The following is a 72089-nucleotide window of genomic DNA, read 5'->3' on the forward strand; positions in this document are numbered from 1 at the left end:
TTTTACACATTTTTTTAAGTCCTAATTCTGAATTACCTACTAAATTTGTAGAAATCGCTTGCTTTAATTAATTTTGTTGCACTGTTATAATAATAATATCTATTTTTAGTTTTGACGACTGATTAAAATTTAATGTTAATCATAATTTATAATATTAAGTTATCTTTGCTACGCGTCTATGCGTCAAAAACATCAATCATATTGACACATGATTAATGTTTTGTTGTGGTAGTTAATAATTTTAATTACTAATAATTGTAAAATTAATTCAAGAGTGTACCATAGTAAATTCAAAGTAAGTTCTAAAATACAATTATTAGTTCTGTACTTACTATTATAGTTATAAACAAAAAAAGACAATGTAGTAATAGTTAAAAAAAAATGTATGTTGGTATATATAGTTATAACTAAAAAAGAATGTTTGCACACGCATGCCTAAACACACTTAGATTGTTACAAGTTATGTCTATAATAGTAAACCACTAAATCCCAAAATGATCTGACTGTCTAAAAAATTAAAGAAAAATCATTTTAAATTTCTTTAAATAGATATTAAGAAAATTATTTTCAGATAATTTGGGATAAACTTTTTAATACAATTATAATATAGGACAATAATAATAAATTATATTTGACAGTAATCGATTTTATCTAAACCATATTTGTCTATTTGAAGTTTAAGAGAAAATGTATTAGCATTGGGTAATAATAGGTACGCATGATATGATGAATATTACATGTTACACGCATAATCAGGATAATCATTTTTATATGGTTAGAAAAAGATCATCTTTTTCAATACTTATTTTTAAAATAGGTCATCTGATATAATACGTATATAATAAGGTATAGAATCATATTATACATTTTCAGTCAAATAGTTGGAATCAAAAGGAGATTTCCGTTTCAGGTGACAGGATTTTTGGGATCAGAATAATAATATATAGAATAGAAGAACATATTTGATGCTTTAGAGTTTAGAGGAATAATTCTAATTACGTAAAATTGACAGAATTCAGTTAAACAATAATTTTATTTTATTGATACTTATAAAATATTTATTACACGAATATATGCATTATTAATTATTTGTAGGCTTTAATTTACTATTACCATACATTTTTATAAAATGATATTTATCAAAACTATATTTATTAAATATTATATACTATAGAAGTACTTATAATGTTTATTCTGAAACAAAAAATATGATATTAATCATTTGCTTATAAATGTATTGTCAATATTGAAAGTCAACCGATGTTAGTAAAAATAAGTCTAAATGCGAGTACAACCTCGAGCATTGTCATTATAAATTATTATCTACTTGATAGATTATTTTTCCTGGGGATAAAGTACTTAAATCTATTATAGCTCAGTAATTGGTGATCATTTAAGATGATTTTGTAAAAACCATGAACCAAGATATTGTATTGTTGAAGCAATATAGTTGTGAAACAACGTTTAAAATCTCGGACTTTCAAAAGGAATTATTTTACAATAAAAATATTTTGTTGATACCAATATGGTACAGTAGAAAAATATATAATAACTTTTTTAGAATATTAAATATTTATTTTTAAAAATGAGAAAATGATTATTGTTAAATTTAATTTCTGAGTGAATTAAAAAAAAAAAAAAAAAAAAAAATAGTAAATAATAAAATACATTCATTTTAAATTAATGAACATTAAAATTTTGATGTTGTAGTTTTTATCTATACTTATATAAATAAATTAACAAGCACTTTTTTGTCGTGCCAAAACTCGACGTATATAATATATAATATGGGAAAACATGGATATATTATTGGAAATATATATTATCGAGTAGGTAGAGAAAAGTAGACATATAATTGTTGCCATTACGGCAGGTTAAATCACATAAATGAAATACCAGATTTTCCCAAATAAAACGATCATAATATGAATCAAAGTAAAAAAATAAAAAACTAATAACTTTAATAAAAAATAAAAAATAATATTTTATGCTCAATTTAATTGTATTAATAAATCACAAAAATGAAATTGTTTTTCGTTTGGAATATCGATCAATAATTCTAGTATAGTTAGTGTTCTCGTACTATAAATGGGGGTAGTAATTATTATTAAATATTTGAAATATTATATTTGTTTATTTATTAATTACGGTTATTAGTTTGTCGTATGCTTGTTCATAATTATATTTGTCTTTTTTTAAAAAAAAAAAAAAAACCAAATTTAATATACCATAAGGCTTGCACAATAATTAGTTAATTAAAAAAAAAAAACCACTGCCTTCATAAATCATGTATTGGACTGAGTTTCAACCGTTCGACGAAATGATTTCGACTTATGTCGCGGTGTTATGGAGTGGAATTACGGGTTTCCATTTATGAGCCGAGTGGCAGTCGAACGTCTCATATGAGTCCAAAAGTGCTCGTGTCTTGGGGCAAAGCGGTTTGTCTACCTCATTTTCCCATAAGTCGATAAGGTACGGCAGTTATTATATCCGAATCGTTGATCAATTAATGACGAATAATTATTACGATTGAAAGAATGGTGGGGGGGGGGGGGTGTAAGCACACTCGCGGTCACAAGCCAAGTGGTAGTGAAGGCTTTTCCACACTACTTCGGCGGTGTAATAGGATCATCCATCGGGCTGTGGTTTCGTGCAAGTCATAGGACTTGGAACGACTGGAATCGACTAATTTTGGATGTTACAGTGCGCGTGAAACAGCCACCGCGGCCGTGCTCGTAGTCCGTAAACAACGCGCGTGGTCGCACGTCAGTCGGTTCACCTAAACGTCGACCTATAATGGTGAATGATGATTTGCGGTAACTGCACACTTTCGTGTTTCTCGAATGGTTGTCAGAGCTAATTTAAGGTACAGTGTTGTAGCCAAAAAGAGCTAAGACATGGCAGTATATATACTTTACTATATATTATGCCTGTTGATAAGCATCATATTATTAAAATAATAACACTTTCAATTGATGTTTACTAAAATATTCAGTTCAAATGTTTGAATATTCATAATGTCATAAAACATTTATTATAGCGTATTAGATTTATTGATTTGAAAACAATGAAAAAAAACGTAGCATGCAGAAAAAATTATAAGTTGAACTTAAGACCGTATTTATCTCGAGAGTTTTGTTTAAACGTTTTACAAATTCGATTTTGATATTTACTATATTAAAGGGTTAACAATCGATTGAAATAAAAATGAAATATTTTCTTGGATAGACATGAATTGAACTGCGTGTGATTATTTACTAAGTAAAAGTGCTAATATAATAATTAAAAGAATAAGATCGTTATAAAATCAATATATTCTTTTCTTTCTTGAGTGATTAATATTTTGTTATTCTTATTTTAATTGTATACTTATAAAAAATTAATATTTTTGACGCAGTTGTCATCAATATAATTGATGATTTCACGTGTGTAACACTGTTATGCGTTAAGTGCATATCGTTGCAATTATTTTTTTTTAAAAAAGTTATAATTGTTGAATAGTATACATTTTTTTTTAAAAATAGCTGGGGATGTCGTTTTGCTGATGTATAGAAAGAAGGCGTTGAGTACCTATACCTCACCAATGAGTTGGTCACTGCAATGACTAATTAATGTATTTCATTTGAATTCAGTGATCATTGTATACGATGAAGAACGATTATGAGTGAAAAAGGTCAAACTTTTCGGTAACCACGGTAACTAAACAAATTATTAAACTAAAGCAAAATTAGTACAATCTCAATGTTAAAAAATTAAAATTATAAAGTTTCTTTTAGAAACTTGTAAGTCTGTTTATATTATTTGAAACTGTTGTTCAAATTTCTACGTCGTAGGTAGACATTATTATTATTATTATATCGACTAAGGTCACTGTAGAAATGTTCAATTGGAGTTCTATGGTATTATTCGCACTGTAAGCCATAGTAATTAATGGCGGGCACTTCAAGATCATTTTACGAACTCATATGACCTCGCGCCACCAAAACCCACACGAATATTCTTTTACAAATATTATTACATTTTTATTATAACGTATAATCGTGTACTATTATAAATGTTATTATTAGTCGTAGTTGTAGGGCTGTAGGCATTATCATACGGGGGGCGTTATACACGTGGCCGAGTATAATATTATATAATAACGATTTAATCGAATCGTTAGGTTATGAAACTCGGTGATTACTGATTACAGATGTTGTAATATATTAAATTATTATGTTCTTATGCTGATACATAATTATAGGCTGAACAATATTATATTTCATTATTGTCATTAATGATGTTCAGTCTTACCCGAATTTCAAGCGTCTGATCCAATTTGTATCATATTTGGGCAGGTGCTGTTAACACGAACACGCGCTCGGGTTTTAGACGATATTGTCGTACAACGTCGACAACAGTTATTGAGGAAATGCGCTATAATATATCATTAAATTCATAAAATAATTTATTAGATTCGTCAATATGTTTAATAACTACTGTTGGTATTGCTTATTATATTTTAAGATGGAGCGCGTACATAGGGAATTTGTCAAATGAGTGCATATAATTTAGGTAGTACGGTTGACGTATTCATTGATGTCACGTTCTTTGAATTTAGTATTAGAATCATCAAAGTGCATTGCAGTCTAATACGTCACCGTCGTCACCGATGACGATGGCGTATATTTCATAGGTATACTTACTTTATCGGCAACTTTAAATGGTTTAATACATTTTATATACACGGCTATTACTATAGTTCTGGGAACATTCACTAAAACGTATTTTGTTTGACGTTCAAGTTTTCAAACTAATAAGTCACTATCAAAGTTCCGGTGAACTATTGATAATCAATATCAACAACAACGGAAGTCGATAAAATCCACCTTTTACACACTTGCTCTATTTTTAATAATACTGTTGATAATATTATTAATAATAAAAGTGGTAAGTATTGAAATTATGGGTTTTAATTTCCAATTTAAGTTATGATGACCAAGTCTGTAAATAATACTATTGTATACGCTAATGTAACTAGTTAAATGTTACCAATTTATTATTTACTTAATTTTTTCAAAATTATCAAAAAATATCTAGAATGTTGGGTTTTTTGAACTCATATCACTTGTATAGAATAAGTCTCAATAATAATAAAAAAAAAAAAAAATAGAAAAGTTAGGCAGTGGATAACGGTCTTCTATACAGTTGTAAGTATCGAGTGGGTCTCTAATGTGGGTGACCCACTAAAGTGGGTCATAATGGACGTGTTTAATTTGAATTCAATAATTAATATCATTCTGAAAACATTGCATTTATTATAATATTATTAGTGCTTAATTATTATAATAGTATAATATACTATATATATATATATATTATATATATTATATTATATTTTTATCATTTTAAATTATCATAACACATTTGAGTTAGTACTACCTTACCATAAAACAATCCGAAAAGGTTCATAGCATAAATATGCAATATTTAAAAATTAATTAAAGCATTTAAAAAATGACTTTGAATAAAGTAAAATTCATTATATACGTAAAAGTTTTAAGTTCCCTCACGAGTAATGTTTTTGAACTATAAGAAAATAATTAATATTGTTATCCATCATTTAAACATGCAATTTGGTCTATATTTGTAACTAAAATAATTGCATTTGTATATGTTTATATTTTTTGATACCGATTTGATCTACTTATGAGAAACAGTGTATTATTTTTTCAAACTTTAGATAAAAAATTGAAGATTTTATACACTTTTTTACTTCGAAGCCTATAAATTGACGAGATTTTCACGTATTTCGTCAAAATTTGAACTTCAAATGTATTTAACAAAAACTTGTGCCTGTGTATTTTTATAAATTTATAAGAAAAATTTATACAAGGTCTTTTAATAAAATATCAATTATTTTAACCAAGTAAATAGTTTTAATGGATATTTATTGAAAAAAATAATTTAAAAATGCCAAATAACTACTGTTAGGTATATATTTTGAAATTATAACTAAATAATAAAAATCGTTTGAAGTGAATAATTATTTTACGGGTGAATAAAAAATTTAAATTTCAAGCGTTCAAAACATTAATTTGATTTTCTGGTAGAAATTTAATACATATAGGCAAAAAAATGTATAAAGAAACTAGTTCTAGTTTTAATGGGACCTATCGATTCCACAGTTTACAGCATCAATTTTTTTCACTACATAATAATAATGTATTATATGACATTAGGTACCTATCTCAATCGAAACCTAATTTTGTGTTTTTTATAAATGATTTTAAAATTTAAAATTAACAATACAAAATAATGCTAGAATTATTATTTATTTACATTATTATTAAATATTTTGCTTTGTGATGTATAAACTATGATTATTAACTCCCGCAGTTACTGTATGATTCCCATGAATTTCCACATATTTCCGGAAATTGCACATCGCTAGACATAATAATGCAATATGCAGATGATTTACTTATCTTATATTTGGATAAACATAATAAAAATAAAATCACTATTATTATTCAAAAACATTATTGTTTATAGTATAAAATGAATGTAATTTATTTAAAATATTCAAATAGTATACGAAAAATAGTATTTTGTACGAATTTACAACGTCATAGGAATTATCTATAATTGCTTTTATTTTAAATAATTCTGATGAAACATGTTCCAACGAATGGTGTAATATGTAAACATAGGAAAATTAATTATACTCCATGATATAAATATTATTTTTTGCAATATCAGTTATAAAATATCCATAACACATTACTTATAGGTACCTACAGAACGTTTACATACAACTGAAGGATACTTTAATTAGAATTAGAATAATTCTAATCACTTGATTTATATATTATTTATTCTGATATAGATGAGTATTATTAACAAGAATAATTTTAAATAGTGATTATTTGGTTTTAAATTCAAAATAATATTACAGTAACTATAGTGTCATCTGTGATATTCTTGTCCTGCACAATATATAGTATAACAAACTCTTTGTTTGCACTTCTATAATTTTGTAATAAACCTCTTCAAAATTGGTTAAACATGACCTATATTTAGTTGGAATTTTGGACGTGTTGATAGATAAAACACTAATTTTATAGTATAGGGGTTTTTCAATATAAATATACTGCGTTGTTTTCAATAGTTAATTAATTGACACAAAATATATCACGTGACAACTATAAAAAAATCCTTTACCATAACACACATAAGATATAATATCTAAAGTTAATCGTTTATTTTGTATTAAATATTTTAATATTATTTCATTGGATTTGAAATAAATTACACACTAATACTATTTATATCTGTGTAAATATTATAATTTTATCTTAAATCCTGTGGATGACATTGAGAATATAATAACAAAAATCATGTAACATTTTAGATTATAAAATATTTTAGTCATGACTCATGAGATATTAGTTTTTAATTATGATATTTTATACATAGAAAAAAATATTTTTGATACAAAAATTCATTTTCCCAAAACGGTTATAACAGAAAATATAATGATAACAATTAACAATTTTGAATTTCTTTATACTTTAATGGGCACAAAAAAAAAAAAAATTGAATTATTTCATTAAGTTATAAAATCTTTGAACTTAATAATGTCAATAATAGATTAATGTTGTTTATTTTATGCTGCTATAATTGATAGGGGCTATTTTTTTACAAACTACTTCTCTGAACAACAAATTCAAATATTTTATGATTTAAACACTTAATGAAATATTATTAAATTGTTTTAATTTATCAGAACGCTTATTTTTATTAGGATTTACACAGAAGTAAAGATGTATTACCTGCGAAAAAACAATTCATTATTATATAACCAATAGCTCACTCGTTTCATAAACGTTTGAAAATAATATATTTTGCTCATTAAGAATTTATGAGCTTAAATATGTTCTTAGAAGAAATAATATTATGCACTTAAGGTTTTAACAGGTGGTAGTTGTAAATATCGTTTTGGTTTCGTTATTATATAATGCATTATACATTTATACCTATTATAGTTTCTTTAAAGTTTATATTATTTAACTTTTGTTGACGAGTCCCTTGAGTGTTATATGATGTTAAGGTAAAGTAAATTTCGGCTTTATGTGTTTTTAAAGAAACTATTAATTATTCATAATAATTTTTAAAATGAAATTAACCAACTCTTATGAATTATACTTTTTTATATTATAACATAATTGTTTACTTAAAAAGTATACATCAATTGCTAAAAATATTTTAAATTGTTTTACTATTTAAAATTTTTTTTATTTTTATCTTTTTTAGGTACCTATTTTAATACTCTGTTAATTATTTTTGTAAATATTCCTATGGGGATTTTTTTTTTTAAATTAAAAATACAAATTACTACTCATTTAAACAACGCAATTATATATTTCTATAAGCGTCTATACTAAATTGACTTTTATTCTATCTTCAATTTTTAAATTCCTCTAAAAAATTAAACTTAAATATAAGAATATTAAAAATACAATTTTCTTCTTATTAGTACCAATTTAAATATACGATTTACAATTTAATTATATAACATTTTGCGAAACTTTCGATCATTTCTTTTACTAGGAAAAAATACCGATAATATTAATTGTAACGGAAAATTTTTAGATTGAAATCCCTATGAAATGTTAAATTTTTTGAATCAATATCTATTTTGTGGCAAAAATATTTTTTTTGTCATTTTAAATTAATAAATTAATTTAAGTTTTATAAATTAATATTTATTGACATTATCCAGTATCAATATAATATATTGATAAATTATGTTAGTTTACGCCATTATCATAAAAAATAAATAGTTATTTTTTATATTTTTTATACATTTTTAATAGATATTTAGTTTTATTATTTTAATATTTAAAAACCGATAATATTAAATAAGTATTTATTTTCATAGCGTGCTAGATTTTTTTTTATTAATTGTAGCAGTAATTACGATGAATTGATTATTATATTTTGCTATTTATTTATTTGCATTTCTCAATATTATACTTAAAACAGGTTTTGTATTTTCAAATACAGTTGTAACACAGTAGTAGTTTCCGACTAAACACGTTCATTTTGCAGAGTTTGTTACAGCATCCTACAAAGGGTGTCCAGTATTAAAAAGCTACCTAAAACAATCAAGAAACTAAACACATCTTTCTTCTAACCTTAGACCAATTAATTTCATACAGTCTAAATACATAATCTATACTGTTTCACTCATAAACTAATACCTTATCGGTCAATATATCTGTATTAACCAACTAATTTAAACGTATCATTGATCTAAATTACTAATTTTCGATTTCGGTAAATGCTTACATTCAATCATAGTTACTTCCTAATGACTATATAACTATTAATTTAGATTAGTCATTGTGACTATAATTGCATCAATGCATAATGTCCAATCAACAGTTTAACAGCTTTATCATATTATTATTATTATTATTATAATAACTTTAAGTAAAGTCTCATTTACTATTAGTTTTTTTGTCTTTTAAAAAACTACACACAACTAAAGGGTTAAAGAACTATAACGATTTCAAGCCTTAAATTAAAATCAATTGTAGCTATATTATAGAACTTAAATTAATTAATTTATTAATTTTTTCATTTAAAAAAATTGTAAAATAGTAGGTGATTATGCATGTTTATTGTATACATATAATAATGTTATTCACATTATATTATGTATATAGTATACTAGGCATAGTCTAGTATTATTAATTATATAAAACGAGTATTTAGACACGCACGAATTGTAATTATTGTAATTTAAATCTAAACGACTAAAAATTATTATTCAGTTTCGAATTTATATCTAGTTTTATTAGAAAAAATTAATTTAAAAACTATTTCAACATATATGTGTAACTAGAGTGTTTACATTAATTGCATAGTGTAAAATTATATGCATTTAGGTTATTAGTTTCATTAGCTTTGGCAATATAGTTATATTATTATTGTACCTAGTATTAAAATACCTGCACTCTACTGTCTATCATAATAATAGTACTTAAATAAGAGAAAAATAATGAACAAGTAGGCAATCGCTCTGCTGCATTAAAATTGTCGACCAAACATAGTAGGTCACTGTGATAGATGTGTTAAATTTGAATTAAATGATACCTAAACTGATTCTAAGCGGAGACGGTCTGTTAACCTAAATTTATTTTATTTTATAATATTTATATTGATGTATTTAGAGTAATATTTATGTTACTGTTAGAAATAATTAATAATTAATTATTGCTAAAAACATTTCCATTAATATGGTTTTTCTTCGTTTAAATATTATATAAAATATATAAGAAAGTGTTGATAATGATTTATTTAGATTTTTGGATTTTAGTAAGATTTAATAACAAGAATAGCTATATAAATAAAAAAACAATTTTTTGTGAGTTGGACAAATACTTATAAAATTTAAATGTCATGCGTATATTAAAAGTGAACGAGCCTACGTATTTTTAATGTTTTTAAATCATCATAAGCACAAATCACATAAGATATTATATTACATTTAGTGAATTTTAAACATTTTGATCATAAGAACAAAAAAAATAAAAATAAAATAATTGAATATTTTAAAAATCTAATTGAAGTTTCAAGATTTTACAATTTATACTTTTTGAATTACTACAAAAAAAAAATCACGACATCTTTATCTTACGCGTAATTTAATTTTTTTTTAAAAATTAAACTTAAAGTGTTCATACAAAATATTTGTAGAAGTAAACTCAGATCTTTTGATAAAATGTTGTAACATTTGTATAAATAAATTGTATGTAGAACGTGTTAGTAAATGTTGAAACTATATAAAGATATAATAGATACAAATTTGGATTTACAAAATAATGACATAAACATTTGATAAAAATTTCAAGTATGTAAGATTATTTGTTTTTGAACTATAATTAAATGATAAAATTGATTTTGTCGAAAACCGTTTAACGTAATAATTTCAGTTTTTCCCTGATTATTTCCCCCCCGATTATTAATTAATGTTCCGATCATTTTTACATTTGACCCCTTCAACAAAGTAACAATTGAATCCATTTTTCTACCCGAAAACATATTGAAGTCGGAGGTTGAACCAATTTTACTGTTTCAAAGGTTAAGCGTAATGATACACACACACACACACACACACACACAAATAATAACTTATATGATATATATATATATGTCATTGTAAAATCAATAAGTTTTCTTCGCTCCGCTCAGAATCTAAAATCATGAAAACAGATGGGTTTGTACAAATCTCGTACGTTCGCGTATAAATCGGCGACTAATGGTAATTACTAATGAAAATTAACGACTGGCGTGTGATTACGGCGCAGTATAAATTGTTATTATATGTGTCGCAGTAAAAAATTAAACTAAAAACACGTGGTGTATATCTGTTTGTTTTGCAGACGACGGGTTTTCGTCCGTAGCTACGTCACTAATGGCCGCCCATATGATACTCGTGGCGGTTATCGGCACCACTGCGAACTTATGCGTTTTCCTCGCTCTTTCCGTGGGCCACAAGGTGTCCAACAACCTTTTGCTGCTCAACCTGTGCGTCGCCGACAGTATGGTGTGCATCATCAGCGGACCGTTGACGGTGCTGTCTTGGGAGTGGCCGGCACTGTCGTCGTACGCCATCGTCAACGCTGTACAGGTAATAAACAATAGTAATGATATTGTCGTTCGCGACTCGCCATACGAAATCGTTGTGCGTAAAATGTTAACCGCACAGAGTCCCATCTACCGAATTGCAACATACTCACATTTTTCGAACGTTATGAGATCACTTTTCTTTTCGTTTTTTAACGAGAGTCTAATTATTTTCAAAAACACGGCGGTCGTTATTGACGAGACCTTGACATTTTATCAAATCGTCGTTTTAATAAATTCTAGTGTCAATAATTCACAGTACCTATGCGGTATATTATGCTGTTATTAGTTGTCTGCAGTTGCTCAATAATAATAATAATTATAGTCTTCCGTTTACGTTCTATATTTTGGACGGTATTATCACTATTATAGTGATGGTCGAATATTTAATCGATTTGTTATTTTTACCTTCAAAATAGAAATTAGGATATTGATATTATCATTGAAACAACGGGAACATTATGTGATGTCTTGCGGGCGTTTATATTTAAATGGTACTTCGGTAGTGTTGATTAGAGATGTGACCCATTATTCAATCGTATAATAATTATATACATTTTAATATTAGCTGTAAATGAATTGTGTAAAGACGTATATTTTGAAAAAAATAGTATGCACTATATAATATAATATAATACAAAATATAGTTTATAAATGGTATTCTACGTCACACGAAAAAAGATTAATTTCTAGTATCTAGAATACGTCCCATGAACTTTTTTTTTGTTTATTATATCTTTTTTTTTTCAATTATAGTGTATTCGTCTAACCGAATGAATACTACATTAATTAATAATACTCGTATATACATGACAAGTTTATAAATGATTCACTTAACCGGCCGCTGCAGCTGTGAAATGTTGTTTGAAACTAAATTAAAACGAAATAAGCAGATGAGACCCTAAAAATATTATAGACGACAAAAAAGTTACACACAATTGAAATTTTTATATCTGACGTAAAGGGCAAAGCATGCGGTAACCTTCTTTCCATTTAATTGACAACTGTATTTTTATTAGAATAAAAATAATAATATTATGTACCATTATGTATTAATATTATAAAATTGGTACTTATAATATATTGCCATAATCAATGAAGTTCGACTTATTTAATAAAAAATTATATTACTGATGTCTGTACTGTCAATAGTGATATTCGTTTTAAGACTTTTATAGAATGCAAATAATAATTTATATATTGTTATACCTATGTGTATATAATAATTAGATACTGTAAAAATAATTGGAACAGAAAAAACTTATAGTTCACTTTTTTTTTATATTACTGAAATTTATATTATGTGTAATCTATGAAATGGGACAAAAATATATTGTAATGTTATCTAAAGATAGTGATAGACTTTTTTGTATTGTTTCATTTTTTAGACAAAAATATATTTTAGTACTATCTTTTTTCTTAAATAGTTGTAATTATAATGTAAAGTTGAGGTATTTAAAATACATAAATAAATTGTATTATTGGTATATACTTTCCTTTTACCTATCTACTATACTAAAATACATTATTTTGGTATTGCGCATAACTAATTTGTTTTTTCAAAAGTTTTTTTTCTGATGTCATTGTGGTTTTTATTCAAATCATATAAGCTTATTCAAAACAAGAATAAAAAATTCTGTAAAAGATTTTGGAATATTTTTTTTTATTGTAATGTTTCATGAATACATTTATAATGTGGAATTAAAATGTAAATCTAAATTTAAAAATCAACTGTTTTTGAAAAAAAAATAAGTTCTCAATTTAAATTGGTGAAACTTGATGGTTAATTGGGTTAATTAATAACGTTTTGATTGAATTTATATAATATCTTTAAAACGCCTATGCTGCATTTTATATTGTAATAATATTTCAAATTAATTGCCAAATTATTCGTTATTTAAATAAAGTAGTCCGATATCGTTTCGATGTATGTACTTTGGTAATTGGAGAATATATATAATCATAGTCTGCGATACGAAATTATATTAAGAGCTGATATTATATTTTAGTTGTGTGGTATTTCATGAATATTCATATTTGTTTAGCACTTTTTGATATATTACAGTTAGTTTATGTACAAGTGTACTTGTATACGCTTGTCTATATTATATCGTTCTTAAGATAGAGTTATAGTGTACGCGGACACACCGACCGTCCACGGCTATGGGATGACCCGTCTAAAATTCATCCCGACGGTATAATGCGTTTATATAATGAAAACAACGCCATGTAAAACATACGAATTTCAAATTAAAACAAAATAGAAAATGCTTTTTAATAGCCTCGGGGAAAAAAAATAAAAATAAAACAGAAAAAGAACCGAAATGTTTGGAATGTTAAAGCACAATTTGAATTTTATATTAAAAACAATTAGACACATACACGAGTATTATGTATATATACCTAACTAAAAACGTGAAATAAATTACCATTGTAAAACAAAACCATTTCAAATACCTTTTCTTAATTTGCAAAGAGTCCGCATATTTCAGTCGTTTTTTTTTTTATGTTACACTGGAACAACTATTATATGCTTAAATAGAAATCGACTTCATTTCACAAATATGGCATTGATGTACGTATTATAAATGATTATTACATTGTTATATTCCCATATATATATTTTTTTTTATCGAAATTTACATTTAACCAATTTAAACTATTTATAAATTATGGTTAACCACGTGGAGAACCACGGTTATTAGCCAAAATTCACTAGGTGATCTATGTAACGATTGCCATCTATCGACATCACACATTAGGAGCCTTAGGTAGAGCACAAATAATGTGCTGAGTATGAGGAATGGCGTGTGTGGCTGACTGCTGACTTACGGTTTTCCATCACGCGTCGTGGTAAATATTATAATGACCGATGCGTGCTTGGCGAGAGCATGCGATACGAATAGAAAAATACGACAGATGAGAAGACTCCGCGACGGCCATCGGCGAACACCCACACCCGCGGCACGTCGGCACACCATACGCAGATCGCTCGTATTTTTTTTATATATTATTTTACATTATCTGTTTTGTACTTTATCAATATACGGTATATCTATATTATACTTGTATGTATCAAGATTCGATAATTTACCTACTATAAACATGACTTTGTCATAGAAAACACGTCGAGCAGTAGCGACCGGTGAAGAGTGGACGTTATACCGTATCATATATATTTTTTTTAGAACGTTTTTTTTTTTTTAGTTTTAATTATTTGTTTTCATTTAATTCTTTTAGTCTCTGATGGACATTTGCAATCTCCCCTTCCCCACCAGGCCTCCTTAAAAAAAACATGATTATTACCTATGCTATATTTTGTAGCTAAATAATTTTTATATTTTTATAATACCAGGATAGGTAACCGGAGTAGTAGAAATATTGATCTGGCGTGTCTATGTCATCAGTTCAAATAGGTCACCTTTAAATAGCATTATTTTATATTTGTATCTGATTATATACTTATTTACAATTTATTGAAAAAAATTAATAGATATTGGTGTTAAAAAAGTAACTGTTCAAAATTTTTTGCTATGTGAGAATACATAATAATGGTATATAATGATTGAAAATTGCACTTGTAATATACTCTGAAAGTATCTAATAATATTATATTACCGATAGATTCCTATAACAAAAAGTTTTAAATTATATTTATCAATACCAACGCGAATAATGACCGTAATATACTCTAAGCTTAAAAATTATATTATACAAAATATGTATATAAGCCATAAAAATTAAATATAATTGATACTAGTATATTATGTAAAAAAAAGTTAAATATATAAATGAAAATAAGTTTTTTTGTCTAGCACAAGATACAGAATAAAGTATGTTCAGTATCTGAAATAGCAAACATGAAACATATTCTCTACAATTGTGTTATTTATAAAAATTAATAGAGCAAGTGAGTAAAATTATATACCTAGTTTTGGTATATTATAGGTAACTATTAAAACTATAATCTATGTATATTGGAAGTTTAACATAAGTGCCCCATAAGGTTGGTTAGTTTGGTTTAGAAACCTAAAACCTCATTATAAAAAGATATCTATTATTTTGATTTGCATATTTTTGGATATTTTAAATTTAATAAATATTAATTAATTTTTTTTTAACACAAAAAATAATGTCATGTGGTATATTTAAATAAAGTAACGTAATGGATAGATTTTACGTAATATATTATCATAATTCTAGTTAAATTTCATAAAATCTGTGATTAGAATCTGACAATGATATGGATTTATTTGAGAGTAAAAATAATAAAAAATATTCAGCTTACATAATACGTAATTTAGATTTTCTCATTCAAGTTTTAAGATTAAAAGCTGACTTAATTAATTTAATGATAGTTAAGAAATTATAAATAATTTAAATTTGTTCCTTATCATATATTTTGTATTGCAAATTTTATCAAAATAAAATGCATTAATGCATATTTTAGTATTTTATATGGCCTACACCTAATAATTATATTTTAATTATATTTGTGCGTACAAGAAATTGAATTTTAAAAAACGATTTAAACTTACTTGTACTATTATTAATCAATTATTATCAATATTGAGATGTATTGATTATTTTTAGTACCTATGTCTTGTATTGCAGATTAATTTTACGTACGGCCTAAGCCATTGTGCGAACTTAAACGACGATTTTCATGATTTGAATCAAACCGGTTTTAATGTAATATATTCGTATGCGAATACGTCATGTAATACACTTTCAAATTTTACATAACATAATTTAAGGCATACGGAACACAATTTCCGGAAATAAATCGTAAAAATACATAAGAAAGTGAATTAATATTGCCATTTTCTTTAAACATTTACAACGATTAAAATTTAAAAACGGAATTCGATACTACTTTCACTTAGAAAATAAGTGAAATCAAAAGTTTGAATGTTTTTAGAAAGCAATTACTTGTTTGTTTACATTAAAAATAGGTTATCATTTTATAACATCTTTATTTTATGATATAATATACCACATAGAAATTATCATTTATAGTCTAAATACATGAATTGAAATAATGTTGTTATCATAATATAAATATTATGGTATTTGTAAATTTAAATTAAAATAAATAAGTGTTTACATAATACTAAAATTCATATAATACAGCGTTTTTATTTTTCGTATATTACTTATTTTATATTAGCCAAATGAAATCAAAAATAAATCAATCAACTCTATGTCAAGTTTATCCTATTAATAATAATGTTTATAAATATATAATACATGTAACATTTATTAAAAATGTAGTCTACACTGTCTACAGTTTGAATAAATTATACATACAGTTGTATAGGTTAGAATTATATTATATTATTTTTAAGGACTTAAAAAAATGGTTATGCAATGGAATTTATGGTAAAATTATGTTTAGTCGATGTTGCTTAATTTTGCATAATTGGATATTATCATTTTATTATATTAATTCTCAGTCGGAAATTTAATAAGACGTCGCAGAATTAGTGTTTTAAATTTCCTAGAATAAAAATTCATTGTGTTTATTTTAAGTTTAGTATTAAATAATCCTTAGTTAAACGTATCATTATATAACAAATAACAATCTTATTATTTTTTTTTCGTTTATGAATAATATGTAAATGAAATAGTATAATATAAACAATTCAAAAGTATAATCGCACAAATGTGTATAGCTTATTGAAGTAATTAAATCAATTTAAATATTATATAATATATATTCTTTTAACATAATTCCTTATTTAGAAATCTGTTATAATATAAACAATAAGCTTAATTTATATAAGAATTAATGATAAACAGCACAGGAATAATGAATTGAATAAGAGACTTCCCACTAGAGATACGAGTAGTTCGTCTACCTTGGATAGAATTTAAATAATAGTATTTATTTATATCTCACTGAATAACAAAAATATGTATTTTTTTTCTCAATATTTGAATAAATCGTATTTGATGGATGAACGAATCACAAATAAGTTGTTCAGTACTTTTGCTACTGAATAAGAGGTTATTTGGCGAATAAACTATTACAAATTTATAATATTGTTTGCATTCAACGATAATAGGTGTTAATAATATTATTAAAATTTATAAGTCGTTACGTCTTTTTCTCTGTACTTTTGTTTATGTTTAATGGAATAACAAGACAAATATATGTTTTATTTATAGGTACGACTATGAATCGTTGTCAATAACTTATTTATAAGTAGTTTTTGTTACAATAACGAGTGCAAAGTATACAATATACGTGAAACAACAAATATATTGAAATGGTTTTCGGAATGATTAATTTGTACAATTTGTACGTGCTAAACATTGCCAAATAACATTTATATTATTATTTATTTTATAAATATATCTTTGTACAATAAATTATATAAATATAATTATATAATAAATATATAAACATTTTCGTTATAGATTGATAATAAAGATTTAAAAATCAAAATCGATAAGGTACTTAATAGGTAGGGTACCTCTTGCAGTTAAAACCACAGTTTATTAATTAATAATTATCATACATTGAATATAGTAAATAATCAAGAAAATTGTTGACCTTTTGTATATGATATAAGTAATATCGAGGAAAAAAGAAATATTCGGTAAGTACCGATTTGATCAAAGTGATCCAATACGTATTATGTTTCGTGTTGAAAACCAGCCGAGCGTTGGATACATACTATAGAAATAATTCATTAAAACTAATACTCACCTAAAAACTTTATGTATCTCAGAACTCAGTTAATATTTGTAACTGTTGCAGACATAATAATGTATTATGCTTTGGTAATACCACTAATATCTGTTAGACGTATTTTTCACTTTGTTTTATCGCAGAACTTTTATCATTTTATTCATATATGTACATAATATATTAGACATTTAGCTGCATTTGACATTTCAATTAGGTATTAAAGGTATCTTACCGTGAACTTTATTTTATGTTAAACCTTTTGTCATAGACCATAATATAGGTGTCGAACTTCTAACTATGAACACCGCCTCGCTGTGATAATAATATATTAACGGGATACGTTCATAAATATTTATCTAATATATTATAAGCGATTTTATACGCGTATTTTACATTAAATTATCTACATCATAGCATTTAATATTATTGGTTATTAGGAATTATTGATTTGATTTAACGTGCTATTATTGAGATCCACGTGATCATTCTACAAATACCTGTTGAGTCAGTTACAATAATTAATCTACATTAACAAATAAAAATTAATTAATTATTGATGACTATTACTTTAGTTTTATTATCTATAAATTAAAATAGCTATATTTTATAAATGGAATATCAGATAATGCTGATATCAATAAAATATGCATAACATCAGATTGTTTATTTCCCCCAAAATCCGTTCCACATTAAACGTGTTGAATGTGACGAAGCTTGTGAGTCAGATAGCTGTATTAAGAATATCTCCAGTCCAGCTATATGCGTCCACTGCTCCGATGATCATACGGCCAACTTCAGGGGGGGGGGGTGCCGGTTTTACCAACTCATTCTAAATTACAACAAAATCAAGTATTCCAACTCCCACATCATAAAAATACCTCACAGATCAAAATCTTAATTTCTCAGTCCCTCTCCAACATCCAATTTCAATCAATCCCGTCATATGCGTCTGTTACTTCTGGTTCTAAACCGAACATTAATATACAAAATTTAAATTTAAATTTAGGTATCCTAAATACTTCTCCGACTTAACTTTCATTATAAACTCATTTCTTTCTGCTATATTAATAGATAAACAATGAGCAATTAAACAATGGGCATTAACTCTTCTCAATTATTTTTGTTACTATATATCTAACACTAATTGAGTTCTTATCTGATACTATACAATTTATCGTATTTATAATTATTTTTAATTCCTTTATTTTTTGCTTATTATGTTTAAACATCATCTGTTTTAATTTAATATTTTAGTTATTAAACTATCATGGTTAAGGTTCTAAAGAAACAAACATCAAACGTGGCCCAAACAATGATACTATAATGTCGTAATGCTCAGGTAGACATTAAGAGTTTTGGTTCTCCCTAAACATTATTCACAAATAACTTAGAAGAACTGTTTATACATTAACAGCATTAGCTCATAAAACCGTTGATAATACACTTATTTATCGAAGTAGGTACGTTGATAGTTAATGTTATTAATGTACACAACGCAATGTTATTTCGTGCTAAAATTAATTTAGTGTAAACCGTATATCGTAAATACTCTCAAAAAAAATATTGTGCACGTTAAAATTATCACAAGTACTATTGTACTAATATTGTTTTTTATAACCTAAAAATGGGTGTGAAGAAAAGAAAATAACCTCATCGAAAAATGAATCTGTTAATAATTTAACTCGTTTTTATTTTTACTGAATTAAACGAATTAAAATCAATCATTATACTTGTACAACCTTTAAAAATCGGGCAAAAATTTGATATTATTATTTTGTACTAGTATAATCCAAAAACAAATTCTTGTGAAAACTTAGTACTGTAGTGTTACAATTAATAACATATTTGGAATGTTAGCTATATAGGTATCATTAATATCAATAATAGATTATGAGTTATAACTGTATACATTATAGTCACTGTTATTTTACTGAGTCGCAAATAAATTACTAAATTTTAGATAACATTACTTAATTACAAATAAAAATACGGTTTGAGTAAGTTATATACAATTAATATTTATTACTTGTTGTCTTGCATATAGAAAAATATAAATCTTATTTGATAACTTATAAATATTTTTTTAACTTACCGTTGAGTTTCGTTAATTTTACGAATTTTTATTGAAATAAATAATATGTAATCATAATAATGATGAATTTTCATAATTTAATTTATTAAGAGTATAAATAATTTTTTTATGATAAAAGTATGATAAGTACTTGTATTTTTAATTTAATGATAATAGTTATTATTATTAATTAAAAATTAAATTAATTTTTTCTTATGATAATACGTTATATTAATTATTATCTAATTACTGAACCTTTTGAATACAAAAATGTATTGTAATAAGATATTCATTTATTTCTTAAACTAAAATTTTTATAAAATCATAAATGATAATACCTAGTAATTATTTGATTAATGTACAATCAAAATAGCTAAAAAAGTGTAAAATCTTATATTCTAATATATTGCTACAATATGTTATTTTTATATGTTCAATGAACTATACAATAAATTATAAATAATAATAATTTACTCATACCAACATTTAAAAATTAAAATAAATTTTTCTCGAAAATGGATATACTATTAAAATCTTAATAAACTAGGTATTTTGAAAATACTGTGAAGTCTTAAGTCTTAAGTGTAGTAGTTCTAATAATTAATTACATACAATTTATTTATACAAAATAACCACTTCATGAGCTGCAGTGATAAAAGCAAAAAAATTAATTTTTTCTGAAACAATTAGTATAAAACGTCTTTATCATAAAGTAATTAATTAAAAATGTTTACGTTGAATTAAAATAATTTAATTTAAATTATAATTGTTCATTATTTGTTGAATTGCTTAGGTGAATGATATAAACAGAAAATATTTTATCTTAATATTTTTGTCGGAGAGATGGAAAATTGCAAAACATAAATTTAATTTTGAATCTTATATTTTTACTCTTTTAAAATCGAATAATTTTTAAGCCAATCACAAAAGAGTTACAAAGGAAAACTGTAATGTAAAATCAAAATCAATGGTGAAAAATCGATTGTCAAATTTACACGTTGAACAAAGAATATCTTACTCCTAAAAACATTTTATTGTACTTATGTTATTTTTTCAAAGGTACAAATGTTCATTTTCGATGTGATCAAAAAACCGTCGTAAGTATGTTCCCTAGAGAGTCATCCAACATCTGATTTATGATGGAAACATATTTTTAGGTTTTCATAAATGCTATGTATATAGCTATGTATTTGTGTTTAAAGTATACATTATTTATACATTTGAAAGCAATATTGAGCAAAATTTTACTTGTGAAATGAGTTAGTGTTATTGTTGCTAAACATAATAAATATTTTATATTTTGTATGTTATAGGTACAATAAGACGTATATTATGGTAGAACATGTAGAGTTATTTTTAATGTTTGCTGACCAATAGGTATAGTTTTTTTTATTTAATTTTTTTTTCCAATTTGTAAGTATTGATTTTAAGTCCTTAAATAATATATTTTTTTTAAAGTACTGACATAATATAAAATTATATTATCTAAGCTTCTAATTATGAATATAAATATGCGTTTTAAATAATGTTCCCAAAATCGTTATGAATGTTTTGTTTTATATGTTTTAAAGTATTTGTAATCAATGAATTGTTTTGCATACATATTTTTTACAACTACATTTTTAATCTTTATTCTAGTTGATAATACATGGCATAATGTTTTTAAAAACAGGTTCATAAAGAAAATGGTTATTAGTAAAAAGTCCTAAAACAAGTTATTTTCTTCGTTATCGTAATTTCGTAATTATTCGTAATTTCTCGCTGAATTATTGAATACAATATACTTAACACAGATACCGTTATAAAAATTTAATAGAAAGTATTGCAGAAATTATTGTTAAGGAACATATTACCAAGTTCAAAGGGTAGGTTGTTGCAGCATAACGTAATTGTTAAATATCAGTAAACGATTTTCATTTCATATCTATGATAGGTCACATAATTTACAATTTAAATTTACATTTTGAGTAAATCAATGAATATTTATATTTTTATTATATAGGTTTTAAAATTATGCACCCTTTTCAGTTATGCAAAAAAAAAAAAAATTGCAAAAACTATAATAAGTAGGTATATTGTTTAATTATAAACATTTAAAATATATGGTTCTCTAAAGTTATTAATTAATAATTGTTCGTGAGTTTTAAAAATTTTCCTAATTTCCTATTAAATTTAACAAACACTGATTATAATCGGGTTTAATACCGTAATGAAATCTTTATTAATCAACATACTTATTGGCTATTACATACATATTTATTATAATAATATACATTTTATTTTATTTATTTTCATTATTAAAATTATTCAGTTAAAATTAAAAATATATTACAATTATTTATTTAAGGTTCAAAGCATGTGCAATTATAGATAATTCATTATTATATATTGATGAATAAAAAAAAAAAACATTAAAAAAAATCATTTGATAATACAGGTATTTTATGACTATTGTTTTTTTTTTCTTGATTTTATGAATTTTTATAATTTGTACATAATTTAAATACACTTAATAATTGCAATAAATTGCATAAATGCAATTTTTTATATCAAAAATCTGTTAAATTTTTTAATTTTATTTTCGATTTATGAATTATATAATTTTGTTAGGATAAAAAGTTTGACAATTTGAAACAAAGTTTCTCGTTAAATGTTCTTAACACAAACAAAATCAAAAATACATGATTCAAATTATTTTTTATAAGCGTTTGAAGTTCAAATATTTATAATACCTGTCCAAATATGTCAATTAATTTGTAGTTTTATAATTTAAGCACCTCTGAATTTAATATTATATTTCTTATATTTCTTTAAATTTTAATTTAAAAAAAAAGTTTAGCCTAAAGTTATATATATTTTTTTACGAGAGATTGGAGTTAAAATTTTGATTAAAAAGGTAATATATTCTTTATTCATTTTATAGTTAAATCTATTCTTCCTTTTTATATTTATACAGCAATAGTATTCTTCTTTTATATATTATATTTAAAGCGGTAATAGCCTTGAAGAAGCTAAAATAATTAAATATCATATCAACATGTTTGTTTAATGACTTATGATTTTAAATAAATGACTAATATTAAGAAGGTATCTACTATAATTGTTATGGTTTTATATCTCAGTGAATAAAAATTATTAAAAAATAATATTTAACCATAAAATGTAAATGATTAAGATACTTAAAGTTAGCTACCAAAATTAACATTGTTAATTCAATTCCTCCTATTAAAAGTACTTAAAAGTTATGTTGGCATGCTATTGAATTTTTAAAAAATTGACAATGATAAAAATATCATATTGTGCGCAATTCATAATTATTTATAAACACACACTTGAAACGTATTAGCCACCCTTATCTTTAGTAATAGTAAAAAAAAGAATCAACTGTGGCAGATAAAAACGATTCCAGTATTAAATAATTTATATAGGTAAAAAAGTTAGTCTTCGATTTAACAATAATTAAAATATAATAACATTATAAGTATAACTTAATAAATTAAACTTTAAGCTTAACTATTACAATTGTATCTGCAGTTAAAATGAAAGCTATTATAACTCCGAATCCAGATGGATATATAAATACAATGATAAATTAGCGCTCATTTTCAAACTTCCAGGTTAATATTCTTGATAAGTAAATACAATTAATCGCGTACGTTGGTTAACTTAATTAATAGTTTAAAATAAAATAAAATATGAGTATGTCAAAGAACTTTAAAACTACTTTCATAACTTAATTATTTTACAATTTTATAATATAATTATTTTTATTAATACCTATTTGTTTATTTTATTTTGACTAAATTAATAATATAAAGCTTAAATTTTACTAAAAAAGTTCTCATAATAATTATACTTGTTTGCATTAGATTTTTAGACTTAAAATATCATTATATATTTCAATTAAACACATATACTACACGGTACATTTACTAATTGTTGTGATGTCATGTAATAATTAAGAATTAATAAAACTTAAAAATAAGAAAGAAATATGCATATATTTTAAAATATAATATAATATGTCTTATGGTTTCATTAAACTCTTAGTTTAGTGAAATACAAAGTTATTTGAATGAATATTACTTTTATATTTTTCCCTTCATATCGTTGTAATTTTTACCATAAATTGTCAATAATTGTCTTTTTCATGTGGTTGACATGCCTTTTTGTATTCGAGTTCACCATGTCAAAACTAATCTTTCATATAGTATATTTTCATTCGCTTCTTGAGTTTTTTTTTTTACCAAACATGTCACTCATGATTTGTGTTTCTTTTGCTTTTTTCTCCCATTTCAATCCATCCATCATTCTGTACTAGTTAGTGAAACAGAAATATATTATAGTAATGCTTTATCCGTGTTTCATTGTATATGTATCTTTCAATTTCGTATCTTCCCAATGTGTCATCGTCATGTTTTTTATCGGAATTAAATAAATTTAAGATTTTTAATATTGTGTAATTTTTTTCTTATAGAAAACTATTCTTACCTCAAATTAGTTGTGATTCAATATATTTTGTTCGGCCTATATAGAAATCGCTGACGTGATAATATATTATTAATGTACCTACATAATTATATACTTCTATTATTATTATTTTATTATATTTATATACCTTGAAGTTTAAACTATGCGGCAAGATATTCCTATATTATGTTTAATAAATTACTGTGTCATTGTCTTAATAGAAATTACTAAATGAGAAAAAATAAAAGAATTTTATATCATAGTAAACACTAAACACATAAAATAAAATACATTTTCAAATTGCATTCTTTCTAAATTAAAATTAAAACTGCAATTATCTAAAGAATAAGAGTTTGTCCTTTATAGCTTTGTATAATTCTATCTTTATATCATATTAAATCTAGATGGTACCTACCTAAGACTAATTTAAAAATAAATTAAATAATTTTAATTTAGGGATTAATATATTAATAATTAATAAAAAAAAAATACCCCAATAGTAATCAGTATCAATATTATATTACAGCATATCAATAATTACTTATTTTAATGAATATACCATATTAAAAACAATAGATTTTTGAATAACACTTAATAAATAACTCTAATCTCGTTAAAATTAAACATTATAAAATAAATTAAAAGATCTTTATTGATGATATTATTATCTTTCACGAAATTAATATTCATTATTGCTAAAGAAAAGTCATTGGCTCAATGGATTCATTTTTAAAATATTGAAGGTTTTGTCACACTTTTATAGTTAGTAGTTTGAGTTTTGTTTTTTTGTTTATCACGTGTGTATTTACAAGGAAACCTTTCTAAAAATCAATAGTAGAAAAATACGAAGTTTAAAAGTAATGTGTACGCTATATAATTCAATAACAAAAGAAATCTATTTTTCTAACAATATTTATTGTATATATTTCTAAATGTTTTTTTTTTTTAATTAGCTATTAAAAATTACTATTACTGTATGCAAAATGTTTTACAAAAAATTTAACAACAAAATCCATATGGTAATGATGTTAAATAGATACTCGCGCATAATGGCGTATTGGACTAAAGTTGACCGATCACTGCGACACCATGTATTTATTCATAGCGACCCCCGCCGCTGTCGGAGTTGAGACCATAGACTTCCATGTATATTAATCAATTGATAGTTATTATAAAAATAATGTTATTTAGTGTAAAAGTAAATATTGTGAATAATTCGCATCTGATTTTATTTAATATTGTCTTAAAGTATTATCTCAAAGTTTAGGGGCAGCCATTCTTGCAAATATTGTATAATTAAAGTTGTAATTTTTAATAAAATTAATATATTTTGAAATTACTAACACTAAAATTGATAATTTTTTTGTGCTATCACGTATCTTTTTTTAACACAAACATTAAATCTCATAATGCAATCGCATATAATTTAAGTAAATAGGTTAATAATGAATTATCATTATTGATGTAAATAATTTATTTTAAGGTATTATTACCATAAAGCTATAGTCTATATACTTAGAAAAGACCATTGAATATGAGTACAGATAATAATGATACATAGAATTTCAAATCTCTGTGCAATTTATATTATTTTTTTCGTAAATTGCATGTTAGGTATATATTTATATAATTAAGATCATATTAAAAATATTCTGTTGAATTTCGTAATTTTTCTTTGGATTTTATCCATTAAAAATACTTAAAGAACCAACTATAGTTATTATATTATTATATTGCCGTTCAATAGAAAAAATATAGTAAAATATAATAGCTGATATTACAATTCATAATAAAACTGAGACTTAGGGATATATAAATCAATTATACTCATAAAATGAATATGGATTAATGTAAATTATTATAAATGTTTAAAACTAGTTTTAAATTAATTTACCTTAACTATTAAGATATTCTATTAATTTATGTATTTACTGTTAAATAGGTTTGCATATTTTATTATTTAATAGGGTAATTTTTAACGCACGAATTAGGTATCACATGAATAATAAATTATAAATGATAATATAAGATTCTAATAATTTTGGTATCTCAAGATTAAATAATTTAATGTTTCATAAATAACTTATTGTCATTAAAACACAGCGTGCGCTAATGCATAACCATAGCTAGGATTACCGTCATTGGTTATTACTTATTAACGATTTTACTTTTGGTACCAATGAATAACGATGTTCTATACTATTATGCTTATTAAACAAGAAAGATTATAATGTTATGTTCACCAAAAACAATGAGGCTATACATTACTTATAGAAAATGTAAAATCTGCTTACCAAAGGGTTACCATAAAAGAAATCGTAGTTATTTTATGTATTCACAAAACAACTTTACCTACAATATTGTTATCACAGTTAAAGTTGATTAAAGTTGATAAACAGAAACGGCTTGTATGATGTCTATGTGAAGAGACTGACTTAAAGTTGACGATATTAAATAATAATCTCTTTCCAAGTACCAGTGGAAACTTTACACGACCCATCTATTATACATGTATGATATACATAATATTTAAGATCCACCGCTTAGACAAACATCCGGATTTTCAAATAATAATACCTATACTAATAGAATACTCAACAGGTAGATAAAATGTTTAGAATAACACATAGTTTTTAAATACACTAATAAGGATACTGTTCCATAAACTTATTATAAAGTTGCCGTGACATTAAAAATATTCTCATTTTTCAAGTTAGTAATTTTTTTTTATGATTCACCGTAAATTGCTTTGTTTTAATGTTTCGTTTTTTTACGATAAAACTTTGGGATTTTGCGTGTAAAATTCTCTCATTTCAACATTGAATTATAAAATAATGTAGTTGATAATTTTCATACTCAAAGTTTCTACTTCATATCAAATTCGTTAAAAGCAGTCTTTTTCGTTAAACAAATTTGCTATAAGTTTTCTACGATCCGTCCTTTGAAACAATTGAGGAGGAACAGCTGTTTGTATAGGTTAGAGGAGAAGTTGAAATTAGACGTTTATAGTTAAATTATTTAATCGATTATTATGTTATATATATAGTTATAATGATTTCATATTATGCATATACGACTGTCTTGTATATTAACAATATAATTATAATGGGTTGTAAATAAAGCTACTCAGTAGATACTACTACATACAATAATCACTTGTACGTTCTATAAATGAAAATTCTATATTAATGTGTTAGTTCTTAACTCATGATTTATGTAATAACGTACTGTAAATATCACACAACAATATTATAATACTTTTTACCACAAATTTGATCATCGCTATATTCGACACTTAAATTATAATAATGGCATTATGTCACACGCCGATCATGGCCTTGTTTTGACAACTAATTAGAACGGCGTGTGTATACCTGCCGCTATGCACAACATTATGAATAAACGTGTTAAAATTGTTAATGTCTATCGAACGACAAACAATATTTTACTGTTTAAAATTATTGACGTCCGAAATTCTTTGGCGACGAATATTTTTATGCACAGATGCACAGACGTGATCGATTGACGTATTTCCCGTTTGTAAATCATTGACGATGGCCAATGAATTATGAACGTTGCCGAGTGACGTAGGTACGCGATAGGATTATACGGGTGAAAAATACATTATTGCTTTTCTGTATGATAATATTTTGACAACAATGAAACAACAGTAGGTACAACACATTGGAAACAATGTGCCTATCTCTTTTCTTATTATTATGACGAGTAAGTCGTGGCATTTGATTATGCATGTTAAAGTCACGTAAGGTAAATACGAAATTTTTAATTGTACTGAATTTTTACCATCAACCAAGTGTTAGGTTATCGTTGTCGGATTGAACTTGTTATGCTGAGTGCAGTGGACACAATACGAATAACGAGGTTTTTATGCAACCGCTCGAATATATATTCAATGAATTTGTTTGGCGGGTGGTGTATTTTTTTTTTTAAGGTTTTATTGTATAATATACTGTATAAAAGATCACATCAGTGATGATGGCTTTGTTGGTTTTGCAGCTTTAGGCGTTTTTAAGTATTTTTTACTCTATATTGAATGAAGTGCAGATACACGAAGAACGAAAAGGCAAACAAATTTCGAATTCTAAAAAAGGATCTACATGTGAAAATATGATTTAATTAATATTCAAATTCTATAAGCACCTGAGAGTACGACGTTTTTGTTGAATTTATACAATGGTATGCGGTTTAGAATTTATATCTCGTTCGTTTCAAAATGTTGGTAGGGTACCTATATGAAAAAATACAAAGGTGAATATAACAGTGAATTCAAAAAGCTTGAATATGTCAAAGATGAATTAATGTTGAATACTATATTTTAATCATTGAATATCAGAATTATATCGATTTATATTCAACAAATTGTTGAATTACAATTTTTATTTCGCAATTTTTAGTTGTTGATCTTAATAAGCTCCGTTAATATCATATTATCTAGAGCATTTAAAATAGGATTAAAAAATAATAATTTATTATGATATTGAAATAATAGTCAAATATTTTTCTTAACATTTTTTTCCCCAAACCGTTTCTAAGTAGTATAATAACAGTTTTTGAATAATATACATTTTTTATCTAGAATACTTATTTTAAGATATGTTAAAATATTCTATATGCATATATAAGAAGCTCTATATAGATAGCAGAATTTTGAATTTTTGAGTATTATATTCTAAAATCACTTAAATATAATGTATGTATATATATTTGACCTACCAATTTTCCAAAGGCAAGGCATAGAAAACTTTTGGCGGTAGGGTTAGTTAACACTGTGAGTGTTGTAAAGATTAAGGTGGACAAAACAAACTAAATTCATGTTTTTAGATTCTCAGAGGAGAGACGAATGTATTGATTTTGCAATGATGTGCGAGCACACGAAATACAATTACCATTACCGTCAAATCTCCCAAGTTATATTCAACAATCTATCTATAATATCCATATGAAATACGTTTAGAGTTTATCATATTATACTGATTCCGTCTCCGAGTCTGCCTGCTGGTGTATCTGCTATGGTGTGTGTTCTCGCGTGAGAGATAACAACAATAACAATATCATATGGTTGTAGCGTAAACAAACAGTTATCGTGGTAATCGTATAGTTTGAGTTTACGTAGCGGCTTATAGGGTGAGGTATTTATATTGTCCCGTAGAAAACCCATTTAAATTGCCGTAGGTACATTAACGTGTGTACTTAACGCAATCGTAATAACGCTGTAATTCCCAAGTCCACTAGTTACTTAATCTGGTGACCGAATGTGATGTGTTTACGTGCCGCAATCGTTTAGATACATATATAGGTAGATACGATATACATATAAATATCATATTGTTCCAGTACGTCTTATTAAGTCTGCGTGTTATAAATTATAATGCACATTAAGCCTGCACGCCGATATATTAGGTATATGCGAAAGAACGCAATCACGTAACATAATAATCTAGCAATAACGCAGTATCTACCTAATTCATGTTATTTATTACTATTTATTAGGCGACGAGTACTACGTAGGTACGTGACTGAATAAGAATACTTTATCAAACGTAGTCCCCCCCCTATATTTTCGTATAATAACTGTATATGCACTTTTGGAATTTTCAGGTAAACTTAGGGCCAAGTTTTTAATTAATCAAAGTTTATACAATTTAATGAAATTTTGGTGATACGAATGTTTTTTATAAACGAGCGCCGACCTCTTACTTTAAATTGTTAAGCAGATAATTTTTTCGAAAACGTCGATTTATAGAAATCAAAATTTAAACGAGTAGTTTCTGAGTTTTAAAAAAATATATACTAATGCAGTGGTTCTCAACGTGTTTTTTTTCAAAATAATAGGTACTAACTATAATTTAAATCCAAGAAAGTGATATTACACACTTAAATAGTATAAAGATCATCACTTAAAGAGTATCGTAGTCAATAATATAATCGCTTATTATATGTATAATGTATTATAATTTATAATGATATATAAATACAAGATATAACAATCAAACCTATCAACATATTAATGTATAATGTATAGTTACAAAACGATACATGCACCGCTTCTTGTAAGTTAATAGATATGGATTTTCATTTTAAAATGTCATGATTTTGTATGGGTATACGCCATATATAATAATTGTTTAGTTATTATATAGAAAATTGGAGTATAAATGAGTAATACCATGTACATTTTAAATAAAAAAATGTCATTTTGGTAAAAAATAAAAAAACATTTTAAATTGCATTTAGTCAAATTCATACTCAAGTTGTTAAGTCTATACGAGTATTATATTGTTATACTATTGTGAAATATACTTAAAATTACGTTTTATATCACATAAAACACTTTTAAAATTTATATACTTATAAACTTTCAACATTTTTTTTATTTTTTTCATAAAAGATTTTTTTTTAAACTATTATATGATATATCATATTATATAACTTAATATATTATGAAGTTTATACATTGTAATATTAACAAAATTATGCATGTACTATAGTTACATATATACTTATAATATACCTACGACTTATTCTATATTATAGAATAAAGTTATAATCTATTAAAATAATAATAATTTATAATTTATAAACTATTATATTATTACATTTTACATATCATTAGTACTGTTCTTAGTAAAAAAATAAACCAAATTAAATTCTTAATAAAAATTATTTAGTTTATTGAGGTACATAAATTATACTTTTTATTAAAAGCTATAAGTTTCATTATTTTACTACAACGACACTATTTTAAATTCTAGATTCTTCTAAAAAGTATGCATCTATATTAAACCTATATAATACATTGTTATAATAATATGTCAGCTAAGTATACACATTACATAATTTTATCACATAGGTATTTAACTACCTGATTTGGTTTTTTCGATTATTTTTTAATATTATCGTTTGACGAAACTGGAAGCGAATGGGTTAGTTGAAAGTTATATTATCTTACATATTACACCTTTCCACTTTATTCTATAACATAATATACCTCTTTATATAAATTCACTGTTGGTGGTTTTTCAATGTTGCAAAAACGCCGTCAGCATGGCTTACGCACAGTCAAATTAACGAATTCCTCGAGACAAGCAGACGAGCAAACGAATCCAATAATAACGCCGTTACTGAAGAACGAGTACAATGTCAAGATCTTCAAGACTATGATAGAATTGTATTTTTTAGATTGCTTTTTAAGACTGTTCAACCTCGGGCGTTGTCGATTGATCAGCTGCTGTGCGTTCTATATAATGTACCACGTGTTTAGATTATTTCCAGACTATAATTATAGCATTATTTTAGTATAAACTTAAATCGTAAAATATATTTTGCTATCGAACATTATTTAACAAAGTCCTTGATGCAATTTATACAATAATAATTATTTGACTCATGTGGTTTAATCAAATTATTCGTTACAGATTATTATAGTATTGATGATAATATTGTTGTTAAGTATTGAGTATTATTTGAAAACATACTTTTTATTATTATTATTAAAACCTTTTTTTGTGAAAATATTTTAAAATTGAATAAGTGTACAAAAGGCTTTTATTATCTACGTAGTCTCAATGGCACTCGTACGAATTAATTTTTTTAATTTTCTTAATAGTTTCATCATGTGTGATAAATATCTACTTGTAATACCATTTATAAACGTGTATTATTACAAGTGTTATAGAAAAATCATTTTTTCAAAGCTAAGTTTAAATTATTTTTTATGTGATGAGTGAAGTCATCATACAATTTTATATGTATGCATATCATTACTCACAGAATGTATAATTTTAAGTATTTTTTTTTTTAATTTCAGAAATAAATTTTTTCTTTTTAACTGCACAGTAATTGACCAAAATAAATTATAAGCTTAGAGTTTGGGTTAATAAAAAATTTAAATAAGGATTCTAATTGTTACACATTAATAATTAAATGTTTTGAATTTCGAAAAATGTGTTACTTTTTAAATGTTAATACTTAGCCGGATTTATGCGGATACATTTATTTTATTATTCTAAAAATATACATTATATAGTTTAATTTGCTTAACGTTCACACTACCAAATTAAAAATAATTCTAAATCATTGTGAATCCTTTAATATCTTAATCAAAAATACTATAATTTATAATTTCATTCTCAAGCGATTGACGCCCTTTTCAAAGCTTATAACCTTTTTTAAATATGGGCACTGCGGTAATACGTTTATTCGAATTAACCAACATTACGCGTAGTATACTTATTTTTATCCATTTAATTAAATTATTAGTTACACGTGGTGGTCATGATGACGGTGATAATAATAATTAAAGTCGGTCGAAACGAATAGGTTCAAATGCGTGTACCTTAAGCTACTTAAATTAACTAAGCGTTAAATATAGGTTCCCGTGTTATTTACAATGTATAATTTTCAATAGCATCGAAATCCCTCGTCAGTGCGGCGACAACGCACGGTAGTGTACGAGAACAAACCACTTCTTTTATCGCGTTATTCTGAGGGTCCATTGTACGCGGATCCGTGAAAGTAGTATAATTAAATTAAGGTCTAAGCTGCGGCGCAAAAATTGTATTGTTATTGAAAAGTGAACCGTAGTGTGTGCATTTTCACGACGACCCGTTTCCGAAAGTTTTTGTCAAACTATTTCAACACGGCTACAAAAACTGGCGTAGATACATCAAAACAACGGTTAATGTATTACGTATACATGTAGCGTACGCCTTAAAGCAGTTAAAGCGTTTTCACGGAACGATAATTTCATTCTACGTTTTAGGACATTCCGTATGGTACATGCCGTTTGTTGCGCAAACAATAATAGCGCTCGACAATTTTCTATATATCGCGCGGAATTCTAATATCCGAATAACTCCGGCGTCGTTAGTAATGTTCCGCCTTAGTATATATGATTTTCTTCCCGGTATAAGAATATATCTATGATTGATTTTTCAACGAAAATATTGTCGATGACGTGACAGCCGACGGCGAACTGAAAACAGCCGTTGGCACACTCTTAAATTGGAAAATTTAAACCGATGACCATGTGAATGAGTGAAGTGACTTTTTGTAGTTAATATTAAAAGGACGGGTTGGTTGTTGATAAAATTAACGGTTCCGGTTCTTGTCCGGTTCCAAAATATTCCACTTCGGTTCTCGATACCAGTTCTTCTTTTAAAAAAAAAAAAAAACCTAAAATTAAGAATAGTAATTATAATAATTAGTATACTGTATAATACTATACTTAACACGCTTGCGAGACACGGACAAACGCACTCGTGCACACGATAAAAATGAAAAAAATAAATTACCAATGCACAAGCACAATATCGTAATGATTAAATTCATAAATCATAATACATATTAAGTTCAATGGTCATTATGACAAACTAAACATATTATAGTTCGTATTGTGTCACTCCGGTGATTGGTTATCGGTCGGCCTATCAGTTATCAACTTGTCGTAGTATCATCAAAAAGTGTGAATCGAGAAAAAAGAGAACCGGTACCGATAAGAAATGTTTACAAGAACCGAGAACCGGAACCGGCCCATCCCTAGTTAATATTATTTTAAAACGCGCGTACAAGTATTACCTATATAATATGTATAATATAGTGAAAATTAGGCGCCACCGCTGCGTCACGTGAACGCGCGAGTTCGTCTTTAATCGGTGTGTGCGCCGTCACGCCGCCGCGTTTCGATGATTGGGGGGGGGGGAGGGTTGAAGGGGGGGGTTGAAGGGTAAACAAAGTGTAAATGCCCACTGCAGACCGTGAGTAGGTTACGCGGCGGCGGCGGCGGCGGTGGCGTAAAAATAAGAAATATTAACATAAAATGCAAACGAGCAAGGTGAAAAATAAATTTCACCGTCGACAGCCGATTTTCGCGTTTCGTTACACATTTGCTAAGACAATAAATTACGGGAGAGGAGGAGAGGGAAAAAATGAACGGAAAAGTTATTGCTCTGCGCAGCGCTGGCGACGTAATTGAAAAACGTTGATTTATAGACGCGGGTAATTGGAGCGCGCGCTGCCGTCTCTCCGACAACGGAATCGCATCTCTCGACTACGGCGGCGGCGATACGATGACGTGCCCGCGTAGACGCCACTACAACAACGCGGCTGTATAGGTGTAAACGGAAACGGCAATATTATTACGCAAGCCGTTCACACGCGAATCGAAATCGTTTCTCTCGTCGGCTCTCCCGTCGACGTGTAGACGAGGTGTATACGTATTATACGCATATATTATTATAATATTATTGTTTCACAGCCACCGTCTTCACGCGTACGGGACAGGTACGCCGCACTATTGTAACATTGTTATATTATACTTTTCGTCGTTCGTACAATAATAATTTATGTGGGCACAGCGTCGCGCGCGAGACGACCCGCGAATACGAATCGACCGTGACAAATGTTCGGGCCAAGCCATTACGCTAATCGAATTCGAATGTTTGTGATTAATTCAAAACGGTATATGTATACGCTACACTGCTGCGATGCGCATAATACATATAATAATACGTGTTCTTATCTATCGTGTCTGTTTCGTTGTTTCGTCTGTGTGTATATGTATATATAAACCTCCGAGACGGGTCACAAAAATCTAGTGACTTTTCGCGGGCTAACCGCGAACTCGAATGCGCACGAATGTGCGTGCGCGCGCACACACGCACACATATTATATGTATTAAATACGAAAACAGTGTGTTGATAATTATTGAAGTTTGAACGTCGTCGCGCCGTCGCCACAGTGATTAACGTGCTGTGCGATGGAACGCGCGGACGACGAAACCTTCAGCGCGAGTCGTCATTGCAGTTATAATAATAATATGCGACGGGCGGCAGAGGAGCAGACGTCCACAGGCCAAGGATTTTATAGATTTTATGGATGTTATGTGTTGTATATATATATATGTACATAATAATACTATAGAGTATACATTCATTAAATATACGTCTTCCGCATTTAAGCCCGCCGCGAAACAATCACGGTTTTACAGTAAGACCGCAACAGTCAGTGTTCTTTATTATTATTATTTTTTTTTTTTTTGCCCAAAAGCTTAAGAATTATACTGAGCACACTGAGGGTACCGTGGGCGGAGATTTAGTCGAGTCTTATGGATAAAGGTTGTATTTAAGCGATCGATCCATTTCGCATAACCACACGCCTCTACAAATGTTTTAAATATAGTTCTTTCTTTTACCATAATATCATCATTATACTAATTATCGTGCAGTAGTAAACATTAAACACAGGTATTATAAATATCAATTAATCATGATCAGAGTTTTACGGATTTCTATAACATCAGAAAACTTTGCTGATTCAATTCGTATTTAATGCATTTGGTAAAATAAAATGTTTTTTTTTTTTTTATTATAACGAGATGAGACAGGTCTGCTTAAAATAAAATAAATCTTTATAGCAGGTCGTTAATTATTTTATAGGGATTAAGCCCCTTCTCCCTACGACAACCACTGCACATATTTTGGACCCTTCTACGAAAGCTGGTGTTTCAAATGTTTAATATTATGAAACATTGGTTAACTTGCTCTACGTATAGTATAGAAGGTTTCTTTGAGTGTTCCTCGTAATTTAGTACGGTGCTAGTCACTTTAATGGATGTCATATTACATTTGAATTTGAATTTAATAATAAATCATTGGATGCGCGAGCGCAAAAAAAAAAAATTCTATTCGGAGTTTTGTAATTTATTTTTCTATCATTAATACAGTAGGCTGAACTGAAAAATATCACACATATTATATTATTATACCATAGTTTATATTTTGTTATTCATAACTTATAGGTATGTACACCGAGGTTTCTTAGTAATAAAATAAAAAGTCTGATATATTCATTCACTGGTAACATACACTCATTGTTACTTTTACCTTATAGGTTATATAAGTCAATACCGAGTACCGACAAACCGTTCAATGGTGTGAATGGGTTCGTGAAGATAGCTTCACAATTCCAACTATATTGAAAATGTAGTTGATATAGGTTCGCTTTCAGGATTATTAATTTTTTCTAAATGCCTTGCATATAATGAAATAAGTAAATAATTATCACTCGTGACAATTGAAAATCGAAGCACTTTTTCTTCTATAAAAAGTATCTTCAGACACAAAAATGTTAACTGCATATCGTTACGAAACCTATAGCAGATTATAAGTGAAACTCCATGACACTAACTCGATAATTCCAATTGCGTTCGCAGAATATAACGAGGAAAATGCACACAAGCAATCTCGGAATTACCATAATTAATCATTTAATAGTAGGTATCAGTGACGGGCTCTGTTTCACGAAGAAGATTATATTATACGCCTTGCGACTTCAGTGTATAATAATATTATTGGGATCTCCGCACTCGTCTATTTGTATTTCGTACATAAGTAGCTAATAAGTTATACATCTATCAATTTGATTGAGGGCAAAAACATTATATTTAAATAACTATAAATATACGCGTAGGTACAACTGAAGTTGACGTAATATTTTATTCTTCGTTTACACTATAATATGATAGCATTATTATACTCGGTAATAATATTATTATATAGAGTGATTCACTAAACATGGTTATCCTTACGAAAACCCTAAATTTATCCAAATTCTTGAAGTTTTTAATACACACTTAAAGACTATATTTTTATAGTCTCAATGTGTTTTGTACTACCTACCTAAAGAGTGTCTGTAGTGATATTGACTTCTGTTTTCAAACGACCCCCCTTATTTTTCTGTAAATTTCTTAGTACTACATCCGACATTAGATATTTTTTTATATTATAAAATATGGTCTTGAGTGTTTTTAAATAATAAATTTCCAAACATCAAAATTTAAATTAATTAATTGTTAAATGAAAAAAAAATGGGGGCGGGCATTCACTCGGTAAATCACTTTGTATAAGGAAAAAATAACGATAAGTACAGACTAGTAGTATATTATACTACTAGTTCTAATAATTAATAATTGGTAAATACAAGAGTCTATTCATAAATAAAAACAAGTTTTTTTCTTAAATATTTTGATTATGATAATAATTTATTATAATGTAATGCTAAAAGTTTACACACTGTTGATTTCTATATTTTAAAAACAAAAAAAAAAACATAATTTTATGAGCCATAAAAATAAAAACCTAAGTGCTATTGGTGCAATTAGTTTTTTTTTGGCGAGGAGGAGAAGTCTAATAAAAATTAATATATACTTATTATTTACAAGTATATTATATTAAGATATCATAGTATACATTATGGTAATATATTAATTTTTATTTATTACTCAGGTTGGTAAAATAAAAAAAAAACAACTTTATATATTTACAAAATACTATGTTGTAAAGGCTATAACTAAGAACATCCCCTTGGGTACGCCGCTGTTAAGTACTTAGCTATTTAATAAACAAAAAAAAAAACTAAATTTTTTTTTAATTTTTAAACTTATTTAATCTATTACGATTTATTTCTAAATAATATACATATCCTATACATTATATATTTATATACACACTTATTTTAAATTGTTAAATTAATCATAATTATAATGATAATATTAAGAATAGTTTGCACAACTTCAATAATTTTTAATGCCAAATGGCGTTTTGTATTTACGTACAACCATAGGACAACATAATAATAAATATAAGAGAATATTAATATTCTTTGAATATTTTTAATTTTTTTATAGATATAAATAAAAAATACGTAACATGAGAAAAAAATCATTGGAAACTAACTATGGATAAGTAATCAAACAAAATATTTTCACTAATCGGCTATCTATCTATCTAAGTTAGTTGATAATTTTTAGATAGTAAAAACTAAAAGATATTTTTTAAATTTAAAACATGTTAAAATATAAATATTCAATTATTAAAAATGTTGTATTGTATTTAAAATAATTCAAACATCGAATGTCTAAGGAGTATTATTTAATGTATTTAAAAAACACTTTAACGGTAATTTATTCGTATTTAATATTTTCTTAGTAAGAATAATTTGCTATTTTTTGTATTTATAAAAAACCGTTTAGTACAACTATCGAATTTAATTGTTAATATTTAACTAAGAGTATTTATTTATAGTACTAGCTAGCTATAGATTTTTATATACACATGTGACATGCGTTTAAAATAATGATGATTTAACAAATCCATCACAAGACAATGCATATTAGATAAAAAAAAGTATATGTAGCTTCATGTTGGTTGAGAATATTTGTAGTAGTTTTAAGTTTACTTAAATGATATATAAGTCATACTCATAAGGTTCTAAGTAAATACCATTAATATGAAGTTTATTTATTAATATTTCAATTTATTGACTATAAAGTACTAAGAAAATACCATTTATGCTCAGGTTAAAGCAAAAATGTAGCTTTAAAAAAAAAAATACGTTTTTGCATTTACTAAATGATAATCATGCGTTTGTCATCTATCTAAATAAAATAAATAATAGTCCATATTTTTTTACAAAATGATCTGTAGAATCACTATTACAATAAAATACATTTTATAGAGAAAATATATTATACAAACACAAAGTATATGCAATTGTTTCCGGTTTAAATGCGTAGGTATATTTATATTTATATTACTGCTTAAGTTTATATTATGTTTTATTGAGTATAAAATAATTATTTTTATTTTTGTTTTTAGGTTATTTATTTATTTATAATATGACACTGTTTCATTGCGAATATTTTATTAAAAATATTCTATTTCAACAAAAAATAAATCAAGAAAATGTTTTGTTTTACGTAGTTGACCATGACGTTTTTTGTATTGAAAATAATTAGCGTAAATTCAGTATTTCAGAAACCTTTGAGACATACACGTAAATGATTATTTTCTCATACCTTAATATTTTATAAAATTATTATTATCAATTACTTTTAAAGATTGTAAACGACATCAATAAGATGCAGTAAACAATGTTTCATACTGTGTTCATTAGCAGTTTTTTTTTTTTTTGGGGGGGGGGGGAGGAGAGGATATCATACTATTTATTATACACAATCTATTTTTTATTTTCGTTTTTTTTATCGATTTATTAAGGCTGATTAAAATTTGTTTTTAATTATATATCAGACTAATTTGTTGTATTTAGTCAGTATGTAAAATATTAATATATGTGAATTTTCATTGTTAGAGTGTTAGCTGAATTTAATGAGCAGGTTTGTTGTATAATATTAGTTAACTTATAAGAAATTAAAATAACATGACCAGGTAATTGCAAAAACATTTACCTATGAGGACATTCTTATAAAATTGGTACTATTAAAATGTTTTATTTATATTAAGTACTTACTATAGAATGAATATAAAAATGCACAAAAAAAAAAACTAAAATAATGAAAAATAAACAAGCTAGAATACCAGAATACAAGAATTTTGAATTTTGATATTTTTTAACTTTTTTTATTCTTATTTCCACAGAAGTTATGTAGGTACATTATTATTCGGGTACCTACAATATTTTCATTGTATTATCGTTTTTTTTTGTGTTTAATAATGTAATCTAACATGTCGTCGCTTGTAGAATAAAACCAACGATTATTTAAATGTTGCAGGGCGAGACAGGTTTTGATTAATTTGATAATTTACTGTCGTAATCATCGCGCGTTGTTGATCTCCATCACAAATGTTCGCAAGCGCGTAACTACATAATATACGATACAATATTATTCATTGTACCTACATATGCGCGGATAGAATATATGATAGTAATATAATATAATAATATATTCGTACACAGGTAGTACAATAATAATATAAGGCGTACAATATAATATACACGGTAAACGCGCGCGTGACGCGTCCAACAGAGTGTAATCTCGCTAAAACAGTCAAAAGTAAAATGATTCTATTCAACCACGGAGGCGTTTGTGTATTTCAATTCCGCGATCGTCGTCACCTGTTCAAAAGCGTGTTATTCACGTCGGTTGAGCACACACACACACACACACACACACACACACACACACACACACACACACTCGCACGCGCACGCAAAATATATACATAACAACTACATAAGAGTAAGACGTATAATATATTATAGTGGCGGCAATACCAGCTGGGTAACGACACGCGTGCCGTTTTGAAAAAGTGTACGAGATCATTCAACAAGTTTCTAATGATGTATTTTCTGTAACTGGTAGATTATTGAAGATATTAAATGGCATTATACTGTACGTTCGATAGACATTGACGCGTATGACAGTTCGTTGTTAGAAAACCAGAGTAGACATCCGTGTATTATTATGACTCAGTCATTTAAAGTTTCGATGTTTTTTTTTTTTTTTTTGACAGAGAATTGGAACGCGTATCTAATTTTCATACTTAAATATAATGTCATGTATCGACATCACCTAACCGGGCGGGTGTATGAAAAAATTAAAATATTTGAAATAATATGTATAATTATATATATTTATATTTTTATACAAATTTAAATTGTTAACATAGTTGATAACACACAAATTTTATTTAAAAACAAAAAATGAGTTTTAAACATTCAGATTCAATGTAGAAAATCGATTTTAGAGACGCAAATAAGGTATAAAGGAACATTTATATATTTAAAGTTATAGGGTTTGATCCTGTATTTGAACCTTTTTCGGATAGAAGCAATATTTAGCTTAACTACCTAAAAATTAGAATTTACTATTTACAGTCGCAATAAGTGGTTGTAAAACCCGATCATGAATATTTTACCTTTTTGTAATACGATTACAAACGATTGTCGGCTGATCAAAGGCATTTTGTTTGTTAGCTGAAAAACGAACGTTTGCTAACGTTTTTATTAAGTGACCGTTGTCAAATTATTGTTGATGCAATTAATTATAGTTATGTTATATTATATAAATATATTATGGACTTGGGTTTCTGCTTATATCTATTTACTCAATTTAAATACTCAATGCCCAGGTTTACTTAACACCTGAGTAGGTAAATTTACAGTAGAGTGGCTTTTTCAGTTTTATTTTTCTATTTGTATTGAATGTAATACGACTTATACGTCAATAGTACTTGATATTTGGGAATGACAAATCAAATATTTTATTCAGTATTATATGTAATAAATAATAACAGTAATATATAACGACTTCGCGTTTCCAAAAGTCGAGCACAATTTATTGATGTTTGTTAAATTTCACTAAATAATTTTACAACCTCATAAATTAATATGATAAATCTATACACATTAGTCATCCTTATTTCCTGTCATGAAACACATTTTCGTCTAATACCAATAATACTCACTCAAAACACATTGTAAGAAACTTACCTAAACATAAGGTTTTTCTTATGCAAGTAAAAAAGTAATTGACCAAAATCAATTACTCTCCTTTGCCCCATTAATGGTTCTGAAAAATAATTGGAGGTATTGATATTTTGATTTATTGGTATTATAATTTACGTAAAATTAAATTAATTTTTTTAGGATTTTTTTGTCTATGTATTAAACTATGTAAAAATAGTATTTTATAAATTATAATACATATATAATAATGTGTATTAATTTTTTTTCTAACTTATTATTAATAAATAATAATGTTAATGTATCATAATCTTCAAATTACCAATTTATTTATATTGTATATTTTCTTAATTGAATAATAATCAAAATTAAATATTGACAATTTAATACGAGTATCTGAAACATTAGTTTTTATATTATTATTATTTTTTTTATTTATATTATTTTGTTTTCAAATTATGATTATATTAGTATTGGTAAGGAAAAAAACCCTTACCATATTAAATCAAACCTTGAATTAATCATTCATTTATTGTTAATTTTCTGTTTTACAAGATCGAGGATATTATTCACCATCTACTGAATTAGGTGTTTATGAATATTTTAATAATTATATTATCAAAACTGTGTGTAAATAATCGGAAACTTTAAATTAGTTTATTGAAATAATGTGCCAATTCAATATTCGCCTCTGTTTTGGAGTTAAGTACATCATAATATTTTGGCTTTCGTTCATTAATTTTAATAAAATAATGCGATTAAGACAATTAACCAGAAACAAACATGGAGTAGTCAGTATTTTATACTATTTATAGTTTTGGAAAACGTTATAGCACTTGGGTTTGAATATGACAGCATTGCTTCCACCTCGTCTCCGTTATTAAACAAAGGAGTTAAGTGGCCTTCGCATACCATATTTTACGGAATATCGATGTCAAAAGAGAATATTAATTTTATAAATTATAATATTATGTTATTTTAAATAGTTTTTAACAATTAGCATCTAACAGTAAAACAAATTAGCTCAACTACTGTGATTAAAGAACGTTTATAAATTATAAATAGATACGTGTGAATGTCTCACCCAGACAATAGTGTAAGTCAATTTTAAAAGCAATAAAAAAAATATTAGAAATAAAATAAATATGATATGATTAAAACAAAACAAGTGGCGAATAAGTTATTACTTTCATAGGTTCTTAGATTTTTACTCTCCAGCAACAAAGACAAAATTGATAAGCTCATGATACGTTTAGAATGTATGTGGATAAAAAATAATGTCGAGGGATAACACTATATCGCCGTCGCAGAGAATTGTCTGAAATAAACACTGACTGGCGATGACGACGCCGTGACCAGCGAGGTAATTGTGTGACGTGACACTCAGAAAACGGATTGGCCGTATAGCGGAGAGTTTAACGTACTTTGTGTACAGGCTTTTGTTGTCTTTTTGGAGATTTTGGACGTGAAAACATTAACCGATGCGCGTACGAGCGTATAATATACTCGTACATTTAATAATGTATACGCGAAACGTTCACCAATTTCATTAGGGCTTACTATATATATATATTATATGTAATGCGCGTGATTATCGGCTCGGTCGCTTATTGGTTTCACGCATCGTTTATTCATTACATTTTTGTCCTCGTTATTGTTTGTGTTGTACGGTCAAACGGATAATCAGCAAGCCAAAAGTATTGTTTTACAAAGAAAATATTATTATATTCGTATATTTTATTGCAATAGATTGCAATTTAATAAAAAGCAATATCTCATATAACCATTCATATATTATATAGATACCCAGTTTGTTGTAGGTATACAAGTATACCTTACTAAGTAGTAGGCAGGTACATAATATAGGTAGATATCAAAGAGTTGATATAATTTTATCAAAAAATTAATTAAAATTCGCGTGTTTACATATAATATGATTAATCTGGGACACTTGTTAGTATTTTTTAAGCTTTATATACATTCTAAAGTTATACATATTGCACAAGTAGTACCTACCTCGCTCGGTAACATGTTTTCATAGTATTAAAAAATCTAAACTGCAGTGTGTTCAATAAAGTGATATGTTTTATATCCTTCCTCAAATATTTATATTATTTTGATGACGTACCTATTCATAAATATTTTATAATATCCATTTACTTTATTAAAATGTTATTTTTACCCTTACCACATAACTAGTTTTAAATTTTTAGACATTTTAATTTCATACTATTATTATAATATAACCACAATTTAATAAGAACAACGTCTCAATTCACTATTTTAATAAATTGTAGATTTGGTTTTTATTATTTGTGTTATAAAATCGCTTTGGCAAGTATAGGACTTTTATAAAAACCCAAAATGAATAACCTTTCTATAATATATTAATCATATAATCTAATACAATAATTAGTAATAATACAAAACTAATATTAATTATAGACCCATAGTTTGTTTGAAAAAAAAATCAGAAGATGAAATATTTGGATTATCAACCCTAAAAAAATTGAAGTTGAAGATTACTTTATGTTTGACTCAATGCCTATTTATCCATTTAACGAAATAGTCATTACAATTTAATAATTATAATATTTTGTTGATTTATATTTATTAAATATTGGTTTATTTCTACATATTTTATGGGGTTTAATAAATTTACAAACTACAAATTGTTAAGTAAACATAAAAACATAGTTTTTTTTTTATATAATGTAGCTGAATAACCCAGCTTCGCTCGTATGTTAAATTGATTCATATATTAATTAGTTTTTTATTATAATTAAACTATTTAAAACCTAGCCATGTAATACATAATAATTTTTATAATTTAACTTAATTTATTATATTTACAACTGAAATGACAAATAAAATGAAATTGGAAATAATAAAAGTGATTTACTCGTAGGAATATTTGAATCAATTTTGTGAAAAAAAAGTTAAATAATGTCATCAAAAAATTAGAACATAAAAAGGCCCGTTTTTTTTTATATAATATATATAATAAGGATATTTTGTACAAAATCATATACAAGACATATAATGAATGTTGTTTATAAAATATTTAATTTAATTTATTTGATTGCATTAAGCAGTAATACACTAATTAAATTTTAAATAAAATTATTACATTGTCATTCAAAAACAAGTTAAGCGCAATTTTATACTTTTAACGGAAACAAGTACATACAATATATTTACATTATTATATTTCGTGTTATATTGAGAACTGATCTTTTATTAGGAGTGTACATGTCTAGTATTTTGACAAGGTTATTTTTGTAGTAGTTTACAATAATCTGGTAATTTAATGCTTTGGGGTCTGGGTCATTTACAGTATGAGATATCGAATTGCACATTAATACGCAGTGCAAGTACTTACCAACTGTTTTAGGTACGAGAAAATAAAATTTGGTACAGTTTAATACTTTGGATAAATATTTTTTATTTGTATATAATCAATCATAATGATTTATATTTCCAATACAATAATTCACTGATTATTTTAATAATGCTTTTTTATAAGCTAACAATATTACAGTGACATTATCATTTATCTCAAGTTTCAATGAATTTTCTAAAGTCGTAACCATCGAATAATGTACTATTTAATTTATTATTACACGTAAAATGATTTTCAATAAACTGTAAAACATGCTTATACCTTACCAAAAATGATACATTTGTTTTTATATAATATTAATATGCTGCAATGATTGTAATAATATTAATATACATTGTGCAACCTATCCTAGTATCAGTATACCACTGTATATTATATTATATTATTATATAATATATATTTTATAACTGAAAATAATTATTTTATTTTTCAGTATACATAGTGATTTAACGTAATTGTGGTATTATGTAAGTTGTATAAGTAAAATTAGTAAAATTGTCTTTAAAAATAATATTGTATAATACAAATAACAATTTATTATGACTAGTATAAACTACAACTACAACTAGGCAATGGCATACAATAATATTATATAGAGCTTAATTTTATTGTTATTATTGATTAATACTCAGGTTTTAATTAATTCTTCCAAATGGCTTACATAATATTTCATTGTTGAAACTAACTTTTTTCAACGTGATTACAATTTAAAAAAAGTCTGCAATGGTAGATGAACATGCCCATTTATCTGTGTTTACGTTTGAATATTTCATATTTTGATAATTTTATATTAAGTCTATTCCGTTTCAGTATAACGTTTGATTATAAAAACTACTATGCAGTCAATAAACTGGTCGAGTATTATGGTAAAAAAAAAAACTTATCTTTATCTGATCTAATAGATACCACCTTGCGCAATTCACATCTATGAGGAAGACGTTGTATTATTGTCTATTGATTACAGTAGGTCGCTTATTGTCTCTTAATAATATGTGTAGTATTAGCAAACGTTTTGAAAATCAAAATTTTATTACAGAAGTTGTATTCAAATCTACAATAAGGCCATGTATGATTGGCATACACAGTCCAAAAAATTACCTATTTCTTCATAACGCAGCGCAGTAAACCACAGCGTGAATGCATAAAATTATTTTTAATTATTATTTCTAACCTGCAAATACAAATCATCATTACGACGATTATTGACAGAAAAAGAAAAATTGACGTATAATTAAAATTAATAGAAGTATTATTAAAACATATTATTTGGCAATAAGGTACCATATTGGCACCATTACACCAATCAGCAAGACTTAATGGTGTTTGGAGGAAGCACATATAGCCCAATTTTTTTACATTGGTGTAGATATACTGTTGTGAAATAATTTCGTTGTATGACAGATAATTGAGTGTGCAAATGTATTATCGTATGTCTTGCTACGATAACTGGAAAATGGAAATAATATTACAAAAGGGCACAAGTATAGGTAGGTATAATGGCTCTGATGTACAGTAGGTGTCAAACATAATTCGTCGACGAATAGGTCACTGCTGTAAAGTATAATATTATGTGTTAAATTTGAATATAATGATAAATCATTGCAAACAAGAAAAGATTTTGAGCGAAGAGCGCGTATCAGCTTATACCACTGATTAGTATGATATGTTTTTTGATATTGCTATTAATTTAATTTATTTAACTATTAGTATTACGATGGATTGATTTAATTTTTGTCGTAAATCAGTGTGAACTTGTTTGTGGTCAAAATGAGTAACAGCTTAAAATCGATCCACATACTATTTCGAAAATATCACTGCGTAATATGCAGTAATATGCATAAAAGTTTCGGATCCTCGAGAAAAATATCTATAAAAAAATAAAACATCAAAACAACCAAATAAAAAAATCGTTAAAAACAGTTTTATACTTCGTTTAATAAACACCTATAACCACGTCAAAATGGCAACTGCATGTACTGATGTATACAAATATATTATTTTGTTATGTGTGCAATAACATTTTTATAACATTAATTTTGTTGTTTTCCGTGTACAGTACATACCGATGGCGGCCAGCACGCTGAGCCTGATGACGCAGTCGATCGACCGGTACTCGTCCATCAAACACCCGCGGCACAACAGGTTGCACCGGGACAAGCACCCCGCGTACCTCGTGTCCGGCGTGGTGGCCGCGTGGACGGTGGCCGTGGTCGTGTCGGTGCCGCGGTACGCGTGGCCGGTCCACCGGCTGATGGCGGACATGCGGTGGACGCGGTACTACGAGACGTGTTACGTGGCCGTCGTGTTCGCCGTGCCGTGGGCCGCCGTGGCGTTCAGCCAGCGGGCCGTCAGCAGGACGCTGTACATCACGTCGCTGAAGGCGGCCGCGGCCCGCGGACAGTTGCCGTTGCCCATGCCCATCATGACCGCCGAGTGCAAGCAAGTGATCCTGGTGGCGTCCATACAGAAGAACACGACTGTCCAGTCCAAGGTGAGGGGCACTTGATGTTGTACAATACCACACGGTGTTATGCGCGGTGTTGAGTTCAAAGAGAGAGCGAAAACGATGTCTAGACAAATATTAAATTACTATTTTAGCTATAAATAATAAATATCTAGATTATTGTGAAGATGGGATATTCGATTTTTATCTAGACAAATTTGTAGGCAACACTTTTTTTTAATCTAAATTTTCATCTTACAGCAGTTAATATTTTTTATTAATGCTCGCGACACGCTATCGGATTCTCGACTGAGTAATGCGATTAGGGGAGGCTCAACCGGGCGGGCTTGTTTTGTGTCAACAATATAATATATTATTATAAATAATAAAATATTTACGTCGTATAAAATACAATTAGTAAACGGTTATTGAAAAAAATTACGCGACGAGATTTATCTAGATATCAATGTAGATTTCCATAATTTCATTTGAATCCTAAAACATAGCAAATAAATACTAATTTATTTATTTATCTAGATGAGATATGTAGGTAGGTGCTATATTTGTATCTAGATGAGTTATCTAGATATCACCTGACACTGATAACACGTAATAATGTCGCGAGTTAAACGTCCAGTGTCGGCCGCCCAAATCCGTATATACGGTATTGCTGGTACAGGGCATAGTCGTCTAGAACATTTTGATTTTGTTGTAATAAATGTACTAAATGCTCAACTACGGCTAAACATGAAATCGAATAGTAAAGTTCACGACGCCTATCAGAGGTCAACCTCAATATACGACAAATGATTCTGGGAAGGGGTGGAGGGGTAATATTCACACTGCGGGGCTAAGGCCCATCCCTTAATATGCCAATGCACATATGATATTTCCCTTCCCAAAATAAAAACAGGATAGGTACCTCTGAATATTATAATGTTACTGTGTATATAACAGGGGCGGTGAATGTATAATAAATTATTTATTATGTTTGTTTTCAATCGAACTTTTTGAAAAGTTCACATTGCATTTTTATACATTTGGATTGAATTTAATTTTAGAAATGTTGATCGCGTATTTTTCTGTTTGAAATTTACTTCACTTTTTATACAGTTTCTTTTTACCTATTCAACGAACGAATTTATTACTGTTATCTGTTAGATATCTATCACGTTTGTATGTAATAGTTAATGCGCATTAACCTACGTGCATCTACATACATTTAAAGTAGTACGGGAATAGCATTAAAATTACTTTAAAATCAAATTTAATTTAAATATTTTTTTTTTATATTAACTAAGCTTTATATTATGTATTTTGTGATCAAAACAATATTTATAAGTGGTGGGTTATTGTTAGTGTAGTACAGTTCGGCGTTATGAAATTCTCACCAAAAATATCAATTAATATTAAGCTGTTATTAATTGCATTTCTTAATCCCAGATATTATGAGATTTAATTCTATTTCATCGATCGAATTGAATAATTAATGCACAATAGCCTAACGAGAATTAAAAAGGCGTTTATTTGTAGCTATCGCCCAAATTAACTTAATCGAACACGCGTATTAGCATAATATGAATTTGGAAGTGTTTGATATAAAGCTAAATCTCCGGAATTAATAATTTAATATAATGGAATTAACAATAGGTATACAGCCGTTTTATGAAACATGTCTATGATTAATCAATACCTGCAAAGCTCAATAAGTTACTAATCCATATTTTAAAATCTATTGGCAAAAAAAAAAAAAAATAATTAAATACTGATATAATAGGTAATATTATATTGATTCCACGTTAATCAAAAACGATGTTTGAAATTGAAAATGGCAATCGAGTTACGAGAGTTGGTTAATTTATAATCCAAAATTAACAAAAAAATGACCAATGCATAAAGTTAGTTATGTTAACATTAAGTATTATCTGGCAATACATATTTTAAAATATTATACATAATACATTTATCTGGAATTTTTGTAGTTTTCTAAAAAAAATATTTTAACTAAAATCGGTTTTATCAACCATACAAAAGTAGAATATATTTTTATTAGCGGACAACGTGTGTGGGCTTTAAAAAAGTAGACTTAAACGCGGAAATTCTAATCGTATTGGTAACATTACCTATAATGTCAAAATGGCGTGTTTCGGATGTCGACAGGAAATAAATTCGATACATTTGCTGAATCAAAACAGCTTTTTTTACGGTACCTAAAAACTACCGACCGCGACGGTGCAGGCACACCACAGGCACCGAACGTGAGCGACAGCACTGAAAAAAGTGAAACGTATAATATATATATTATATTTGTGGTAATACCATTATAATTCACAAACACGAGAAAATAAACCACCAACTTTACATCTATCATATATTATTATTATAATGTACATTGCACACGATATGAACGAATCTGTATAATGCTCGTTCGTGGTTTCTTCTTATCGATAAATCTATGGTATACTGATCGATACTGCAGTCAGCGTTTCTAGCACACTTTTTAATCAGCACCTAAACGTATATAAGCATATAATTTAAGTATATTATACAGGACGATTCACTAAGCATGTTCAACCCATTTTTAAATGAATATTAATTTATTCAAATTCTAATTGTTGTAATTGTATTGTATTATATGTATTTAAGGAGTGTTTCGTGTTGATACAAACTTCTATTTTTCAAATGAGAACACTGGTATTTTTTTTCTGTAATTTGTTGAGTAAATATATATATATATTTTTTAAAGTTTGATGAACAATTTTTATTTAGTTAATATACTTAGAAAATATTAGTCCTTAAAAAATGTTTTCCAAAAATTTAAAATAGATTTAATATTATTTTTATCTAGTATTTATTATATTTATTATTTTCAAAAATTATAAATGTTTATAATTGCAATTAATTACTTAAATTTTCAAATCACCATAGCCTCTCTCTTATCATTACGGGCCTATTTATCCTTCAAACACAAAGTTAAATATTTAAAAACAACTTGTTTAAATTTAATTTTGAAAATTATCAAAAAGATCATTCGATTAATAATTTTAAGTAAAAAAGTAGGGTTCTCATTTAAAGTATAGAAATTTGTATCTACATTGGGGACTTCTTAAAGAGACTTTTTAAGTAGTAGAAAAATATCAAGAATTTAAAAGTATGGTTTTCAAGTATACTTGCAAGTATATGCAAAAATCAGGTTTTGAATAACTGCATTATTGAAGAAAAAATTGGTTGAGCATATTTATTATTTATAGTGAATCCCCTACTTATACATATCTTTAACTATACGTGTATACAAGTAAAATACAATATAATATACAATATTATAGTGGTATGTATAGATGAAGAGGAGACGTTTTTGAGAGGAGAGGGTAGCTGCGGTAAAGTGTGTAGTTTCGTAGTAAGCAAAATCGTATTTCTATTGACGACTGGCGGGAAGGTAGTAATTGATAATGGTGTGCGAGTCTGAGGTGCGGAGGGCATCTGATAAAAATGCTAATACGCTGAGCGCTTTCGTCTGACATTTTTTAGACTCGCCACGTCACGCGCGGCTATGAGTGATGTGCAGGGATGTACCGCTGTCGCGTGCAATCGATATTATACGATTTAAGTGTTTCCGAAGCAAACAAAAAAAAAAAATAAAAAAATAAAATAAAACCTTTGGCGAAAATTGTTTTTCAATATCCAATTAATACAAGAGCATCAAATAACCCGATTATTTCCTGGATTTTATGCGTTTGTACCGTGACTGAATTGTTTTTTTTCGGAGAAGACGAATAAAAATAAGAATTTTGATTATTCCTAATAGATATCGTCGATTGCGTACCTATATATTCTCTTGATATTACAGATGTGATTATTATTTTATCCGATACAAAAGTACATTTATGATCAATGAATGCAATCGGACGTGAATACGTGAACTAAAGCGCAGTCGGAAACAATTTAAATGTATTGAAGGTTACAATATGATCATGATATCATTCACGATGGTATCATGTAAATTATATTAATATTTAATACCTAGTTCCTATATAACTCCGATTGTTACAATCGCAACACCATCGAAAATTAATTACTTAAATATAATTGTATTTTATTTATTCGTATATACCTACCTTACAATTATCATTCGGATATCGAATTGAATAAGACGTCGTGGAATTAATGGTATAAGAATATTGACATGGTGCATTTTATATCGACTATAGTAATGAATTAAATTATTATAATATTATGATAAACTTGTTACAGAGTATTTTATAAATTTAACAATTTGAAAAAAAAAATATCAAAGAGGGAGGTCATATAATGATTGAAATAATTGAAGTTATAAGTTACTATAAGGTTATAGTAAATTTTTAAGATATCACGGCACTAATAAATCTTTTAAACGTTGAACTGGGTTTTATCTGGTATTGTTATTGTTGTTAGAATTGAAAGTAACATGTTAGTATAAGATTCTAACCGTTAAAGGAAATTTTTACAGTTGTTTTTATTTACGTAATTTTGATATATTTTTAAATCTATAAACGTTCATCGCTTCAACAGTCACACATATTTCTAATTATTAATATTATTATTTATTTATGTATAAAAATAATGATTTGTATCAAACAGAAAACAATATAAAACCTATAATTTTCATACTATAGGATTTAACGTATTGTAAAATAATATAAAATTAGTTACTGATTATCAACTAAATAATATAAAAAAAAATGAATACGTCTAGTAAGAAGTGACTTTTAATTAATAAAGTAACTCTTTATGTAACTTAGTTAAAAGTAACTAGAACTTACCTTGTTCACTTGTTAGTTAATGCACAACCTTGCTATTTATATTAAATGCCAAACGATTTAAATTCGCACGTCTTTATTTGACATTTAGATAATATAATTTTGTAGCTTTTGTATATTATAAGCGTGTATTATATAACGATCGTCAAAATATGAAGATAGAAACCACTACAAAGACGATTATTTCATTTTTGATTATTTACGACTACCGAGTCTCTATCTATTTTATTGCTTGTTTAAATTAGGATTTTGGGACAAATAAGACATTTGTATGAGTTAATTCCTTATTTATTTTCTAATATAACTACATTTCGAACATTTCGAAAAAAAAAATGAACAAAATAATGCACAAGTATGCACAAACCTCATTGGATAATATTATTGGTTGAAAGCGATGGGATTTTAAATTCTGACCTTTCTCTCAATAAGCTTTTATTATATATTATATTTTATACAACAACTAATTGTAATTTACAAAATGTATTTAATTATTCAAAACATTTTAACCTACTTTTAAATATTTATGATAACTGCAAAATTAATCAAAATATATCGATTGACCGAGTTTAATAATAATAATAAAAAAATGTTGGGTGACATGTCAGTCAACTTTCCCGTGACGTTTCCTGTGTAACACTAAAAGACTGGATAAGTTTGGTAATCAAGTCTATGTGCGTAAAGAATTAATTCGTACGTCCCCTATAAATAAATTTGCTAGGAAATTAATTAATACATAAAGTAAGTTACGGGAACCAATCGATTCTCATTTAATTAATTATATACGTACAATCGTATATTATAATATTACTAATATCTACCAACAATAATGCTGTCAAGGCGAAGAACCGATATTAGATAAAAAACTTTCAAGCTTTTTTTCGTCACAGATTGCATCGATCGCTTGCGACGGGTGTGGACTAACGAGTTTGACTGTATATTGTTTTTATTTATCGGGTTTTATCTGATTTTCCGTGAATTCATCTTTCGGCGTTTTTTATTTTACATTTTTTTTGCATCTTATCGATTTTACGAGTCAAGTTATTTTTTGGAATTATTTGTCAACCATTTCGTCATAACGTTGGAAACGCACTCGAAAGCATATTGAAATTAAAAGCAATAATTTACGCCTGTTTGTATTTCATTTTAGACGTTACAAAAAAAGAACACCGACGAGAAAATTCAATAAATAACAAAAGGCTCGTAACAATGTATTGTAATTTTTAAAAATTCGAAAATTGTGATCAATTTACATATTTATATATACTTTTACTTAAAAGTTGCATTACGCTGAATTAATAATAATACATGTTAATTAGGTTACTTTATAAAAGTGCATCATTAATAACATACATAATACAATAAAGGGATTTTATTATAATATTATAGTTTGAATCATTTCTAAAAATATTATATTATAAGTTATAATTTATAACAATAACACTATTCAATAACTTACTTTTATCATTTTTATACAATTTTAAAACTTTTATCAATATTCATTATTTATTAAAAAAAATAACATATTTTTTAGTTTAAAATGCAAAGTTTTTATAATGGTAATTTATAAAAAAGATAATTATCTAGACAGTAAACACTTTCATACAAGTACTGAATAAATTTATTATTTTTATTGGAAAAATATGAATAAAATCTGAGTATTAATTTTAAAAATTTTAAAATTAATCCACTCCTTCTTTCTAATTATATACTTAAAATAAATAATCCAATTTATTATATTATTAATTATAAATTGTGTTCACATATTTATAAATTATTAGTGGTTGCGTTTTTAAAATCAAAAGTGTTGTTATGGTTTTCACACAATACACAAGAGGTATAGGATTAGAGATAATGATCTCATAAAAACTTTAAAAATATTATATAAGATTAATTTTGATTTAGAGAAATGATGTACTTAATCTGTATACATTTTAGTACATAAGGGATAACACATGTACAGTGGATTTTAGACGTTGGAGAGGGAGATCCTTTTAAGGATGGCAATACGACGAAAAAAAATAATTAATTTATGAATTAGAGCTATTAAAAACTATTTGAATTAAGTTTACTTAAAACAAAAAAAAAAAAAACAACAGTGTGTTGTAATATTGGTACATTATAATAATATAGAAAGTACCTATAAAACATATTGTATGAAGTGATCGTCAGAATAAATATCGTTTATTAGATTACACCGAATAAACTCCCTTCTTTTTAAGTGGGTATATCCTCTTTTCGTCGTGCAAACCAAAGTGTAATGGCTTCCCGTGAATACTTTGTTTAATTTTTTTTCATTCTCAACCAGCATAAATAAGCATACTCCAAGATCAAAGTCCACGATTACTGTTATAATTATAGTGGAAGCGTAAACGTCAACTCTAACTCACGGATTACGGTACGTGCGCGAAAACGTTGTAAATAACACGCGTTTCGCGAACGGAAATGAAACCTCAAACGGACTCTGCAGTTGTCGTCGCGGAGGAATTATCCGAGTTTTGATATTATTTTAGACGTTATAGTGCTTTTGATATCCTTTAAATTACTCGTGACGATAAAGTGCAATGACAACGGCACACAAAAGCATGACAGCTTAAGTATTATTATTATATCATATTGTCTTTAGTCACATCGTGTATGAGCAACGTCATACTATGATAAGCGTGTGCGATGCTGTACACGAACTCCCGAGGTCGAAGAGAAATAGAATAATCTTTTTCCGAGATCCGTTTTGTTTTATGGATGACCTGAATCGTTTAAGCGGTTCTTCAATAATACGTCGAAATGAACTGGTTATTTTGGAAATAACGCATTGCGCGGCGTTATATTATTATAGGTAATTTAATTGAATTGGAACCGTTAAAACGAATCCTTTGAACTTTAAATATTGATGATAACCAGAGGTAAAAGGCCATTGAACTATAAGGTGCTACATATTATAATGTACGTGATTGGCTTTTAAAAAAATTTAAAGGGACATCGAATCAAATGACATAAAATCATATCAATCAGATCAGGTTATTCGATTCGATAGCAGTACTGTGCATGTGAACATAAAAAAATAATTCATATTTTATGTAATAATATGGTACAGTCACTCTGCTATTAAGTGTAAACGCTTGTTCACAGGTGGCCAATGACGTCGCGGTACAACAACAACCGCAGCAACAGCCGCACTCGTCCCATCAGCAGACGCAACACGAACAGCAACAGCTACAAGCACAACAGCAACAGCAACAGAAACAAAAACAGCGTCCCACGCCGAGCGCTCGGAGCCGGAAACGGTTGGCCAAAGTGTTGGTAGCGCTGGCCGGGGTGTTCGTCGTCTGTTGGTTACCGTACGCCGCCGCGTTACTCTACACCAATTGGTTTTATTCGTCGCCGCAAGACGGTAACGAAGACGACGGCGGCGGCGGTAAGGGCAGACCCGCAATCCACCGGTTGGCCACCGTGGCCGCTATGCTGCTGGGCCATGCCCATTCGGCCGTCAACCCCGTGGCGTACTGGTGGCTGAACCGGCACACGTTGCGCGCCTGTCCGTGGTGCTGTTCGTCCGGCGATCAGTTCGACGACGACGACGACGACGAGGACGACGGCGCCGGATTCGGGTGCGGACCGTTGGGCTGCATCGTCAACGGGGCCGCGATGGCGTTCGGTTGCGGCCGGGGCGACGGCAGTTGCGGCGGCGGCGGTGCTGTGGACTGCGCCGGCGGCACCGGTTGCAGGCAGTCGCAAAACCACACGCCCACCAGGCTCAACCGGTTGCTGTTCCACCGGCAGCCCAACAACCACCAGCGCAGCCGCCAGCCGTCGTCCACCAACGAGGCGGCCCTGGGACCGTTCAACCCGCGGTTCGCCACGCCGAAGAAGCGACCGCAACAGTTGCCCGTCGTCAAGAACCCCGTCATGCTGTATTACGCTTGAACGGTGCGTCACACGACCCCCAGTCCACCCGCATCACCACCCACATCGCGATGTGTCCGCGGTTAAGAAAAAGTCAGCCGGTACGACCTGGGGAGGTCGGACTCGGAGACTCGGAGGACCGTGCGAACTCGTTCGGATTCGGGTGTTGTGTAGTAAACGGTGTTAACGGGACGGCTACGACTATATTATAGAGTGGAAAGGGGCTCCACGAATTCGGCCGCCCAAAGTGAAAATTTTTTCCTCCAAATTTTTGTCAATAATTCGTCGAGATTTTTGAACTTTGACCGTGCCAAATTATCATACGCAATTTTAAAGTACGGCCGACTTCTTTTTGGAGATAATTAGAGGAGGGGACGACTTACAAATTTTTAATTCGTACTTATACAAATACTCACAAATTGCACATGACGATTTGGCACGGTCAAAAACTTTGAAATTATGAAACGGCTAAGTTCCGCGAAAGTTAGCCATGATTTAAACTTTTGTGGATAATTGAAAACGGCTAAAATTACAATTTTTTTTTGAATTTGTGCTTAAATGAAATTACAAATAACTTACGAATTATTGACAAAATTTTGAGAAAAAATTTTCACTTTGAGCGGCCAACTTCATGGAGCTGTGGAATGGGTGTATTTTTTGTTCGTTGGTTTTTAGACATAATAATATGAGCATACCGATAACACTGTGTCGAGCAAGACGAAATGTTCTATCGTCTACGTCCTTTGTAAGTATGTCGCGAATACTGATCGGTATGTGTATGCTAAAACGACGCGTTTATGGGGGTGAGTGTGTTTTTTTTTTTACATTGCTGTCGTCTTGAAAATACGTTTCTACTTCATCATTTCGACGTGTCGCGATTCACGTCTTAACCACTAGTTTATCGTAGACTTGTTAGCGAGGTGATATAATTGCATTTTCTGTTATTAATAATGCAAATTTTAAATGTGTTTTAATCGATATTAATTATTCGTTATTTGTGTATTCGTGTTGACTATTTTCAAACTATATATATATATATGCTATGATATGCTATGATATGATATTTGTGTATTATATTGTGATTTGTTGTTTTACAAAGTGCAAAACACTTCGATCGATGTGTATCTTTACGTCCATTTTAAATATTTTTATTGTGTATATTAATATTCATGCATTACAGATTAAACGATAATCATTCTATAATCATTAAAAACTCGTTGTGTGACGATTATAGTGGATTTGCAGCAAACGAATTTATATTGTGCACGGAGTTGTTAAATAAGAATTTAAATAACGCGTATAGCTTAGAGTATAGTATAATATTAATCAAACCGTTATCGACAAAACGTTTTTTTGTTCCTCGTCTCATAATATTCATCTTTCGGTCGACGGTATTAATTATCGCTTCGATAACTATATCCGTTGGATAATAGGTGGTACGTTAATTCATCAAATAATCGAATCGTTTGTACCCTTCGCCGTGAAAATCAATACATCGCATGCATAACAATTCACGATTTTCATCGCCATTATTATCTGTCAACATTTTATAATAATACGTTTGAAAACAAATTATGCAGCTCTACGAGATTTCCAATATTATACGGTTGTCGTGGACGGTAAAAAAAAAATCGACGTTTTTGGACTATATAATATAACGAATGCGATGGACTTAAACGGATAGCCGAGCTACTCGGTTTACATTAAAATGCAGCGTTATACGTGAAACAAACGTCAATATATATTTTTAAACGCGTACGGAGCACGGGAATATACTTTGTCAATATACCTAGCTACATCCGTGTGCTTTACCACATCCGCAACGACTTTATCTGAGCACTATAATAATATATTATACGATGGATAGCCGACAGATATAAATAAAACATTTCCGTTCAAGCGATTCTTCTTGGTTGCCGGAAATAAAATTATCGACGTAAAAACACGACGAATATATTATTCGTACATCGAAAACGCAAAATCCTAACTATCGTATATACTGCATATTATAGTACAAATTAAATTGCCATCTATGACAGCAGTAGTATTAAATTTATAGGCCAACAGGTCACATAATCGTTCCTTCTCGCGTACCTATTCATAATTATTATCATAATATATTATATACCCAACGTATTAAGGTACTATTTATATTATTTACTTTCCATTATTAATCCGTATACCACCTACAACACACCTTCACTACACTACAGGGTCCAATTATTATTATTATTATTATTATTATTATTACATAATATATTTTCGCGTTACTATATTTTATTGTTCTATACACTCGAATATTTCTGTGATATATTAAATTGTATCATTCGGTACTCGGTACAATCATTCATCGCACTGACAAAAACAAAATAATACATTTCTATAATAAAAATGCTCGTTAAAGTAATATCGTTTATGATTTTCTTCTTTTTTTTAATTTTTTTTTGGACGTTTATTAATACTATCATCCGTGACCCACGACCACGGTACCAATGGTTTTTACCCGAAGTCTGTTATTGTAGGTACCTAATTTTTCACCGTGGCATTATATATATATTTATAATATAATAACACGACGCAATAAGATACCCAATCGACAATTCTTCGTCATATTATATTTCACTCATAAATCTCGTATATGCATTGATAACTCTGAACATTTCACGCATTATACATAGGTACTACGTATCGTACGTGATATTATAAGATAATATTATTAGTATATTATATATGTATCGTGTATATAAGTATATAATAATTGCGTCATTGTTACGTCTATTTTGTGATTTTTGTTTCAATCTTCCTCGTTCTTTTTAATAATTTATTTAATATTACATTATTGTATCGCTGTACGATGTATTTTATATAAATATTACATTATGTATGATAATAATAACTATTAAAAATATATTATATTATATGTGTACTGAAACCGATGTCTTATTTTATATATAGGTTACTTTGATAAAAAAAACTGTTTTTATTTCTTAACCAACAAAGCAAACATACGACAATTTAATATGCATAGGTAGGATTGCGCGTAGATTAGTGTGTATGATAATCAGTATAATATAATATTATGCAGTATTCTAAAAATCTAATTTTTATTTCAAAGTCCAACTTTACTATTTTTTTAAGCATATTAAAACGGAAAAAATAAGAATTAAAAATACATATATTATTATTTGTTTGAGACATAAACCAATAACGTTATAATAAAAATACCCTAAACATATGCGGCCCAACAATTATTTTACGTGGTCTAAAAAGAACTCATTGAAATAATGCAAAAATGTAAATTTCTAAACTGATATTTTAAAATATAACAAAACAATTATATTCCCAAGATGTTTATTGTAAACGATTGGATGATGATCATGCTTTCGATATTTCCACTATTAGTATTTTATAACATTATCGATTTATTTAATCGCTTAACTGGCTGTGATACGTGTGTACGCGTACGGTAATATTTAATACGAACAAATAGTCACGTTGTAAATGTGTATTGTACTTTTATTTATTTAATTTCAATCGTTAGTTGCGTGAAACTTGTATGTTTGTAATTTTATATTTTAATATTTGTTTTAACATTTGGCATGCGTATCTTCTAAAAATAAACAAAAAATAATTTTAAATCATTTAACCTTTACTATTGATTTTAAAAGAATATTCCAGGAATTGAGACGTATAAATAATTCTTTTTTACCAATAGAAAATCCTTGGCAATTAAGAACAACAAGTATTACACAATTAGCTGCATTGATTATATCAAATTATTCAAAACTATTTGATGAATTTATCGAGTTAAAAGGTGATAAAAATGGTATAACTAATATTTTAAAATATTTTATGACTCAAATAAAAAAAAAGGTTGAGTATGGCTGCTCTTGTGCAGTTCCAAATGATTTACTATAAATAATTGTTAAGGTCGTGCAGTTAAAAACTGAAATCATAATCTTGTGTCTATGCACTGTTTACTAAACTACAATACTAGATTGGAAAAATATATTGGCTTTACGGGGTGTATTTTATTTATAACTGTAAACATTGTTCTGTTATGATATCTTACTCCAAACGGCTGAATGAAAATAATATGTTGGTGTTTGTTCAAGTTACTGGCTCCATCGGTTTGTACCTATTTAATTAAATAAACTAAATTTAAATACAACCTATTTCGGTTAGTTTTTGTTATCCGTTTAGACCAAATAATTAATATTAGCTATTTAATATTATTTAACTGACTTATGCTAGGGATTATGCTATTTATTTATTTATTAACAACTTTACCGGACGAAGCATAACGATACGAAAATACGAGCATAGTAACAAAAAATATTAGTATTTATTATTTAAGCTAATTACTAAAACTAAAATTAATGAATAATATTTAAGCACGAAAGCTAAGTCCTTTATTATTTGTGAGCCACATAATATATCGTGTCAAAAGAGAGTATATCTAATGGATATAGAGGATGAGAAAAAAGAAATAGAGAATATTGAATCTCATCTGTCGACAGAGAACTCTAAAATTTGTTTTATCTCTGTTGTCATTTATTTGAATATTACAAGAATATTTTTCATAATGCATAACCGTCTTGGACTAATACAACATTTTGATTGGTACATAATTAACCATGATTATTTATAATTTAGTTGGGACATTATTGAATTATTTTATTTTATTTTTTTTAAATAATTTATAAATAGATTTGTTTTGTTCTTATCTACGTAAAACACAGATTTTCTCGATTCATTCAATACATTCGATATAGGTCGAGTTATAATGACCAATGTCCAGGAGCTCTTATTTCACATATTCAATTTTATAAATAGCAAATACGTGCAAGCTGAATAGGTAGGTACTCTATATGGTTAGCATTAAATAATTATTCATAGCATGTTTAGTACAAAGATATTTTTGTATGGCATACCCTATGTGCACAATTACCTATATATTATGAATATACGTGAGATCACCGGTAGATCTGAAATGTAAGTGTGCAACTGAACTCGGACATTCCATTAAAATGGACCTCACATCCATGCGAGTTTACTGACTTCTCATAGTAATTTAAAAAGTTAATGCATTTTTATATGTAATATTATTGCTTACCTCTCCAGGAGATAACTAAAAAAAAATGACTTAACAATTTTAAGATGTCATAATTTTTATATTGTACAAATTTTATTTATGAATTGAATAATTTTTGAATGTCATAAAAAAAAAATTGAAATTTCTTAAACATATACTCGACAAGGTCACTATTATATTATGTTAAATCATGTTCAGTATAACATTTCTGTTTTACTAAAGATCACCACCTTCGTAATGGATTTTTAAACCTTGTGAACTTTATAATTTCGAATGATTAAAATTAAGTATAAAATATATCAAACGTGCTGATATTATAATTCTTATACGGCGCCGAATAATTATAAATTAAATGACTAGCTGTTATGTTTTTATTTTCATAACTAAACGCTATACATTTAATGTATATCAATTAATATTTAATTCTGGCACCACTGTGTTTATTTATTTAAAAAATGTGTAAAATATTAAAGAGTAAAAATAAGTTTAAAATGTTTCGTTTTGTAATCAAACAAGTACATACGAAATTACAATGCATATTAAATCATGCATATTTATAAAAAATCGAACAAATTTGAGTATTATAATTGTTTTTAATTACAAACTACAAACTCGTTGTTTGAAGATTTGGCGCGTTTGGTAATTCGAGTAAGTATCAAGTACAAGTACATATTAAGCTTTAAATGTATCATTTTATTAACTTTAGTTAAATTCTATTCTAAGTTTGCAAATAATTAGGTATATTATCCATTATCCTTTAATTGTATTAAATGGTTCATTGTGGTCGGTGAAAACCCTAGTCCTTGGTTATGCAATTTTTTTGTATATTATAACTGTACATGTAATTAGCGAAGTTTTAACATACTTAGTCGTAGTCAATTTATTGATTTTGTTACCTAGTTAAAATTGCATATAAGTTAATTATAACTATTTTTTAATGCATTCAAAGCGGTGAAAAATATGCTGTGGAACTATTTATTTCAGCACATACAGGACTATATTCGCGTCAATTATGTATACCTACGTTAATAATTGTTATACCATACAAATACGTTCTGTTATGACAACCACACAGTGTACGTTTACAGTATATTATTAAACTGCTTTTATTTGAAAACGTTCAAAAATGCACAAGGCATTGCTAGTACATAGACGATAGGCAGTAATATACCTATACAATGAAAAAAATAATAATAAATGGTTATATTTTATTCAAACGATGCGACAAATGAGCTTCCGCACCAAAATAATAATAATAATTTATACGAAGTCCGTTTTTCAAGTATATAGTTATACCTTCTTTTTTTCTATTGGTTAGACGTATACAAATAAGCGTACTTAATAATATAGTCGTTGTCCAATCGTTAAAATTCCGTCCGATAAACCCTTTTTATTTTCTGAATGGATAACGTTATATTTGTCCTTTATTGTCCAAGGGATATATACTTCACTGTTATTGAAAAACATTATATCCCCTGTATTCATATTACAGTTCAAAAAAAATATTACATTTTTTTCATTATGTGTCTCGTATATGTTGTAATATTTTGTTTCAAATATAAATCATTGTCTTGACGTCTTGTGATTCAACGTGTGTTATGCAATTTATTATTATGACGTATTAAACTGGGTGCGTGAAAAAACCACGACGGTCCTATGCTACTAAAAATAGTTATAAATTATAGCAGTAAAATATAGGTATAGTAGTATTAATTACAATTGTGGTGTAAACTATTTTTTTTTCAGACAAATACAATTTATATACAATAAAAAAAAATCCTTATAATAGATTTCATCTCGAAAAATAAAAATCCATGTTATTCTTCCATAGGTATATAGTTTTAAGTTTAATTGATCTTACATAATTTTAATCATCAGCCATTACCCGCCCAAAAAGAAACGCTAACTATTTTAACCGTAGGTACCTATTTATTACATTTAATTGTCACAACCTTAACCAACTGCTTTTGGGCGAAGACCGTTCACTATATTTAATGATAAGGTAGCACGGTAAGTACAATACTTTAAGATAATTACTGGCCATTTTTAAATAACTATTAAACATATTTTTCTTTATTATGTATAATAAATAATGACGAAATAATAACAAATAAAAACCTTGGTATAGATTTCATTTTAAAATTGGTTATCAAAAAAAAACGATAAATTGTATTATAGGTACACACACACGTATACTATTTGCTTAGTATTTATTTCATAGTCAAAAATAAAGAAAATTTTATGCTTTTTCCATTGAAACAATTCTAAAATATTAATACTTATTAGGTAATATTAAAACTACTATTGAAATGTGTATAGAGTATAGATTGAGTTGTGTTAGTATATTCATAAATAAAATAAGATTCCTTATAAAGTCTAGATATTATAAAAAATTATAAAAACAAAAACTCTTTCATTGTTTTGCAAGTCTTATGCTAGTGTTCCATTAATATATAATTCTTATTTTTACTATAAATAGTTGTATAACTATCCCAAATATATGTCTAGTTAATTTTAGTTTGATTACACATTGAATACTCATACTAACATTATATTAACCGATAACCACATTAATATATTATTATTATTAGACATTTGAATCATAATATTTATATATCATTATTATTTGTGCACAATTATACCGTTTATACTCTTATTTTATTCGCAGTACAATTTAACATAACTATTCCTCTAGCGCTTTCCCGAATCATGTACATTATTGTAAAGTATGAAAAAAATATCAACCGATTTAAAAGCTTTTTGTTTGAAAATCGTGTTGACAAACAAAAACCCACAAATAATATCATAATATATTATTCAAGTCTAGATAAAAAATAATATTATGGAACAAAATAATAACAGACGTGGATGTGCTATTTATACAAAATACATTATGCGGCGCTTGGTCGGTAGGTTATGTAGATAAAATATTTTTTATTATATTATCTAAAAACAATGAATGTTTTACAACAAATCATTCTATATAAATATATATTAATATACATTAAAAGAGCGTATAAATTAATGTGCTACGTAAAAAGTTGTTGTTTTTTTTTTTTTTAATATTAATGTATTATTCATTCAAAAACATAAGAATAATAATTTGAATACATAATTATAATTTTTCAAAGAAATGGAATAAACAAAACATATTTTGTACAGATTCAGAATCCGTGGTTTATGGCGGTAGAAGTTTTTAATTGAAGTCTACGGGAGTGGTTCTTATAACTTTTGTGTAATTTTTTATATTTTAAAAGGTAAAGAATTTAAATATAATTATTCAAATGAACAATACGAATGTATAAGTTTCCACTCGATCTTAATTACTTATAAGGTTACTCCATTACTTTTGTTGAAGTATGCAACAAGTTACCAAGTTACTTACTGTTTTTTTCTTTAAGATAAATCATTTTTGAAAATTTTCCCTCGATACAATACTATATACTAACGTTATGAACGATCAAGCGTAAAATGAATAAATATAATTGGTAGGAGGTAATGTTATGCATTATGTCCAGAAGTGAATTTTTAGAATTGCGTATAAATTATTTGTTTTTGATTGACGTGGAAATATCAAGGTTGGCTTTAAAATACGATATAATCCTCACTGTCGTTCTCGAATGTAAACTGGATATTATTTCCACGCAAATATTTGACTTTTGGAAACCAATTTAACGATAATTTCGTATTCGTTTATACGAAAATGTCGAAAATGATGAATAAATATCAATACCTATATATTATTGTTTACTGTTGTTGAACTAATATTTGTATCGTTCTTCCGGCAACACATAGTAAAATTGAGGTTTTAAGGTTTTCGGGACTGAACATCATTTTACCTACTATTTCCGACACATCACTCTAATAACAGCAATCAGAAACATTAAAAACAGTGGAAAATAAAAATAATAAATTAAACGCATTTCATTTGATTTATAATATCTACATAGCTATACATTATAATTCAATAGCTACATAGTACGTAATTCGTACGGTTCAATGACATTATTAACGTCAAATATGGATGGGTTATGAACTGTACCTACATGTTATATCGTATATGTGCATGTCACTAATACCTATATTTTATTGTATTATATAAATCATTTTCGCATACATTACGCAAGTAACTAGTACCAGGTACTTTATCCCGTTTTTATAAGATGGTCCCGTTTTAACATATTATTTCATTGTATTTTTAAAATAAATCGATCTATGGAACAAATCTAAAATAGTTTTATAACCAAATTTATAAATAACAGATAACTGTAAAACAAGAATCAAGGGCCCATCATGCTAAAGAACGTTTAAATTAACAATAGTGTTTAATAATTAAAAGACAATTTTCCTAATTGTTTAAAAAAAATTGTATAAGTTTTGAAATGCAACATTGTGTTGATTAATGATCGTAAAAAAATTAATATTCCTAAACATCTGAACACTTTTATTATTTAGCTTAGGTTAATTAACTCGAAAGAGTAAAATATTAATAATATTTTTTTGTGGTGGTGGGGGGGGGGGGTGTAACAACGGTCCCGTTTTTTTATTTTTTAAAAAACTAAATATATCTTACATAGAATGATTCTCCTGCAAGAATGATGATCTCATTATATCCCTTATTATTATGTATTTATTAAAAATCATTATTTAGAATTGTAAATTTCACATTAACACCGCAGTATTTTATAATTTTTTTTTTATATTTAAGGAAGATTTTTTAGATGATGAAAACTATTTTCTTATTTTAAATAAGAACAAATTCATTTTATTGTAAATCGGTCAATAGAAGATTTTTTTGAAACTTTCGATAAATTTTAATTGGAATTGGAATGAGTTACTGAGTTTTTAAAATGCATGTTCCAAGGATATTAATTTTTTTATTGATTTTTAAACAATGTTATTTAATATTTAGTTTAATACTTCTATAAGTTATTATAAGTACCAATATTTTTTTAAACTATAAAATTATATTTTAACTTAATAATATTATATACCTATTTGATATTTCTATAATTCTTAATCTATCATAGCCTAAACATAACTTCTGAATCTATAACTAATATAATTTTTACTTAAAGTTTAATAACAACTCGTTCGAATTTCAGTTTATATATATTAAAATTTTCGAAAATATTATCTCGTTGAAATTTCAACGATATTACATCTCGTTTGCATAAAAATGTTTAAAGTTTAAAAGTTTATATTTTACAATATGATTCATTTAAGTAGGTTTACTTAAAAATTCCAATAATCAGAATTTGATTTAATAAACTTTTAGTGGTAACGACACGAATGAGCATGCTCTGCAAATCGTTATGTATATACTGTAGTACAGACGCAGCAGCGGTGGCAAAATGCCAAGAATTTTTGGGATACCAATTTTCGATTATTGCCGATCGTTTCCTTATTTATCTTCCACTATTTGGTCCCATTTACGTTGTGCCTTTTATCCAACGTATACAAATAAAGTCACCGACAAAAGTTTAATCGTGTTTCAGTATAAATGTGTAAGTGAATGTTTCATCAACAATAATATTATTACACAGACACCGGGATTACGGAAATCTAAGAAAAAAAGAGTGAAACAATTTCACGTCGAAATAAGTCAGTAAAAACGTATCAAAAGTTTTATAGGGTAAATAAAAAAATAAAATAATAAAAATCGAAATGCGTTGTAAAATGCTTGTGACGTCATACTGTAGTTATATATATACTATGCATAATGACGTAGTATACACGCGCTCCTTATATACCTACGTGTGCGAAAATTCGGGATTAAATCGATCACTCGACTAGCAAAAAAAAAAAAAAAAAATATAAGACTAATAATTCGTCATGAATTAATCGAGGACGTCTTTATATGTACGTGCGTCGACGAATTCGTACTATACGTAGGTACATTATATAATGTTACTTTACTTCGGTTTCGCATATATAACGACGTGTAAAGAAATCGCGTTAATATTATTTCCGCGCAATGAACGCAGCGCGCGAACAAAAGACGGATAGAATGACTATAATTTCAATAAAATTGGCATTATATCACGAGTAAAAATGCCCCCGAGAGAAATGTTATCTCTACAATAATGAAGTACCTATATAATCGCACGATTTAAAAATCGTATTATTTCAGTTAGCGTCGTATTATTTCAAATTGACTGTATGATGGTAGGTAATGTATATTTTGACGCGGCATTAAACAAACGATTACAAAAACTGCTATTGCATAACCTGTTAAACTCTGCGCAACACAATGATATTATAATCATATATTATCGTCAGCGATGACGGTGATTCGAAACTAATGTTATATTATTATTGTATGTATACGATTTACAAGTGCGATGGTCGTATCTCGAACATTCCGCGTATAATAAGATATTTCTCTTCGTGTATGAATAACATAGCGAAATTAAATTTTAACGATCTCGGTAGTTGTTATCCGTGATGTGTGATAACCAATATGTTTAGATGATTCTTGAGCGTATTTACGCGGTGTGGATGTACATAATATGTTATGGGCTTATGTTTTTAATTAATAATTTCGTAGCACAGTAGTAAAAAAGTCGATGGATGCTGAATACACTGCAGAATAACTTGCAAGGAGTTGAGTTTTATTTTTTTTTCTGGATCGTAACGAAACCTACCTTTATCCACCACGCATTTAGAAAAGCAAATACCCCGAAAAAAAATATTTCAGAATTTTAAAGTATTACGTGACCGTAAAACCCCACAACTCAACAAAAACTAACTTAGCTTAACTTTTTCGTACCGTTTTTAAAAGTTTTTAAAAAAAAATTTCACCGGGTTTTTCAAACCATCCAGATCAATGCCACAAACAATAATGGTACATCCATCAATCATATTATTGCTCGTACCTGTACCAGAGGTGGACATTTGATAAACCAAACCTTGACTCTATAAAATAATTTTGAAACTATTATTTTGTTACCAAAGTCGATTACCGTGATTGCAAGTCACTTCATTCCCAACACTCCATATAGGTACTACTAAAATTTTTTTTTATACGTCATGCAATACTTGTACAACATATTATTAGTTGTATCGATTTTTATTAATATAACAAAGTAATAAGTATTTTATTTTATTTGACACATAATAAACACACCAATATATTAAAGCAGGTTTCGGATCGTTTGGAACTCATAATAATTGCATATCCGTGTACAGCAGCAGTTCAGTTGTTTTATACAAAATATTATGTGTTTTAAATCACAGATAATAATCCAAATAAAAAATTTTATTTTGCATATTGAGTATTTTTTTCCAAAACAAAATGTCCTATTTATAATATTATTTATGTAACCAAACTGAAAAAAAAATATATACATATATGCTAAGAGATCGATCGTAGTCATCGTATTTCTAAATATATATAGTACATAGTCCGATGTTAAAAACTCACGAGAAACCATAAGACCCTCGAGCTCTTTTCCACAATAGTTTTTCATACTTCCATTCAAGCCTGTACGCGTGGGTGCGTGGTTTCCGTCATCGACCTCGGGACGTGGTGTTTCGAAGTTCGAACACCAGCGCACGGGCGCACAATCAAATGTTTTTAATTACGCGGACTGAGGCGCCTATAAAACAGGCCCAGTTGACGACGTGGGCTCAAAGGCGGTGTAGGTATATCGTTGCGTTTTTATAACCCATTCTGGCGGCGACGTATAATAACATTTCCGTCTTGTATATACACGCGTTCGCGGTGCATAAAAAAAGCTGTAAAGTCTTCTCCTCGGAATGCCAATTAAACGGCACATGTATATTCCTTGTTACGCTGCATATACCTCTACCTACACACGACAATATTATGCATATTATGTATTATTAATAATAACAATTTATTATCATATTACATCTAAATATGCGCACGCACGCACACACACACACACACACACACCGCTTTTTTAATATTGTAATAGCGGTTGAACCGATACGCAGTTTTATACGGATCGTTTTGACGTCATATTATATTTTAACGCCACGTGTTCAGCTGTAGCGGAGCTGTCCCGCTACTCGTTTTCGAAAATGACGTAGGTGTATTATTATTTCCTGTATTCCGCTCGTACAGCCGCCGATTCGGAGACTAAGTAAACAAGTAAGCTCGCTATATGACTAACGAGTATGTCAGCAGCACCTCTGATGTAATATAATAGACCCATCCTCGAACTTACGCGCTCTAAAAATGTAGTAAAATTGCATACGTGAATGTAGTTGAGGAAGTGAAAATCCGCTATTAAAAAAAAAAAAAAAAAAAAAAATTAATTGATTTTAATTTTTTTCTTGAATACGCGTGTTGTTGTATCGACAATAATTTATTTAAATATAGATATTAGATATACAAAAATAATTTACAATAGATACCTATGAATTAAATACGTTTAATATAATAATCTTATAAAAAATAAATTCGCGCTTAATAGTACAAATACTATTGATCTGTACGAATCCATAATATAATAATATATGCCACAAGGTTAAAATCATAAATAAATTTACTACATTTTACATATTATGCATATTTTACTAGAAACGTTTTATTCGTGGTAGGTATATATTGTTTCAAAATATATACGCCCAAATAATCAAATATATTATTATGCGCCAACGAATCGTAAAATCAAGGTAATCCATAAAATCAAATCAAAATACGAAAAAGTATGCACTAAAAACATTTTTTATATCTAATTAATAATTAAAACATTTTTACGTAACAAAGTTTGAGACTAATTATTTATTTTATTTATTTATTATAAAATGAACGATGTCCAAGTAGGTATAATACCCATCAAATATATTGAAAATATAACTGTGGCGTTGTTGTTTGTCATTTGTGCGATGGATACCTATTACACATGAGAGTATAAAATAATACTTGCGAACGTACAGAGACACAAAATCACAGTATATCACCTAAGAAGACCGGGTTATCTATAGTTCTAAAATAAATTTGAAAAAAAAAATAGTGAAATTGTCCTTTAAACGCCAATTAGTATTACATTATAATATACACAAGTGTTTATGTGCGTTAGAACGTCTTGTGCACCGCCTACGTATACAGCCCTTCGTATCATAATATGTGTTACATAATAGAAGCAACGGTACTATATATTACATACTAATACATGTAATAAAGTGTTTCGAGCGGAAAATACGAAACGATGACACTGGAAATACATTCAATTCAAATGTTTTCGACTGGTGCTAAGTTGTTTGATATAATATTGAATTTATTATTAGTTACGTTTTCGTTTTTTTTATATCGCACGGGAAATTTGACGAATTCCATGAAAATGAACCACTCAGATGCAAAATAGAGCGACTATATGACGGTTTTTATTATTATTATTATTAATATTGTTTTCTGAAAACACTTAGGTGCTCATCTATCGATTGCTGTGCCGCGAGCCATCTCGCTCCGATAGAAAAACAGTTTATAATACGCACGAAATAAAAACGTATTATATAACCTTTCAGCGAAGCTGTCTGTACCACGACGATGCGATTGCGAGCCACCTACATCCAACTGTCTGTTTTGGAATTTTGGACTGCCGTTGCGTTTGATCGATTAAGTAATTAATTACTCGATAATATATATAGAAGTATAAAACAATATAATATACCTTTACACTATTACATTTATTAATGACAATGGTTTTATTCCGCGTTAATAATATATAGTGGCAGCGTATATTGTAGTGGACGTCCTGATTGTTCAGTCCATCATGTTTAACCGCGCCCGTGTCAGCTGACAGCCGTCATTCCGTAGTTTTAATACATATTTTATAGTTTTTATTCGTCTAATGAGTTACGGAACGGAAAGTTTTCATTGGATATTTACCCCAAAACGCGTAAATTTACTATAAAACTTTTTATTTGTTTGTAAGCACGAAAAGTGTTAATTGTTCGCCCTTTCACCGCCTGATAATAATAATAATAATAATACGAGGGTATTCAACTGAAATCTACTATTTCTGATACGCATAAAACTTTACAAACAGTACTTTAAATGTCCACCTTCGCATGCATTAGACCACCTGGTTCGACGACGTCCGAATCATGTCCGGTTAGATTTTCAATCATCTGTACAAATCGCATAATGTTTAGTTCTGGACTTACGTAACGCGAAACATGCATGCGATCTGATGAGGTCGTTAAACGCATTTGACCTCGATACTTCCTATAAAGATAATATTCATAAATCAGATTCGACTCTTATTTATTTATTTTTAA

The 72089-nt window shown here is 27.6% G+C and overlaps 1 protein-coding gene across 2 annotated transcripts; it reads left to right on the forward strand.

The window, feature by feature from the left end:
• The first annotated feature begins 35534 nt into the window (after positions 1–35534).
• Positions 35535–59672, forward strand: LOC132929578 (annetocin receptor). Of its 2 annotated transcripts, none has more exons than XM_060995026.1 (3): positions 35535–35936; positions 47658–48092; positions 55967–59672. In XM_060995026.1, the coding sequence occupies exons 1-3, from the start codon at positions 35808–35810 to the stop codon at positions 56759–56761; spliced, it is 1359 nt and encodes a 452-aa protein (XP_060851009.1). In that variant the 5' UTR covers positions 35535–35807; the 3' UTR covers positions 56762–59672. The 2 variants fall into 2 exon arrangements, with proteins under 2 accessions (XP_060851009.1, XP_060851010.1); XM_060995027.1 differs by having other exon boundaries at positions 35825–35922.
• The last annotated feature ends 12417 nt before the right edge of the window (positions 59673–72089 follow it).

Source organism: Rhopalosiphum padi, chromosome 4 (genome assembly GCF_020882245.1).
Source record: "Rhopalosiphum padi isolate XX-2018 chromosome 4, ASM2088224v1, whole genome shotgun sequence".
Lineage (NCBI taxonomy): Eukaryota > Metazoa > Arthropoda > Insecta > Hemiptera > Aphididae > Rhopalosiphum > Rhopalosiphum padi.

What these genes read in the sequence shown, in the direction of transcription:
- LOC132929578 (XM_060995026.1), top strand. Translation starts at nt 35,808, where the DNA reads ATGGATGTTATGTGTTGTATATATATATATGTACATAATAATACTATA. An exon ending in TTTACAGTAAGACCGCAACA is followed by an intron (nt 35,937 to 47,657) that starts GTCAGTGTTCTT and finishes TTCCGTGTACAG; the next exon opens with TACATACCGATGGCGGCCAG. An exon ending in ACACGACTGTCCAGTCCAAG is followed by an intron (nt 48,093 to 55,966) that starts GTGAGGGGCACT and finishes GCTTGTTCACAG; the next exon opens with GTGGCCAATGACGTCGCGGT.